At 46.6% G+C, this 70,951-nt stretch overlaps 1 protein-coding gene across 1 annotated transcript; it reads left to right on the forward strand.

The window, feature by feature from the left end:
• The first annotated feature begins 1,848 nt into the window (after positions 1 to 1,848).
• Positions 1,849 to 57,444, forward strand: WNT9A (Wnt family member 9A). The gene is made up of 4 exons (XM_027450305.3): positions 1,849 to 2,007; positions 35,059 to 35,318; positions 39,001 to 39,263; positions 50,542 to 57,444. The coding sequence occupies exons 1-4, from the start codon at positions 1,913 to 1,915 to the stop codon at positions 51,013 to 51,015; spliced, it is 1,092 nt and encodes a 363-aa protein (XP_027306106.1). The 5' UTR covers positions 1,849 to 1,912; the 3' UTR covers positions 51,016 to 57,444.
• Positions 57,445 to 70,951: the final 13,507 nt, after the last annotated feature.

Below are 70,951 nucleotides of genomic sequence, written 5' to 3' on the forward strand. Positions count from 1 at the left end.
CAGGGTGCAAACCAGGGTGAGATTCCATGGGGCCACTTGGCAAAGGTTGGGGCCAGGAATGGCTGAGATGTTTTATGGGATCCTGGAAATTAAAGCAGCCTTCCCTCTCCCTCTCTTTTCCCCCTCCCCATAATTTTATTCTGAAAATAAACAAAACCCAAATGGTTTGAGCAGTGTCAATAAGGCTGGAAATGGCACAGTGCATGGTGAGCAGAGAGAATAAATTCTTGATGCTGTTCCAGAGCCTGCTCTGAGGGTTATCTGAGGGTCCTGCTGCCTCATCCTGCACCCCTTGGGTGCAGCTCTACAGAGATGAGATTTTTAAACCTCTGGGGATGCTGGCTGACAGGTGAGGGGCCGGTGCCAAGTATCCATGTTCCCTCCTGTGCCTGTCCCTGTGGGACATGTGGCCGTTGCCGCAGCGTGACACACACACACACGCCCGGGAGGAAAACCTTTTTGTTCTCGGCCCGTGGCAGGTGCAGAAGTTGCTTTGAGTGTGACGGCGAGAGTGACGTGGAGAGCAACGCTGCCACCAAGTGCGGATCCAAAGGCTGACATTTAGGGCATTAACTGCTTCCCAGCCATGTCCTGGTCCTCCTGCCCGTGCACCGGGGGCTCTGCGCTCCCCTCTGTTGCACGCCACCTTGCACACTGGATCAGGCCCCATCCCTCTTGCCTTTACAGGGTCGAATAGGCTGTGCATAACTTAGTTCTTGTACGAGGGATCAGCACTTGTCTTGTGTGCCTTGCCCAGCCTTTGCACACCAGTGCTTGTGTGCAGTCATGGGCACCCGCACACCTGGTCTTACCCCTTGCACAGCCTTTTGGCCTTTGCATGACATCCTAGCCCTTGCACAGCTGGTCAGCCCTTGCACGTGTAGCCTTTGTGGCACTGCTGCTCCTTGTGATGCTCTCTGATCGCAACACATTCTGTGCTTGCACACCAATGCACTCCTTGCACCACTGTCTGACTGTGGCATGTCCAAACCTTGCCCTGCCGCATCCAGCCTTCACACACCTAACCCTTGCACAAATGCCCAGCCCTTGCACACCTGTCCAGCCCTGGTGCATCCAATTCTTGCACAGCCAGCTCTGGCCTGCCTGCCTGTGTCCCAGTTCTGGGACACCCGACCTTGTCCATCTCTCTGTCACATCCCTGCCCTGTCCCCATCCCTGTCCCCGTCCTATCTCCATCCCATCCCTGTCACTTTCCCTGTCCTGTCCTGGTCCCTGTTCCCACCCCCATCCCTGTCCTCATCCCCACTCCATCCCTGTCCCTGTCCCATCCCTGTCCCCATCCCTGTCCTGTCCTTATCCCCTTCCCCGTCCCGTCCCTGTCCCTGTCCTGTCCCTGTCATGTTCCTGTCCTGTCCCTGTCCCTGTCCTGTCCCTGTCCTGTCCCTGTCCCTGTCCCTGTCCCCGTCATGTTCCTGTCCTGTCCTGTCCCCATCCTGTCCCTTCCCGTGCCCCTGTCCCTGTCCTGTCCCTGTCCCCAACCCTGTCCCCATCCCTATCCCATCCCTGTCCCTGTCCGGTCCCCATCCCTGTGCTCATCCCATCCTTGTCCCCGTCCCGACCTTGTCCCCTTCCCTGTCCCCGTCCCCATCTCCATCCCCGTCCCTGTCCTGTTCCCATCCTTGTCCCTATCCCATCCCGTCCCCGTCCCTCCCCGCCCTTCCCCTCTCCGCCCGCCTCCCGGAGGAGGGGGAGGACGGACCTCAGGGCGTGCCCACCCCTCCCTTTCCCCTCCCCTCCCCTTCACCCCTCCCCTCCCCTCCTCGTAACCCCTCCCCTCGGCCCCGTGGCCCCTCCCCGGGCCGGCCGGGCGCTATAAGAGGCGGCGCGGGGCGGCCGGGGCGCAGCGGGCGCGGCGGGGGAACGAGATGAGCAGCGCCGGCGCCGCTGCAAGATGCTGGATGGACACGTCCTGCTGGGATGGCTCTCCTCCTGCGCGCTCCTAGGGCTGCTCGCCTGCGCCCCGCGGCCCTCCGCCGCCTACTTTGGGTAGGTGCCGGCTCCTCCGCTTTTTTCCCTTTTTTTTTTCTTTTTTTTATTTTTTTTTATTTTTGGGGGAAAAATGAGGTTTTGCGCCTCGCTCGCCCCGAGGAAGGGATGCTGTGCATGTCTGCTGTCTCCTCTCGCTGGAAGGTGCTGGGCATCCCCTGCTGACAGCCGGCACCCTCTCCGTGCTGTCCCGGAGCCGGATCCCCCTATACTATCCCCGGCTTGCAGGGAAGGGTTTGGGTACGCCCTGCCCCGACAGAACGGGTGGCTCTCCCTTGCACAGAAGGAACCGGGATATTTTTTAGGGGTGCTGCCAGCACGGGGCACCCCAAACCCTCTCCTTCCCTCAACTTTACGCACAGGTGCTGTCAGCATCCCCACAGCGGGATTATTTCCCATAGCAGGGAGTGCATCCCGCTGTCCCCAGCCTGAGCAGGGCTTGCACCCCAAAAAAGCTGAGGATCTCCCCGTCCCTTCCCGGGGCTGCCCCGCATCCCGGTGCCCCCGGTGCTCACCTGAGCGCTGCGCAGCGGCCGGCAGGGGGCGGCACCGGCCCGCGCCCGCTCCGCACCCCGCAGGTGGATCCGAGCCCCCTGCCCCTGTCCCGGCCGAGAGCAGAGCCCCACGAACCCTCCCGACCCCCTTAAACCCACCCCATAACCGCAGCCCCTTTGCAAAACCCTTTCCCGCACGGAGAGTCCGCTGCTTTTTCTTCGCTTGCTGTCCCTGCTTTGATTTTTTGGGGGCTCGCGTTTTGTTGTCGGGAAGACCCTACCCAAATAATAGGGTCGGGAGTGGGGTGTGAGCACCTGGCTCAGCTGAAGGAGCGGTAGTTCTCGCTTAGCTTTGGGCTGGTGTGCTCTGGCCGCTGGTAGGAGCCACTGGACCGGCCCCGAGGAAGCCGGAGCGGAGTTGAGGTTTTCCCCCCCCCCCTCTTTCCAGTAAAACAAATCCCGGTGTCGAGGCTTGTCCATTGCCTGTGGTCTGGCAAAGTTCTCCGAGCAGCGCTACTTACATCTTCTCTTTCCAACTCGAGAGCTGTTTAACTTCCTGCTGCTGGGGCTGCTTTAGCGAGGAAACCGCCTGTCCTGTGCGTGCAGGTTTTGGGGGAAAAAAAAATCCCTTTTCTCCTGCCGCAGCTGCACTGAGCCCAGGAGCTCGTGTATCCGCTGAAGACCACCGGCACTGAGCAGTTGTAGTGTGCCTGGGGGACTGGTGGGGCTTGTAAGGAGCTTGGCTGTAACCTTGCTGTTAATCCATGCAGAGCAGCAGGTAACTCCTTCTCCTCTCTGGCTTCTGGGATTTTGCTTCTGGCCTCATGGGGCTGGTGTAGGCTTAAATTCAGGGTGAAGGTGTTGAGCTGAGGGCAGTGTGCTGATGATCTGATGTCCTGACCGCCCTGGGTGCCTCGGGACAGCTGCTGCTTCTGATTTGAGGCTCCCTCCCTGGCAAGGAGAGGGGAGAGGAGATGCTGCCAGATGTGTGCCCGCTCCGATGTGCTCTCCAGCGCTCTGAGGCTGCTGCGGTACGCAGGGAAGTTTGCTTATGCAAAGCATCCTGCTCGCCCCTTAGCAGCATCTGCTGCTAATCTCCTCTTTGTTCTTCCCAGGGGCCTGCAGCGGAGCCTGCACTTGCTGGGCTGCTGGGGACTGGGGGAATAGTCTGTGTGGAGGTCCTTGGTCCCCACTGATCCCACTGATGTGTGATCCCACGAGGGTGTGGGAGAGGTGAGCCCTGCTCTCTGCTGGCTTCCTTACCCCAGATAAAGGAGCTTGCTCTTCCTGGAGGTCTCACCTGGAAAAACCTGTGTTCCTGCAGGGCTCTTGATGCTCCAGGTACCCTGTGATGGCTCGTGTTGATCCTTCTTGCTGGTAGCTGTGTGCCTGGGGGATCTGCCCCAAGTGTTATTTGAATGTGAATCCATCCCCAAAAAAATGTGATTCTTTACCCCCCTGATTTGGGACAGAGCTGAAATGCCAAAGTGGGCCCAGCTAATGTGACACCTTGTCTAGGCAGGGGAAGGGATGCTCCTTCCTGCTCCAAGGTGCCACCAGAGCCACCGTGACGCCTTTGGTGGCCTGCTAGTGCCTCTGCTCCAGGTGTTGACATCCCTGCTGGAGTGGGTGCACGAAGCAGATGTTGTGCTGCAGCTCTGCTGCTCCCTTCTGCAGGCTGCTGGGGGATAGGGACAGCTGGGGGTGATCCCTTCCCTCCCTCCCCCCCCATCCCCAATGTCTTATTTCAAGGAAAGAATTTGGTGTCTCCAAATGTGTGGCCTGCCAGGGAATTAGTGCGGGGGGGTACAGAAACGGGGCACGGTTACACGATAACGAGATTGTGTCAGCATGTAGTTATGTCTGTGCCTGCCCCATGGGGCGGGGGTGATGCTGGGCTAAAGAGGCCACAGCTGGAGGCTGCTGCCTTCTCCATCCCCGGGCTGCCTGGTTAGGATATGGGCTGAAAGTGACAGGGAGGGGTTTGTCCTTTGCTTGGGGTTACGCTGGCAGCCTCAGTGCTGCTCGCTGGGTGTTGCTGACCTCCTCCCTGGTGCAGGAGGGGAGAAGCTGCCAGTTTGACCTGGCCCAGCAAAGGCAGGGGCTGAAGGGGTGCTTGTGCTTTCCCTAGTGAGCAGGGCTGTGTCCCTGTAGACCTATAGGGTCAGAAGGGGCTTGTTGGTCCTAGTCACAGATAGCAGCTGGTGGAGGCTGGCCTTGGGAGATGCTCCATCATTGCATCCCCCAGCCCTGTCTGATGGGATTTCCGAGTGTTATGGAGGAGACAGCATGTTTGTGACACTGCCCAGGAGCTGGTGGCTTGTGGCAGGTTCAAAGTCACCCGTTGGGATGCCTGCTGGTGTTAGGATAGGGGTATGTTTGGGAGATGTGACCCCAGAAGGGGACGCATTGCCCTGCGAAAAGCCTGGTGAGATGCACGGGCTGTGCCCCAAGCCAGCCTGCTTTTAAGTTCAGCCCTCTCCTTTGTAACTGGGCTGTCTTAAAACTAATTTTCACTGTATTAGAGCTGGCTGATGGGGGATTGCTTGGAGCAGCCCCAGGCTGCTGGGATCCCTGAGAAGGCATTGCGTTTCACTTGCCTCCCCTTCCTGCTTCTCTTGTGCTTTGCAGCCTTGGGTGTGGGCACCTCCCCTCCCTCCCTTTCCTCCCACAAAATTGGGGGTGGTGGAAATGCCGCAGCAGCATCTGGGAGCTGTGTTGGGCCCTGCACTGCTGGGCTTTGGAGGTGGCAGATGACAAGATCAGCTGTGCTGGGGTGACAGGCAGGCTGATTAACTCCAGCCCTGCAGTGCCCTAGGATGGGGAGGTGGCCCGCAGGAGCTTGCTCCTTTCCTGAGCTGCCTGCTCTGCGGCTCTGAGCTTGCATGGTGTCAGGGCCATAAATCAAAACCCCTCTGTTTCTTTCTGGGTGTTCTGATTTATGGCTTGACTCTGTTTTGATACACCCCGATTTTTTTGCCGAGGGAAGTGTTCCTCTCTGTGGCTCAGTGTTTGCTCTTCTCTCCTCCCTCTGCAGAAGGAGCTGAGGAGCCGAGCAGCTCTGCCCCCTCTGCAAACACTTGTCAAGACAGTAGTAATGTTACAAGTGGCTCATGCTCACATAGTGTTTATATTGACAGATTGCAATGTTCTTCGTAAATGTAACCGATCCGTACCCTGCACGCAGGCAACAGGAACCCTGAAATGCTTGCGTGGGGGAGAGGGAGGGAGGGGAGCATAGCTTACCCTAATTTACCAACATGCTGCTACTGGGAGCAGGTGCTGGATTGCACGGCGGGGTTTTTGGTGCAGGAAGTGCAGAATGGCTTTGCTGCCCATGGCAGGTGCAGGATAGGTGCCTGAGCTATGCTTTGGGTGCTGCTGGGATGGAAGTGCAATGTGCCTTGCGTTCTGGGGCATTTTTGGCAAAACAAAGCAGAAAATTGCTGGACTGGCATGGATGTCCAGGTGCTGGTGACCACCCAGATGGGGCAGGTTTGTGGGGGGAGTCTGAGCTAGCATGACCTTCTGGATGGAGTTGCTACAAGCGCAGTACCAGCTTGAACATCCCTCCCAATAAAAGCAAACCCCATGGGTGCTGGCCCTCTGCTGAGCACCTCTTGCAGCCTGTGGACGTGTTAGGTGCTCACCCAGCTGCTGCACGTCCAGGCTCTCTGTACCTGTCACTTGATGGTGGTGTGGGGCCACGCACCCGCCTGGCGGCTCCCACCCGCCGCCTGTGAACTCCCCGCAGCCAGGCTGCCCTGGGTTTGCTTTCCAGACACGCTGGCCGTCCCCGGCGTGTGTGTGAGATGGAGCAGCTGGTTCTCGGCACAACCCGAAAACAAAACCTGGGCTTGGGTGGTGAGGGAGGAATGCAGTGCACAGTTGAGCGCAGCTGGAGTGCCGGGAGGTGGCTCTGCCATCCTGCCCCGCCGCCGGGAGCTTCTCTGCCTTTCCCCCAGATGGTGAGGCTGGAGTTTAAGGTGCTGGATTTCTGGGTTTGCTTGGAATAGAAAGGGTGGGCCTGGCTGCTTTCCCTGCTCCTTTTCAGCTGGGTGAGTTGTCACGTAGAGGCTCTGCCTGCTTTGATGGGCTGCTCTCACTCCTTTAGCCTCTCCAGGCCAGCTGAAAGCAGCATTTAACCCCTGTTCTTTTGCAAAGGGGACCCCCATGTCCAGATAATGCACTTGCTTTGTAGTTGTTTGAAGGTGGTACTGGAACTGATGAAGTGCCCTAAGGATGATTGCAAACCTGGGAGCATTGGAGAAGTAGCTCTGGGTGTGCATATGAGACCCCCCAGACCTGCATTGCCAGTCTGAGGGGTGCCTGGCAGCTCCCTCCACCTGTGGTGTGGTGCTGGAGCAGAGCTTCATTCATACAGGTTTGTGTCTTGGCCTCATGCCCTGGATTGACCACATTGCTTGAGACCTGAGGACAGTTGCCTCGTGCCTCAGTTTCCCTTAGCTGCCAGCTCAGCAGCTAAACCGAGCTTGTTAATGGGGAGTGCTGTGCATACCCCATGTCCAAATACCGTCCCCTTTTTTTGGGGATGGACACCAATGCTACAGATGACTCCTGGGGGAGAGGGTGGCTCGTTATGAGACCATTAAGTGAATACTTGGCAAAGCAGGAGGCAGCCAGTGACTTCCTTTAATGTGACTGGTGATGCAGAACTGGAGGCCGGGGATCTATAGGACTCTGGTCTCCTGGTGAAAGGCTTGGTCAATGATTAACTTGCTTTCTGGAAGCTGCTAACAACAATAAAAGGGAGTCCAGCCCCACAACCCCAACACAAAAAGCCCATGAGTGTTTAATTATTAAAGGCCTTGTGCTTTATCGAAGGGTAATGAGAATTGCCTTAAGGCTTATTCAGTGGTGGGTAATTGAATTAGGCTGTGGGATTTTAAGGGGGGAAGGTCTGGGAGGCTGCATGGAGAATCCAATGTGATGCTCCTTGGTCTGAATCATCCCAACTGGACTGGGTTTTGTCAGTCTTTTTCTTTTTTTGTTTGCTTAATGCTCTCTGCTGGTGATGTAATTGCTTCTTGGAGATGTTCCTGCCCCAGGGATGCTCCCCTCATCTCGTTTAGGTGGATACTGACAATTCTCATTCCTGGTGTCTTCCTTTGAAGTGTTGATATTTATTTATTCCTTGAGATCTTTTGGTGGGAGAGCCAAGCCAGAAGACACTCAACTAAGCCATCTGTATTCATGGAGCAGTCCGAGAGCCAGAGGTGGTACAGAACTGGTGGGCATCCCCTTTCTTTCCAGTGCATGAGGTGGTTTCTGCTGCAGAGCTGCATGGGGCCTAGAAAGCTCAGAAGAGGTGAAGACATCTGCCTGTGCTGTCTTCTGCTCATGTCCCTGTTCATCCCTCTTAATTCAAGAGAGGGATTTGGGTTGGATGGAAGCTTTACAGCTTTTCTTTTTTTTTTTTTGGAGGCTGTTGAGCTTTCCTGTTGGAATGTGAGGGAAGCATCTTGAACACCGACCCTTAGGTCAGGTTACCAGAGGTGTAAAGACTTCTACTGCCAGAAGCTCCACGTAGATCCTCAGCTCCAGTTACATGGAGCAGTGACATCTTCAGCATGTGGCTGAATCTCTGGTCACTTGGTCTGTGGTACTGATGGACAAGTCCATCCTAGATTTCGACAGAGGTATTTAAGCAGAAAGGGCTCAAAGCATTAAAACTGTTTTGCTCTGCTGTATGTTAAAGCTCTGATTTTTGTCTATGTAGCTACAGCTGAGTCCTGTGGACAGTACTCCTGAGTGGGATGGCACTTTCTATACTAAAGCATATGTTAAAATTCATCCCAAGCTCCCTGACCCTCCAGGTAGGAACCTGCCAGGTTCCCAGTGTTTTCCTGAGGGGGTGTGGTGTTGAAGCAATCCCAAAAGTTTTGCATACCTGGCTCTCTGGACTGCAACCACACGGAGCCCCTGGCTTCTCTCCATAAGGAAGCAGCCTTGCTCCGTGCAGACAGAAAAGCTCTCTAGTGGCTTGTGGCGTGTTAATGCAGCTGGTTCCTCAGTCTGAGCAGCCCTCAGCCACTGGGACCGGGGGGAACGCTGTCCCTCCTGCAGGATGTGGTTGTGTGAGGCTGCTGCAGGTCCTGGAGCAGCACGCCAGGCAGGGCACATGTTCCTGAAAGACTGGACCCAGAGCTGGGAATAGGAGCTAGAAGTTATGATGCTGGATGGGAAGGGTTAACCCTTTTGGAACTAGATGTCAAAAACCCTAGTTTTTTTTTTCTTTCCCCCCCCACTGTTTAACTGTGCTTTTTAAGGTTCCCTCGATCATGGCTGTAAGTGCTAATGAGCCTTATCTCTCGAGATACGGTCATAAAATACACTTATGAAGTTTATCAGCTCGGTAAGCTTTACATTTTATTGTAATGTGTGTTTGCAGTGCGCTAAGTGGAACAGGGAGTATTTTGTGACTACACGGATAAACACAGCAGGTATGGGATTTGCTTTAGCTGATAGAGTTCTTTGCAGCAGCTACGGGGAGAAAAACATCAGAATAGATTTTTCTATTTCCAATGGATCAAACAGCTCCTGTATGTGCCGCGTGGTCTTCCAGTCTGCCTGTGACCTGAAATCCTCCTTCTGCAAGGTGGGGGGGAATATTTTGCTGGTTCAGTTGCTGAAGGGCTTCTTTTGGGGGAAGGGGAAACGACAGGTTAAAAAAACTTGAACTCTTCCTTTGGAAAGAACATGGAGCAGAACAGCGCTCCTATACACCCGCTGCAGAACATGCAAACTCAACAGTATCTGACATTAATGCTGAGTCTGTGCTGGCTTGGAAGGTAGCATGGAGCGTGCAGTTCATGTTGATGGGATGCCATGAAGTATGGGAGTTGGCAGGCGTTTTATGAGCATATTCATTTGGCCTAGCTCATTAAAATAGCATTAATTGGATAGCCAGACGCTTGTGGAGCTTGGGAGGAAAAAACTAGCTTGCTCTAACTTCTGCATTTTTCTTACACTAGGTGGACATGTTTCACAACAGCAGCAAGAGTTTCCTTTCTTGGAAAAACTGTTCAGAGTGCTCCAGAGACTGAAGGAGCACAACTGGTCCTTTAATGTGCGTGGTAGGAGGTAGCTGCTTGAGCTCTGGAGCAACAAGTGGCTTTGTCTGGAGGTGAATAATGAAGTACTGAGATGCACATAGGAATATCTGAGCTTAAAAACATGTCAACTGGCTGTCTTCTGGCTATGGAGGCACTGGGAGGAATGGGCAGAAGTTTAGCCAAGGCCTTGGTCTGCTGTTGGGAAACCTGTGTGGGACCAAACTGTAGAGCAGCTTCCCAAAGTAAGCTAGGATCTGGCAAACTCTGGATTCTAGACAAAGTCCTTCTGGAAGAAGCCCAGGAGTAAAAGAACAAGCTTCCATATCCTCTTGGTCTATTTTCAATCTTCTTTCATACTCACAGTACAATGAAATTCAATTTGAGATATGAGGATGTGTCCGGAGTGACCTCTGGGTGGTGCATTCATACCTAACAGGTAATTAGGTGGGACAGGTTGCCAAGATGAATTATTTTGGTGCACAGAGCCTGTGGTTTGACACTGAATTTCCTGCTTTTGTATCTTTTGTACCCTTCAATATGTCAACAGAAGCTGGTCACAGCTTTGCTCCAAAAGGATCAGCGTTGCCAGGTGAGCACTGTTAGGGAGAACATCTTTGTTCTCCCACACCTTCAATAAAGCCTCTTCTAAACTCCAGTTAGAGCAAGTTATTACCCTTTATATTCCACCTCCGAATGCTCTATTTCTGTTCCCTGCTGCCACCACTCAGCTGTAGGTGCCAGCTCCCCCAGCCCTGCATGTGGGCATGAGCTGGTGATGCTGACCCCCTATGGGCTCAGCTGTGGGATCACCAAGGGCTTGTGTTAGACAAGTGCCCACTTCCAGGCTCTAACATGTGTGACCTGGCAGGTTGCTCTCATGACTTGTTTGCTGTAATCTTTGTAGCCTCCTCACCTTGTTACTGGACAGGGATGGTGCAGAAGACCTGCCTGCAGCTAATTCCCAGTGTAGACCTTGCTCTGTGAACTCCTCCTGAGCTGAATGCATTGACAGGCTGTTAATGCTATGGTGAGGTCAGACCTTTTGGATATCATCATTGTAATGTTTTATCTCTGCAGGTTGATTTATTTTTGACTTGGTCTTGTGCTCGGTGTTGCAGTAAAATAGAACTTGTGCACCCTGGGCTGCCTACAATGCTTTTGCTAGAGGTTGCAGGTGAAGGCTGTGGGTGGAGCTGGTTCTGTTGTGCAGGTGGACCTGTTGCAGAGGATTTCTTTTGGAGCTTTCCAGCTCTGTCTTCAAGGATTACTGCTGGCAAACACCTTGGTCTGAACTCTGAAGCTGCCAAGTGCTTTGAGCATCTTCTGGATGCTCATATTTGAGCATCTTCTGGATGCTCAAATAGTGCTCCTGGGCTGTGCTTTAGCTGAGCTTAGAGGGTCTGCATTTTAGCCTGGTAAGCAACAGGAGTGCTTCATTTTTGGATCTGTGCTAAGACTTCTGTCAGCAACCCCTGGCAGGATGTGTTTTTGGGGATCAGTTCTCTGCCCAACCCTACCACTGAAGCTCCACAATACCTGCAGGAGGTCTGCCACATCCTTTCCCTCATTGCTTTCCCATCAAAACCTGCTTTCAATGGAATCATGAGACACAAATTGAAGGATGGTGGGAAGCACCAGTCCTGCCTCTTATGGACCTCAGCCTATTCCAGGGTAGTGCCTTTCAGTGCTGGGGAGCTTGTCATGTTATGCCATTTAGGATGAGGACCCAACCTTTTGCACTGGCTCCATTGGTGTTGGTTTTGGGGACCTCTCTCAGAGAAGCTGGTTTCAGCTGGGCTTGTCCAGCTCAACTTGCAGGCTGCTGTGAGCCCTGCAGTGCCACAGCTCCTGGGGGCTGCCCATCTCCTCTGACCAGAAACCCTACCCTGGAGCCCAAACCCCTCTGGGGACAGTTCACCACAACTGATACTTTATTTAACAGAACTGGCTTGTTTTGCTTAATCTTGACAAAATTCTTTCCTAGCCCTAATCCTCTTCCAGTGTAAGGTGAGATCCTGAAATACCTGGCAAACTAATAGCACAGCTCTTTCTGCATCTCTGGGCCTCTCTGTAATCAAAAGTGGGAGGGGGGGGGCAGGGGTGTTTTCAGCCCCTGCCAAAGATAAATCTCCTGCTGGGAGCTAGCAGGGAGTTATTTCCCAGTCTGTGGTTAGCAAGCTGATCTGACAGGCCAGAGGTGAAACAGCCACTTGAGCTGAATTACAGGGTCTAACCAAAGATCCAACACTTCCTTTGGCTCATTAGTGCTCTGTGTTGCATCCCTGGTGACTATTTCTATCTTCTGGCTTGTCCCATGTTGACTCTGGAAAATCCAGAGGCTTAGCATGAGTTTGAAGAGAAGACCAAAGAGCTGCTCTCGGGAGAGAGAAAACTGGACGAAATGAGGCTTTGAGCAGTCCCTGCTGTCAGTGTTACATGCCTTTTCCTCCTGCTTTGCATATTCGAAGCCAAAACCTCCATGCTGGCTTCTGTAGCTGATGCAATGTGTTTATATACAGATGTGTCTATGCTAGATGTATGAAGGACATTGCTCTAAAGAGCTGGCATCAGGAGGGGAGTGGGACCATGTATAGCCTTGATGGCCTCATGCAGTGACACTGTCACTGTTTTACCATGTCCCTAAGCAGCTGGCAGTGGCTGAGCCTCCTCCCTTGCAGACCAAGCTGTAGGTGGGGGGAGCACCTTGTGGTGGGGAGCTGGGTGCTGACCCTGTCTGCTTGCAGGGGCTGATGGCTCCTGTGGTGGGTGCCATATGAGGCTGGTGAGCTGCTCTCCGTGATGCTGTATTTCACCTGCTGTTGGACAGCTCAGCAACACGGGGACAGAGGTGGGGAGCAGAGGGACTGCCACAGCTATCTGCATGGGTTTGAGCTTGGGCATAAGCCTCAGGGTGCCTCAGCTTGTAAAACCAGTCTGTTACTGGGGGAGCAGGCTGTGAGCAGAGTGGGGGACTCAGTTCACGTCTTTTAGGTGGCTGGGATTTTCTCAGAAGCCTTCTGATGAGACAGGAGTTACTGCTCCTCTTGCATCAATAAAGGGGGTGTCAGGACAAATTTATGCACTGATTGCTTTAACTCTGAAATTCCCAGTAAGGAGGAATCCCTGTAAAGTCTGCTGGTGAAGCTAGCCATGTAGTGGGAGCTTTTACTTTAGGGGTGCAGTGTTGCACCACTATCTTCCTCCAGAGCCCTGCTGGGAAAGTACGGCTGGATTTTCAGTGCAGCTGCTGCTCTTGCATAGAGCACTGGCCATGCATTGCTCTTGCTACTGTCAGCTGCCTGAGCGCCTCTGTTTATGTATCTAAAGCTTGAAGGCTGGAGAAGGAAGAAATCTGACCAGTGCAATGGAAACCTTCAATTCCCTGCAGTCCCAGGAGGAGACGAGTAGCTTCAGGCTGGGGCTAGGAATGAACTCCATTTGTACACTGCCTCGCCTCTCCAGGAGGAGCAGCCAGGAAAAATATCAACAGTTCCATTAAAAAGTCTGCTGGTTTGCTAAAGTAGTGAAATAAACATACCTGGAGGCATAACAGCCTGAACCACACAGGAAACATTAACTAGAACGAACACACGCAGGCTTGCTCCCTCTCCCCCTGTATATGTACCAGATAAAAACACTCTGCGTCCATGGTAATGTGGAAATCAAACAGCAGCTGGGGGGATTATTCTTAGCTGGGGAAGAACAGCCTGGGATCAAACAGGGGCTCGGTGCTTTCCTAGAAAGGCAAAACCTGTGCAGAGCCTGCTCTGTGCTGCTGCCAGCTTGGTCTGGGGGGGACCTGCTGTAGGAGCTGGGGTGAGCTGGGGATGCTTGTCCTCCCCTTGATTTGTTGCCCATTCTTTGCTTCCCCTTTCCTAGTTCTGTGGGAACTGGCTGGGGCTGGACTGTTTTGCTCCAACCAGTTGAAAATCTGGGGTGGGAATGGGTGGGAAGTGTTTGGGAGCACAGAGGAGTGGGGTGGATATTATAGCGCTGAATAATAAATGAATAAATTAATGCCAGGTGGAGATGGGCCCTTCAGTCCTCCCCTAAAGCATCTCTGTGGCAGGGAGAGGGCAGACCAGTGAACTTCTTGGTGGCATTTAAGTATGGCCTGAAGGAGAGATGGTGCCAATACTTTTTGGAGCAGTGACCCCGGTCCCTTAGCTGCCCATAAAAACAGCATCCCCTTGGCCATAGCCAGTGTATGTGGCACGTAGAGAAAATACATGTGGAAAATGCCTTTGCTTGCAACCAGATGGCACCTGTCAAGCACAAGTAGACATTTCTATTACAGTAGTCTTATTTGAGTGTCTTGGACCACTCCCAGCTTTGCAAAGCAAAATAGCCCTGCTCTAGCTGTCCTCCCAAAGCAGCCCCGGAGGCAGATTGATGTGATCCTTGCATGCTAGAGACAGTCCCTGTGCTCCCGGGCCTCATCTGCACAGCCACTTAGCACAACTAATCTGAGCTGACTTTTAAAGTGGATTAGTTCAATTACTCTTAACTAGCCCTGGTGGAAACGCTCTCCCTGGGGATTAAAGAGCCTTAATTCACTTTAACATACTTGATTTCAGTGCAAATCAGGCTAAACTGAATTAAGAACACTTTAGAGCCCTGTGTGAAGGCAGCCCTTCAAACTGATGTGGTTTAACCAACCCACTTTGCATTCCTGTGCTCAATTCATTCCTGTTAGCATTGCTGGAGTGTCTTCTTACAGATGGCTAATATAAGCAGCCTCTCAGATATAAAGCTGCAAACACGTTACCAGGCTAATGTGTGAACCAGCTCCTGTGCAGAGCTGCATCTGACATCTGATGATTCAGTGTTCAGAAGTGCCTGGCCTGAGTGTTTTAGAGGTGTTTGCTGTCCTTTTCCTCTGTATTTCTTACTCTGCATTTTCTTTTCCAGATTTTGCTTTTTTTTTATTTTTTTTTTAACTGAGCTCTTTGCTTTTTCACTTAAAGTCAGGACAGTGAGTCACACGCTAGTTTTTCTCTGCTGTCCTTAACCCCCTGGATAAAATGACAGTACTTCACTAATAGCACGTTTCCAGCTGAAGAGGAGCTGTGGTTGTAAAAGAGCTTGGCCTCTGTTTCCCTGAAGCTTGACTGAAAAATTGTCTTTACGCCTGTGATGTGCGAAGCAAGATAATTCTTGCTTTGGAGACAGCTGGGCAGGACAGGGGGTTTCTCAGGGGTTTTACACATCAGGTGACATGTGCCTGGGAGAAGAGGGGAATCCTACCAGTACCAAGTGGGGAGAAGATTCCTGAACAGGGGGGAAAAATGTTGTCACAAATTTTTTCCTTTATTCTGACCCTAAATGTATTGTCTTTGCTTTCCTAAGAGAGAGGGATGCTGCAGCCCCCCTTGCAGTTGAAGCTTTCCATCTTTCTAGTCCATTAACCCATTTAATACCATTCTGGCCCCCTCAGGCTTCACTTGGGACCATGGTTTTGCTGCTCTGCGCCCTAATTTATCACCTGTTGAGTGAGTCCAAGCAGGCTGGGGTGGAATAGTTATGTAGTACAGATTTGCCATCTTTCACAGGGAAGGGAGAAGGAAGGGTTAAACCCCATAACTGTGCTTAGCATCAACACTGTTCCTGGCCCTGCTGCTTCAGCCTGCCAGGGTGAAAGTTTCTTTTGCTAATCACCCTGTGTAATTTCTCTCCCCTGTTTGTGATATTTCAGCTCCTCTACTTAGTTCAGCATCGTTTAAGAAATAGGTGAGCAGTTTGGGTGGTCACAGGAGCATCTGGGCAGCTATGTGGGCTTTTTTTTTTTTTTGGGGGGGGGGGGGGGTAACAAACCTGTGTTACTTTAGCTTGTGGTTTTTTTTTTTTTTTTTTTTTTTGTTTCTGCTCTTCTGAAGAGTCCCTGTGCTGCACAGGCGATGAGTATATACAAGTGGGGCATGGATGCTGCTGCCCTGCTGTGAGCCTGCTCTGTGCTGTGAGGCAGCGGCAGTGAACCTGTTCCAAAATCCCTCAAAGGACCTGCTATGCAGCCCTGCAAGGCCTATGTCTCACTTACAGCCTTGGAGAGGCATGCACGAAGCTCCCAGCTTCCCTTCTAACCAGGCAGCTGGAGGTGTTCTGGGCCTGCTGAATTTTATTTGGGAGAGCAGAGGTGGAAGGATGCAGCAGGCCACCATGGCTTGATTGTAAAATGGGTCGGGAAAGTCCCTGTGTGGAAACATCTGAATGGTCCCTGGCAGACACTTTTCCATGTTAACCTTTCAAATATTCAGTGAAAGGTGTTCCACAGTGAAACCAGCCACTTTCATTGGTGCTTCACCTCCCAGCAATTAAGGCTTTCCTCTAATTGGTGATGGCAGTTTCTCTGGCTGAACCATAAGCTGATTATTTTCATACTGTTGAGGAACTCCTCCTTCCTACCCTTGTAGCAGTGTGTGCATTGCTGAACACCATTGCTGTGGGCTCCTCAGTCCTCTGCCTCCTGCAGGCATGGTCACAAGATAAGCACAAACGATGATGTGTATATTTACTAATATAATCAGGTGTTAAACTCGATTTCTCTGGTTAATTTCCTGTAGCAGAATTGTAAATCTGGTCCTCTGTCTTGCTAGATTTTGGTGGCAAGCTCTGATGCAGTCAGCAGCACAAAGCATTGATTTTTTTTTTGTTTTTGTTTAAGATACAAAGCCATTTACCTCACTTAGGAGGCTATTCCTCTGGGTAGTACTGAAGAAAATGACGACCGGGTAGCCATCACATTTCATGTGAGCAGCAAACTTGTTAACCTCACTCCTGAGAAAATGCCAAGGCCTTGCTTGAATGGGGATGCTATTTTCTTTACTTGGGGATGATGCAGCCTTCCAGACTTATGATCCATGAAGAGGCATATCAAACATCCTGCAATGCTGTGTCATCTGCAAAACCTCCTCCTCATCTCCTAGGGATGCTGGGGCAGTCTGGGGGGATCTTTGAGGTAGCTCTTTGAAGGCCTCTCTGATGAAGCCATGCTTTTAAGAAGTAGGCTTTTCAGCAGAAGGCAATAAATAGGGTTGCAGGTGCTGGGAGAAATGATATCGCATTAGACAAGGGGCCGGATCCCCTGAGGCACTGCTGTCCTTCCGTGCAGCAAGTTGGAGATGAAGATCTGTGCTGGCTAATTAGTCTTGGGCCTCTATCTCAGGGGCATCACCCTTATGCAGAGCCTGCAGCCAAAAGGCCTTGGACTCCAGTGGCTGAAGGCAGCTGGCCTTTAATTGAGTTTGTAACCACCATCTAAAGGAGGGAGGCTAATGAGCTGCTTTTGTGAAGTGGAAGCTGATCACATCAAAGAGCAGCCCCATATTGTGTCCTCCCCTGGGGCCTCCCAGGATGGTGGTGGGGAGCTCCAGGGCTGCTCTTACATTGAGGAGTGCTGGAAACCTAAATGTGAGACCCTTGGAGATTTGTGAGCGGCATTTTGGCCCCAAGTTAAATGATTCTGCTTGAGATGTGACTTCCATTGTGTATTGCTACCACCACTGGGCAAATGTCAAAGGAGCTGCAGGAACTGACCCTTAAAATGGGTTTTCAGTAGGCAGAAGAAATCTGACAAGGCCTGAACTGAAGTCTCTGAAGTCTACTATCAGCCTGTAGTCTGAGGGATACTGCTCTGTGGTATTTGTGGGGTGTGTGGGGTTTCCATGCTTTGGTTGCAGGCTATAGGAATGGATCACTTCTTCATACCGCATCTTGTCAAAAGTAACTGCTGTAAAAAACGCCCAACTTCAGACATGAGGTAAATGGTGTCAGAACTGGGAGCAGTGCTCAAATGAGTTGTTGGTGAGAGGGTTTTGTGTTTTTTTGTGGCTTCATGTTGTTAAGTATGAGCCTCAGAAGCTGAGTTCTTGCTGTGATCAAGTGAGGAGGTGAAGGAGTGGATGGAGGAGCTGAACAACAGATCCAAATCTAATGTAGCATCCAGGCTGCTGTCAGGTCCTGTTGCTGGCTACAGGGACTGGTTTATAGGATACCAAAAAGACAATTATTTGTAGACTAAGCTGATTAAGCTCTAGTCCAGTTAGACAACGAGGGCAGTATCTTCTTGAGTACTTGTATGTATGCTTAGCAGAAAGATGGTGCTCTCTAAAAGTCCCTAAAAAATTGCTGTCCCCTGTGGTGGGATTTTTGTATGTCCTGCTTAATGGGTTTGGACTGAAACACCTCCTGATCTCTTGCTGCCCTGTTTTCAGTAGCCTCTGGATGCCCTGGGGCTGTTGCATTTAGATGTTGGTATAATTTTGTAAGGATTTGCCCTTTCTAATAGTTTCTTTCCCACCTCACTTTTTAAAGCTGTTCTAATTCCAAATTGCCCTAATTGTGATATGCAAATTTTAAAAGGAAAACCTCAGCCAATGTATTTTAAGGTTCTTATGGGCCAGCAGCCCCCTGCTTAACGTGATAAATTCAGATAGCTTTTCTCAGTAAGGAAAATAAAAAGCCTTCCAAATCAAGAAAATTATGTAAGCAAATCCGATGAGCGTGCTCTAAAATTAAACCTGCCTTGCAAGCTCTGAGGCCTTCAGTGTGAAACCAACAAAGACTATTTTGGGGAGGCTGTAAAGCCTTGTCTGGGGCACGTCCAATGATGTCCTGAAATTCTCCCCCTCCATTGATCCTATCTGATGCAACCAGATGTGTAGGAACCTGAAACCGATGGGGACCATCGTTGTCCTGTGACCACCTCCCCAGCTGCTCCTTCTATGCAGCGTCCCACTCTGTGGTGTGATATTGAGTGCAGTTGTAGGTTGGGGTGGCTGTGCTGTGGTGGAGCAAAGCAATGTCTCACCTGAGACGCCTTGTATGAGCTTCCTATGCCTGGAGTTTGAAAGTTGTTATATGCACTCTGCAAATGATAATTATTTTAAGACGAATTTGGCAAATGGCATTAGAGAGGTTTTTACTTGTCTTCTTGCCATACACCAATGTCCTTCCACCACTTCCCACACCTCTGTGTGCATTGTGAGGATCCCTATTGTCTTACTGCTATTTTCATCCTCCCTCTTGTTGTATTTTTTTTTTCCTTTTCTCCTTTTTTTGCAGTCTCATAAAGCATCCTGTTAGTATTGTCCTCCAGGGATTTGTGTCTCCATGAAGTTTCCCCATGGGCATTCTGGTACCAAATTCCCTTCCAGCTTGGAGCAGAAGAAGGGGAGACCTTTGTCTTTGCATGCAGTTGCTAGCACAGTAACTCCAGCCACAGCAGGAGCTATTTGACCTCCTTTTGAGCATTTGTGCTGAGATAGCATTGAGCTTTTGATAGGCTGGGGTGATCTCAAGAGGTTCATGGCACTTCTAGCTGAAGCCAGATATAAACACCTGGAAAGTTTTAGCAGGGAGCAACCCTCACGTTATGCTTAGTTCTCGTTACGCCCAATAGATCTGTCAACTCAGCCGCAAAAGGTATTTCCATCTGGGGAAAAATCTCCCCTAATTTTGTTTTACTCTCTTATTTGCAGACTGATGACAGGTTTCTAGCAAACACACAAAGCACTTGTTAATGTTGCTCTCTTTCCCCTTTTGCCTGAGTCATTCTCTTTCTTTCTTGGCCTGTGGTTCCCCTGAGTTCTTGCAGCCAGGAGACACTGAAATCATAAATGTGCAAAATACAAGATGGATAAACATCTTAATCTCACGGATACTTCAATCTAAATGTTTTCCGAGGCCCTACTTCAAGAGGGATTAGCCAGTAACCACGTCTGAAAGGTCGCAGCCTTGCTTCTACTTGCTCTGCTGCTCAGGATGCTAAATGCATGTGAGAGCTTCAGCAAAAGGCTCGAGATGCCATCACCATTCTCTAAGGCTACATGGAGCATCTGTGTGTCCTCTTAGGCTTTGGACATTCATCTTGGAGCTCTGCCTGCCTCTATTAGCCATTGTGATAGCGTTGCCTGGAGCACCCAAATGTGACATGTATCAACTGGCATTTTGGCTGCACTAAGTGTAAGATTTTTCCAGTGTTGGTTTATATCTTTTTTTTTTTTTTTCCTCTCAAGTGTGTGCATATTACTGTTATGATTTATTTTGAGGCTATAACTTTGGTTTTATCACTTGAAATACTTTGGAAACTTGGAGGGCTTTTTTAATTAGTTGCAAACCCTCTTTTAACTTGGAGGAAAATTCCAATGTGAAGAATGCTTTTGATTCACAAAGAAATTAAGTTTCAGAGCTCAGGTTGAAAGGTTTCCTCTAATCTCTGCATTATTTGGGCCTAACTTTCCTCCCTAAAGCTGCTGTTTGCATTGATAAACTTGACTTTGCTTCTTGCTAGCTCCAGATTAGATCAGAGTTTGTTATTGAAACGTCAAGACTATCCATGTGGATGTCCTTTGGTGAATAGCTGGGTTGGAAGTCATGAACATACAAAACTAATGTCTACTTAAACTCTCAGAGGATGGATGAAAGGAATTGGTATAAGCTTACAAAAATAGTGGTTTTGATGTGGTAGTGATCATTTTGTGCTAGGACAGGTTACGCCTTCTCCCTTCTGCTTTGAAACCTGTTGGTAGCCTGTAGTGCAAAAAAAAAAAAAAAGTGACTGTCTTCTGATGATTCCTTTGCTGTAAAATAAAATGTCTGTCCCTGATTTTAGTTTCAGTATTTCTTGTTGCTCCAGCTGCATAAGCAATATGCTGTTGGGGCACTTTCAACCACTGCTATTTTGGGGCTGGAGAGGGGTAAACTAGAGGGATTCCTTTCTCCGCCACTCAGAAAACAAACGTCACTCAGGGACTCGTAGTGGAGAGAAAGCTGGCAAAGCAAGCGGGATCCTGCCACTCTCGTTCCTGTGGTTCAGCCTGCAGATCTGCAAGTGCAACCCACCCTCATGGGGCTGCAAGGAAGTGAGGTGTGAGACTTGTGGGTTTGTGTCCCTTGGGGTTGGGGAGCAGGCGTGGGAATGATGGATGCTTCCATAATCTCAGGGAGGGCAGGGGAAGGCTTGGCACAAGACGCGTGCTTTTGTGAGGATGAGGGATGAAGGCTGGGAGTGGGACGGTTTTCTTGATAATGGGCCAACTGGAAAGTCTCAAGTGCAAATGAAGAAAAGGGAAAGGGGAATCTGATACTGTCTACCAGGGCAGGATGTACAGTCTCGAAGGATGTAGCCACGTTTCATTGCAGTGCTATGGGGTTTCAGTCTGGGATTAAATAGCAGTGCTGTTTCCCAATGATTTTCTTAAATTTGCTAGAAAATTTTCATATTTATTGAGAAGACCAAAGGCATGTCTTGTCTTGGTGCTTGCACCTTTTCAAGATGAAATATCCTTTAGTCTCCTAAGTATCAACTTGCATTCATAGCCCTCTTTTCAAGTATGCTTTGCCACAAGTTTTGAAGGCAAACATAACTCACGCTAAACTGGAGTGCAAAGCATTGTTGATGGTTCAGCTGGCTTTGGACTTCTTTTGTCCTGACTTTCATCTTCCACATATTACCTAGTATTGAGTGGACAGCTCACATCCTGCTTTCCCTGTGCTTTAAGAAAGCTTGGTGGGGAGACTTCTTCATAGGGAAATTGTTTCTTTTCATGAACAAACATCAGAATTTGCTCATGCTTCAGGAGCACTCTTCAGTTTTTGAGTTTTGACTGTATAGCTGTGTGCCTTTACAACACTTGGAAATTAAGTTAGATTCTACCAGCCCGACTTTTTTTTTTTTGTTTTTCAGCTCATTGCCTCTAATTCTGATAGGTTCTGTGTAGTAATGTCCTGTAGCATCCTGGGGACAACGCTTCAGTCTCCAGACTGAGTGAGGTGGCATGTGGGAATTGTAAAGTGAGCCCACGTGCATTTTGAAGACAGATGGGATCTCCATTTCAGGCTGGAGTTGCTCTGGTTGAGAGTGGCTCTAATGAATATTTGTTGATGGAATAGTCCAGGGAGGGGGTTATCAGGGTTCATTGCTACAATCACAATAAGATATAAGGGCTTAAACTTGTTCAGCCTGGAGAAAAGGAGGTTCAGGGCGACCTTATCGCTCTTTATTGGTACATTAAAGGAGGGTGTAGCGAGGTGTGAGTTGGTCTGTTCTCCCACGTGCCTGGTGCCAGAACAAGGGGGAATGGGTTAAAGTTGCACCAGGGGTGTTTTAGGTTGGATATTAGGAAGAACTTCTTTACTGAGAGGGTTGTGAGGCATTGGAATGGGCTGCCCAGGGAAGTGGTGGAGTCACCATCCCTGGAGGTCTTTAAAAGATGTTTATATGTTGAACTTAGCGATATGGTTTAGTGGAGGACTTGTTAGTGTTAGGTCAGAGGTTAGACTCGATGATTTTGAGGTCTCTTCCAACCTAGACAATTCTGTGATTCTGTGAAAAATGCATTTGGTTCATTGTGAGTGTTTTAAAGATGTTGAGACAGAGCTCAGACAATGCTATTGAGAATCCGCATAAGCATCCTGTCAGATTCTTAAAGTCAGCTTTTATTTCATTATTGCTGATTACTTAAAATTTTTATTATAGCTTATTCCATGATTAGTTGCTGTCATTAGAGTAACCCAAAACCTCAGCACTCAGGAAAATAAGGTGTGCTAACGACTTGTGAAAGACTATAGAAACTGACTGAATTTGCCTTGTATAGTTCCTTGCTTGAATGGGTTTTAACTTTCCAGCATGTTACTCATCACAGCTGGCGCTTCCCTGCCTACTTTCTGGAGGGAATGAAGACAAGATGGGGATCTGGAAGAGAATATCTATCTAACACAGTGCTCTTTTGTAGGATGTTTTCACATGGCCTTTTGAGATAAAAACTGATTTCCTAAGGTGTGAGCATAGCTATGCTGATTTTTTCCTGACCCTTGAATAGATGAATTACAAGTGACCACGTGACATTTTCTTCATTTCTACTTCTAGTTCTCAAAACAGTTCACAAGGAATAATTTAAATGCAAGACTTTCAAATCTCGATCTCTGTTTCACAGATGGACTCAAAAGCATACTGAATTCAAGAGAAGTTTAGGATTATAAATCATAGTTACTTTAAATGAGATGTTAGCTAAATGTCTTTGTGAATGTGGGCAAAACCAATCATCCAGTTCTGGGCTGGGAGATGGTTCATGTGATTTCAGAACTTAAACAATTTATTCTGTAAGATGGAGTATCAACCTAGGTCATTTTAGTAAAGGTGACTGCAGGAAGTGCACTGGTTGGATTTTGTTCTTCCCTGTTGGATATTTCCCTGATGTGTAGGTTCATGAAGCATCTCTCAGAGCTGCTGACCTTACTACAGTTTCTCATAGTCAGCTGAAATCTCATGCCATTTGTTCAGATGGATCTTGATAAACTTTCTATGGGAAAAGGTTCAAATCCTGCTCTGTAGGCTTGTGGAAGAGAGTGGACCCAAAGAAATTTGGGGGATTTAAGGAGTATAACTATTAAGACAAAGGGAAATGGGCTGTAGTTCCTTTCTACCCCAAGCACTTTGGGGCTGTGTGCTGCATCAGGTTTGCATGCTGGGATAATTCCAAGTGTGTGGATCCCCTTCCCCGGAGAAATGTTGTGTTTCTTCTTCTCCTTGAGATGCTTTCTAGCTGCTTGTCTTGCACTTTTTACTTCAGTATTGAAAATGTTTCTACCTTCAGATGTCTGCAGGCAATGGGAAGCAGTGGGGTACTGTAGCTCTGCATTTTCTGGGACTTCTGTGTCAAGCATGCTCAACTTGCAAATCAAGTTACTTCCTCTCCTGGTTTGCTGTTCCTGAAGTCATCTTTTGCAGGCAGTGATTATACCTCAAGGCCTGCTCTGAGCTGCTTCTTGGGAGAGAGATGGAACAGTCCCAGCTTCATGAAACATGCATCTCACGGAGCTGGGGAACAGTTCTCTGCAACACGAGCTAAATGAATATGAATGCGGCTGTGGCATCCCACAGTGCTGTGACTTTATGTCCAGTCTTAAAGTGAGGCTCTATTCCCACCCCCTAAATTTGCTTGAAATCTGTCAAAATGCGGTGAAGAACAGCTTTCGTGTTTGGTGAGGATTGGCGGCGAGGCGCAGTGTGACATAATGTGTCTTTGCCCTCTGTAATCTTTTACCCCTTCCAACATCCAGGAACACAAGAGCCGATTCAATTCTTAATCTTGGTGTAACGAAACCACCTCGTGGTTTCTGTATTTGGGTTGATCTAAATTGGGATGGCAGCAGTTCCTGAATCCAACAGCTTTGGGCTATTTTAGGTGGTGAAAATCTGCCATTGGCACTATGTAAGGCATTTATAATTAACAAGCTAATTATGTAAAATGCACACTGTCCACTTGTTAAGATCTTCTTAAAGTTTCATAATCTAATCAGAGTTTGCTATGTATAACACTTGGCTTGTTGTCCTTCTCCCTGCCTTTTCAATGCAACGTGGATGGATGGATGATCAATACAGGAAGGAAATACTTTCCTTAATGCTGGTTCAAGGAGTGTGCCCCACGTACTTTTTTAATACAATGGATAAAGGATTTCTTTTTAATTCTGGAGTGCAAACACATTGCTCTGGTGGACAATATTGTCCCTTCTGCTAAGCAGCAATCATAGAATAAAACTTTGGGCCTCCCTGGGTTTTTGTACTTCGGTTAATTTGACTTCTGTTTGTATAAATTATACATAGTGTAATAAAAATGTGCTCTCAGCAGTCACCAAGCATCCTGAGGTTAATTACTGGAATTGTTGGCCAAGGTAGGTCTGACTGAGGTTCATGTTGATATTCAGTAGTTCAGTAGTTCAAAAGGTGAGTATCCTGCCAGCAGCACAGGTCTGTTAAAGAAATCTTGGCTATCTATATTAATTTATTCATCATGTGTGATTGGCTACTGTTGCAGTGTCTGCATCTCTTCCAAAAAACTGTGCATGGATTTGAGGAAAGGTTGCAATGTTCCTACAGTTGTGTTGGGCCTGGGTCTTTCTTAGTGGTGGGGGATGGTTGTTGGGAAGTTGATAGCTCATGTTCACATTGTTGGTTCTTTCCTCCTTCGTCTCATTGGGATAAATTCTGGATTGAATGAGAGGTGTTTTGGGGTGCAGGGGAAATCAAGAGAGGGAGATCAGTGTTGTTCAATGGATGGCAGTGAGGGAAGGCCCTCACATCTGGAGTGGAAGACAACAAGGATTATGGTGTTGGTTGGCTTCAAGGCAACCTGTTCTGCAGCTTGGGACATCTCACAAGAATGCTATCTCCTGCACTGTTGACTTATCTTTATCTGGTTAGCCTGAAACCTTTGCCAGAGCTAGTTTGGCTGGAGACCTGACCCTTAGAGCTTCATTGGAGCTTGTAAAACCCCAGGATTTCAAAGCTTCTTCAGAAAGATATTCATAAACACCTTTTGTCACAGAATGGCCTTAATATGAGAATCTTTCAATGTGTTCCTGCCTAGTTTTGTAAGGAACCAGCCTCTGCTCACAGTTGATTCCCACAGTCTCTGTTGGGGCTGAAAATGAGGATAAACCTATACCATCCCAGCAGCATAACATGTCACATGCATCCTGCTCTCTCCAGTGCCCAGAAAGTTTGTTTTTTCACCTGTTTAGTTTTTAAACCTTCCACGAGGATAATGTGACATTAGAGTGGAAAAGCTATCGCTGCTGTGCAGGGGAGGAATTGCAGAGCCGTAAACTGCTCCGAAAATAGATCAGATGATGTGTCAAACCGCCCAACCATCTAAATATTCCACGAGCTGACCTCCGTGTGATATCAAATAGGGGCTGGGCGAAATGTTTTGAGGGGAGGGGGAGGTGAAAACCCCCCTCCAGCCTGAACCTACACACTTGTTGCTAGAAGTTGTCATTAGTCCATGAGTTGATTAGGAAAATGTTGAGCCAGTCTCTGTGGCTGGGACCTTCAGGTCCTGAGAGTTATAGCTGGGGGTGGGGAGGGAGGAGAAAACTTTTCCAGTTGCTTTTCTGTCCTGGGGAGTCCTGCATTCACTTTGCATTCCCCAAAGGGTTAATTTCAGCCTTTTATCCCCCTGGTTTTTGGGGTTTGTGTTGCCTGTAAACTTTATTTTTGCTGTCGCTTCTGTGCTGTTGGAGTGGGTGCGTGCACATAGGGCTATCTGCAGGCAGTGAGGGAAGCTGCTGGGCTGGCTACGAGGAGTTTCTTCCCTTGCTGCCAATCTCTGTGGTCTGGGCAAGGGCAGCTCCATAACTGTGGCATCTGCCGAGAACAGACCGGGCAGTGTTTGGGACGGACAGCACGATTTATATGACAGACGGACCAGGGAGGGGGGGGGAAGGAAGAAGCCGAGTCCTGTGGCATGATGCATGCTGTGGAGCTGTTACATTTGGGAGATAAGGCTTAACAAAGGGCTGGCCGAGGTGTTAGGGAGACAAATGGGCGATTCATTACAAAGTCAGATGCGTTCCCTGGCAGGGGCGGGTGGGAGAGACTGACACTGACACATGGCTGGCCGTGCTGGCGCTGGAGCCGTGCGAGGCATGCCCACGTCCCGGTGTGCTGGGGGCTGCCGTGGGTGGGAGGCTTGCTGGGGACATGGTGGGGTGCTGGAGCTGCAGAGCTGGGGTGGACAAAGCGAGCACAGCAGCAGGAACCACTCTGAGAAAAGAGAGGGGTGCTATGATTGTGTGAATCCATCTGCACGGTGTTGGTGGTGTGTGCCTGAGGTCGCTGGGATGGTTCGTGCTTCCATCCTGAGTGCAGGTGGGTTAAATGCTGCACCCAAGGCAAGGTCCTGCAGCACATCTCGAGCAGGTTCCTGGCTCAAGTGCTGAGAATGTAATGGAATCACAGGCCAGGTGAGGTTGGCAGGACCTCTGGGTCTATCAGGTCCAACCCCTGCTTCAGCAGGGCCACCGAGAGCAGGGTGCCCAGTACAAGGGCCAGGCCATCTTTTGAAGGTCTTCAAGGAGCTTTCAAGGAGACGTAATTCTGCCATACAGGGCCAAACTGAAGGTGTCTTCACCCAGACATAGACATCTAGGGACTCCAAGGAGAAATGGGAATAATGATGTCTCTCATGGCTTATCCTGCCTGCTTCAGGCAGTCAGTGCTGTCCTGCACCTCATATTATTATTATTTTTTTTAATGTTGCACCTCACCTGAGTGAGCAGGTCTGATCCCTGAGTTACCCTGAGCAAAACTGTCCAGCCCTGGGCAGGTCTGCAGGGCTTTGGTGGGCTTCATGCAGAAGCTTGAGTGGTAGAGAGTCAGAAGCATGGACAAAAATTGCTTTGGGCACCTTGTGAAGGAGTGCCCTTACCCCACGTGGGATGCTTTCCATTGCCTTCTTTGTGAACTTAACGGAACTCCAGTACAAAAAGCACAGTTAGCAGACATCTACAGGGTTTATTTTTAGTCTTCACTGTTTATGTTTCAAATTCTAAATATCCTTTGCTTAAGGGCAACTCTTCCCAGACAAGGGCATGTACCAAGAAAGACCATGAACTTGGATTTCCTTTGCTTAGAACAGGAAAGCAAAGCTGTTGCTGTAGGTTTATATCACAGATAACTTTCTGCCTTTTGGGAATTTGGTCTTCATGGTAGGAGCAGACGTAACAATTTGATGTGGCTTAACCCTTTGTTGCAAGAAAATTGTGCAACTGCTGTGTTCCCTTGGGTGGTCTGTTACATATGTGGTCTTCTGGTCCTCAGCATCACCAGAAATGATTCAAAAACAAAGGGAGGGATGGTTATGTAAATTACTGTAAAGGTGATCTAGAAATGTTCCTTGTTTTTATGTTGTGGAGAGCTGTTAGGCCCATTTCTGGATTAAAGTGAGCTGTTGTAATCCCCCTGTCAGGGAGGGAGCAGAGTTGCTGTGTGTTTTTTTTAACTGCAGCAGGGATCTGAGGTCCTGGGATGGGGGGGATGTCTGCCAGTGTAAACAACAAAAAAAAATGCCCCTTCCTTCCAACAAACAAACAAAAAACAAGCCAAAAATAATCCACCACAAGGTGGTTATTTTCCTGCAAGGAGGGGAAGTTTGGTGTTACTATGGGGCATAAATGTGTGTACGATCATCTTGCACCATTTCATCCTATCACAGAAAATATTCTGAAAACCTCTTTCCTCCTTCCACCCCACGTAGCACTAAAAGGGTTAAAACAAACCTTTTATTCTCTTTTCCAGGCTCATTCCTTCATCTTCTCCCATTGCATTGCTCCCCTCTTTCCCTGCACCAAAACTCCCAGCTATGGGTTGCCTACGGTCTAGTAGGACACGTGCCAACTAACTTTTTTTTTTTTTAAGCCAAAAAAAAAAAAAGCAAGCAGTGGCCAGAACAGCAGGCAGGCGGGGGGCCAGGAGCTGTCCAGCTGGGGAGGGGGCACCAGCAGGGGGCTGATTCCTGGCACCGGCTGAGGAGGGTGAAGCTTAAAGCTGTCTTAAATCGGGAGCGAAAGCCCCTGCTGCCGCCTAGCCCATGCATTCCACTGGCACCGCAGTTCACCGGCTGGTTTTAAGTTGGGTTAAAAATCCCCCATAAATCTGGCTGATTGTTGCTTCATTCTTGAGAGGATGAAGGGGAGAGGAAACAACTTTCCCCTCCTCTTCTCCCCCCACCTCCCTCCTCCAGCTCTGCCCACTTGCAGGCACAGGCAGCTCTTGGGCTTGAGGGACCTGGGAGCTCCCAGCTGATGGCCACCGGGTTGCAAAAACACCACCTGAAGGTATTTAGTTTAGTGACACTTTTGAAGGTCATTTGGGAGCTGTTCAGCTCCTTCTGGCATGAGCCATACAAATTACAAGGGGATATTGCAAAGGCTAACAGAGATGGTCCTATATCTGCCCTCACCCCATGCCATTTCCACGCTGGTGAATCTCAGCTCTGCCACTTGCCTAAAATAAGATGCCCCTTGCTCTTGTGGACTGGAAACTTGCTGAATACGGTTTGTTGTAAGGAGAGGGAGGAAGGGGGAGCAGTAGCTTAGCCTTGTGGTTTGGACACAACCCATGGGCTGAAAGACCAGAGCTTGGTTCCTTCCTCTGCTGTCAGGTTTCTCTGATTGCTCATGTCCTCCTCACTGGGGAAGGGGAGGGAGAAGGGAAGGCACACTTCCTTCAGGGAGTGCTGTCATTCATAACCTGCACAGCTCTCCTGCCCTGCATGGGTGGGAAATGCTGCAGCCAAAGTATTTGCTTGTGGTGTTTCTGGTTGCCACAGGGCAAAAATAGCTGTTGCTCATGGCACCTTGGTCCCATAGGTTGTACACAGGAATGTGCCTTCCCAAGAACGTCTCCATATCTGAACAGAGTCACGTATTCCCTGCTCTGTCTTTGAACTATTTTGCCTTCAGTAGTTAAACCTTCATGCTGTGTGCCAATTTTTTATTATTTTTGGTAATTTGTGCAGAAGTTAAGGGCATGCTTTGGCATGAGGTTATATGGAAGCTTATTTATACATGCAGCAAGCATTTTGTATCTGAGAGGCAACCCTCCCTGTCTTGCCCCATTCACAGAAAAATCCCTTCTTACCTGCTGTGTTAACTTCTCTGTCGGACTGGTGGGGCCAGGTTTCTTCTTGGGTAGGACGGCTGGCCTGGGGGTTGGATTTCTCTTGCTTGGACCATTGCATTCAGCAGCCTGGGAGAAGTCCTCTGACTCCTGGGTGAACTTCAGCTAAGGCTAAAGTGGGAAACTTGGACGTAAATGACTTCTGTGGTAACACCTGGGTCTGAAAAGAGCTTAGTAATTTGGGATCAAAGAGTGGTGAACGCTAGAAGCATTGCTCCAACCTTGCCCGTGTGAGTGTGAGAAGCATTCAGGGGAGCTGTGTGGGACAGGAAAAGCTAGAGACTTGCAGCAAAAAAAAATCTTACTTCCAGATGCAGGCATTCTCTCTACCTTCCCTGGATGCTAGAAAAGACTTGCTATGCACGAGAGCCTGGCAGGGCTGTGTGGCAGCTCCTTCCAGGCCCGCTCCTCTGTCACCTTAGCCAGGATCATGAGAGCCTGGAGGAAACTGCTCTGTAGGTCTATCCAGCCAGAGGAGTGATTCATGAGAGGTTAAATGACCAAAGCTTACAAGAATCTATACCTTTCATCTCCTTAAAAAGAAAATCTGAGCATACTTCCTGAGTCTGATAGAGACCCATGCTTTCTTCAGTAAGTGAAGTCTATTGGTTTAGAAATTCCCTCAGGCTGTAGTTTGTCTCCTCTTTATCCTCCTGATTTCCACATTCAGAAGCAGAACCAGGATATTGAAGACATTTCCCATCCTTTACTTGCAAGGATCATGAGCGTAGGGTATGGCTGCTTTCCATCTGCTCTTGCCATGTGCTGCTGGAAGTGTGTCACGTTGTAGTGGTCTATCTGGTGGGGGCTGCTGCTTGCTTCTTTGCAACCAGAAGCTGCAACTGAGTTGTGTGTGCTCTTGGCTAAAGAGGAGGCCCATGTCTGAGGGGTTTCCATCTAGAGAAAAGCTCTGGGGTTGTGCACCATGGTACTGAGGAGGAGATAAGGATCAAAATAGCAGTTGGGACATAGGTGTCTTGAGAATCACAGCATGTGTAACTTGGGTTTCTAAATGTTTGTTTGTTTTGTTTAAAGTTTCCAACATCAAGGCACTATTGTTTGTGGAGAATGTCATAGAGAGCAAAAACAGGTGTGCACAAAACAGCAAGGTGGTTAGGATTGACCTTAAACGACATACACAAAGGTCAGTGCTCTATGGGTGACGGCAAGAAGAAGAAACCAAATGCCCCAGAGTTATCTTCATGGAGGAACTTAATTTATGCTGAGATTGTAGGATATTTTAGAAGCTCAAAAATCCTTGCTGAGGCTTAGAGAATATCTTGCATTATTATTATTTTTTTAAAGGGGATTCCATTGGACATGGGATATTTATTTATTTATTTATTTATTTTGGCATATGTGTTCATTCGCCAAGGTAGGAAATGTTTGGTTTTGTAGCTTGGAGGATTGCAGTGGATTTTGAAACCATTACGTGACACTGGGTTTTGTGATCTTAGTGAGGTGGCAATAGATGCCAATATCTGAATGCTGGGGGTGAGCACTGTGTGTTGGAGCAAAAATGCGTAGCTCTGACTTTGAGGTACTGAAAGAAAACTAGGGAAGTAATGTTTTAGTATCACAGGGGAAAAAGGGGGAAAACTGACTTTAAATGCTTTGAGGCCCACCTGCACTTTGCAAGCTCTGGCAAGAACAGAGCTGAGTTTTTGGTGGGTTCTCTCCTGATAGCTTTGTCCAAAGGATGTTGAGTTACCCTGTGGGCACAATGCTGGCATCTGTATCTGTGAATGAATTTATTTATTATTATTTTTTTTTAAAAAAAGAGTCCAGAATGAGATGGTTGGCTATTGAAGAATCTACTCTTATACCAAATATCTATTCCTAGTTTTCTTGGACTTTTGACCTTTTATACTTCAAATAGCAATTACCTTTTTTTTTGGATGGGGAGGAAGCATGGTAGATCAATGTAGGAAAGCCTCTTTGTAACATCGCAGTGGGGGAGAGGGAGAGCAGCTGTAGGTTGTTGGATGCAAGAAAAAATATGTATATCTGGTGGTCCAGCATAACTCTGGCTCTTGAGTTATGGAGTCATTAGTGTAGGTATCACAGTGACAAGAGTTAGTGTGTACTGCTTGTCAACTTCTCAAAACCTTTTTTATTATTATTAGAAGAAAAGAAAGAAGTGGTGGCAAGAGAAGAATAAGGATTGGAAAAGTGGTGATACCACAGGAAAAGCATTCAAGTAAAAAGTGAAAATACAATCATCTGGGGCCTTGTACAGATGTACCAAAGATAAATCTCCCTGCAGAGGAGGAAGCTCTGGGATAGGAACGTAGTACTTCAGCAGGCTGGCCTTTGGGGGTGCATATAGCAGAGGTGTTTCCTCACAGGAAAGCAGCTCACCTTGACTCATGTCTCTGCTGGCACTTGCAGAGGAAACTCTTGAGCATCTCAAAAATGAGAATGCACTCACAGATCTGTGTCATCCTTCTGTCTTGTCCCCATCAAATTCCCATTTGATGAAAATCCCCAGTTAAATACAGGGATACTCAGGAAAGAATGAACTGATAAGGCAATAAAAACCCTTGACTTCCAAAATGAGCTGAAAATGGGATCCACCTGAAATCACCTATCTGGAAGGACAATGAGACCATGTTGCTACAGGCACCTCTTGGTGTGGGATGTGCAACATGGGATTTTGCAGTGCACAACCAAGGCAGTTGAATGCCACCAGCAGTGCTTGTGCAAATCTAACAGTTCTTGCTGCTCAAGGCCGGTGATAATAAACCACCTGGACTCAAACCAGTGAGAGATTGAACTGGAAGCAGATTTGGAAGGCGAGCAATGCATGTGATGTTGCAAACTTCCTCTGAGCTAGGTGATATGGCACTGAGCAACCAGGTCCTCCCTGAGGGCTGGATCGTGCAAGCATGCTGCTCAGAGCAGAAGTCAGGTGAGGTGCAGACAGAAAGATCCAGACAAGATCCGAAGCACAGGTTGATTCCCTTGGCTTTGTAGCCCTCAGATTGCCCTCAGTTAAATGTCACAGTTAGAGCTTCCTGGGTTGAGTGAAACAAGCCATTTGGTCTCTGTCTAGTTTCCTAGAGGATGATCATCTTCGTCTGAAGTTCAGCACCACCAATCTGAAATAATACAATAGCACGGAGTGCTGGCTGGCACTTTAATCATAATTATGGATTGGGTGAACATAAAAATATACATTAAAAATAGCCAGCCTCCCTTTTCTCCTATTGTGAAAGATTTTTATGGAAGAAACAGCTCAGTCTTTGTGAGGAGCTGAGAAGGCATCCGACTCTGACACCATTGCCTTACGGGACCTCACTCAGCCTAGGTTGCATAAAAGGGCTTTATGGGATTACAAAGGTTCTATGCAGTGGCAGCTCTGAGGCAGCATTTCAGGTGGGGGCACTGGCTCTCCCTTCCTCTGCCCGTGTGTGCTGGCCCAGTATGTGCACCTTGCTGTGGTATTGTCCAACACACGTTGATAACTGTGTGTCCCAGCTACCAGAGCTGATGAACTTCTGCCTGAGCCTTTGAAAATGGACATAGATAATTAGTCTATTTAATACCTCCCAGGCATTAAATTTAAATTTATAGCCTAATTTAAAGCCTATTGTTTCCCAGGGCTTTCCATCTGCTCATCATAAGCAGGTGCTGGAAGCCTGTCCTCTGGTTCTGTGCAGCACCTACATGAACCTGTTTTCTACCTTCTCCTTGTCCCAGGCTCTTTATTTTGTTTTTATTTAGGAGACTCTTACTGGGATCCCCTTAGAGCTGTGTGCAGTTGAGCTGTGCTCTCAGCAAGTTTTTCCAGGCTGCTCTATGAGAAACCACACACTGAAATAACTGGAAGCCAAGCGTCCAGGGGGGAGGGTGAGGAAGGGGCTCCAAAGTGCTAATTGCTCTGCAGAAATCGTGGCCATGCGATCAATTCCTGTACTGCTGCTCCCTGCAGTAGCTGACCTGCTACGTGATATTCAGAGCTTCTGTTTTCCAGAGCACGCAGCTGACTGGTACCAGCTCAGCTGGAAAGGTAAACTGGACGAGGGGGAGCTGTGGGAAATGCTCCTACGCTTCCTCCCTCTCCTTTGCCAGCCGAGGGTATCCCTTGCACCAGCTATGGTGCCTGCAGGAATGAACCCTCTGAGAAAAAGTATTGACGAGGGCCAGGAATGAATGTCCTCGAGATTTTGTTACAGGTCTTCCCTACTACGAAGCTTGGACCAAGCCACCTTTCTCATAAACAAGCCATGGGGACCGGGTGAAGTCCCGTCTCCCTGGGCAGCAGTCGAGCCCGAGGGTTAATATTTGCCCATGTTTCAGGTGGAGTTTACTGCTTGGATGTATTTATCTGTTTTAGGAGCAGATTTTTTTTTTTTTTTTGGGAAATAAAACTATTCCGGGAAATTTACCTCGGTCACGCTAGTTTTCCATGTTTCCCACAAATCATTTTGACTCTTCATTTTTTACCATTGCAGCTTTTTTTTTTTTTCCTTGAAATCCGTGTACTTTTAAAAGTAACTAAAGGAGAACTTTTCCCTGACCATGTCTTTATGAAAAACAAAAACACAAACAACAAAACCCACAAATTTTATTTTTTTTTTTTTTGGTATTTGATTTTTGGCTCCTTTCTTTTGACCTCAGATGTTAAATCACCTCATTAAATGATTACTAACAATTGTAGTCTGTCCTGGATGTTGCTTGGCCGTGGCTCATGTCAGGATTGTGTACGTGTTGTACACGGGGGTTTAGGAATTCAAGCACCCTAGCTGCATGCCCAGAGGGACCATGCTCCTGGCAGGATGCGTCCCATTGATTGCAGTGAAATCCTTATTTAAAAAAAGGACAACAAAGTGCTGTTCCTGGGATTTTTTAAGTGTTTTTTTTTTTTTTTTTTAAGGGTTTCTAGGCTTGCTCTGTGTTCAGTGAAGTAGGTGAACTTGTGCTCCACTCCTGTGCCCACCGCCCCAGTATCTTGGTGACCCTGCAGCGGTGTGGAGGCTGTGCAACCCCAGTGCATGTCCGCCTGTGCAGGGCTGCGATGTTCCAGAGCGTTCTCAATTCCGGCTTTCAGCAATTCTTCCTTTTTGGCTGGGGAAATGTGTCTTCGGGACCTTCGAAACCCTACATAGTGATTCCCATTGACTGCGTGGACTGGCACCTGGCCGGAAGAGGGCAGAGCCAGGAGAGTGGGGTGCGGGCAGCCTGGCCAACAAACCGCTCATGAGCCCAGCAGATGTTCCTGCAGCCTCTCTGCTCCCCGGGGCCGATGCCAGCCTGGTCCTTTTCCAGCAGCTCGTCACTTGACACCGGGAACAGTCCGCTGGCTGCTTTTGTTGCACATTGGAGTCAAGGACCTTGTGCTCGGAGGAGGCAGGGGAGGGGAGAAGGCAGCGGGACACGTATTTCTTCAGGTCGTTTTTTAGTCATTCCTCATTAAAAAGCTTTTGGCAGCATTGCCTCTGAAAGCATATCCTGCTCGCGAGCCTCAGGCTGTGGCTTGCTGGGTTTTACGTTCAGATCTCTTCTGCTGAGGGCAGAGTGGCTGTACGTGCTTTCTTGGTGTATCCCTTGGGGTCTGGTGGGACAAGTCACCCTCTCCCCATTCCCAAGCTGGTTCTGGCTCTGCCTGATGCCCTAAAATGATTTGTGGAGGGCGCAGGAGAGTGGCTGCAGTGTTCTTGTCTTGCTGGTTTCCTGAGTTTCTGTGCTTATGTACCTTCTGTCATTTTTTCCCTATTTCGGTTTTAAATGAACTGTCCTGTGGCAGTTTTGAGTTTGGCAGGGAGGTGGCAATTGCCAAGCTCTTACATCCAAGCAAGCTCTGTGAGAGCTGGTGGAGAAAATTAATCCAAATATTGCTTCTTACCCTTCTCCTGCTCCCGCCCTGTGCACACACTGCGGAGAGCCTCGCTGCAAAAAACACTTCTCGCTCTGGTGCTGGCGAAGCCAGATGGGTGCTCAGATGGGCAGAGTCTGTTCCCACTTCTGCTGCAGGCTGTATTTGTCTCCTCACCACCGTGCCCCCTCTGTCCCTCCGCAGGCTGACGGGGAACGAACCCCTGACCATCCTCCCTCTGACCTCAGAAATGGAGGAAGCCGCCGTCAAAGCCCACTACAAAGTCTGTGACCGCCTGAAGCTGGAGAAGAAGCAGCGCAGGATGTGCCGGCGGGACCCCGGCGTGGCTGAGACCCTGATGGAGGCCATCAGCATGAGTGCACTCGAGTGCCAGTACCAGTTCCGCTTCGAGCGCTGGAACTGCACCCTCGAGGGCCGATACCGGGCCAGCTTGCTAAAGAGAGGTGAGTGGGACAGGGGGCTTGTTGGGCTTGCTGGCACCTCCTGCACTAAGTATTTCCCACTGTGGTGTCTGTTGGTGCATCCTGTGCCACTGGTGGGTGGTCACCTCCCCAGAGGTCCAACAAAAGTTTGTAGAAGGTAAAGACCGGGCTAAAGTCAGGCTCAGCTCATCTATGAAAGCACATAGGAGACAAAGTGTGAACCGTGTGGCTGCAATTTGTCTGCTTGCAGTGGCAAAGCAACCCCTGTCTGTCTCCCACCTCTGGCAGAGCTCCTCTGCACAGAGGGTGGAAATGTCCATGCAGGCACCTCCGGCAGGCTGCTCTGCTTGTTCCTTGCTCATGCTGGAAGTCAAACCCTCGCTGGAGAGGAAGGGGTTAAAGTTCCCAAAGCCATGTCCTCTTTTTTTTTTTTTTTTTTTATATAATTTCATTTTTTCTATTTATTATGTTAGTCTTTCAAGAAAGAAATTGGGAAAAAAGCTTGGTAAGGGAATGAAGACAAAATGGACCATTCTGTGCTGGTGTACTGGTGTAATTAGGGGAAACCTAATCATTATACACAGCAAAAACTCTGAATGCTTCTGTGCTCTGCTGCTGCTTTGCCTGGGGAAAAGCTCCCTGGACATGCACGGGGCAGTTCCCACAGCCCATCCCAGCTGCACAGGTGGAGGTGACCAGAAGCTGAGGGGGAGCAGGTGGTATTTCCATGTCCTTCCTTTGCACCACCTCATATAGTCCAGTTTTCCTGCAGCCTCCCAATTAAATCCAGTTTTCATTTCTATCCTGAAGCTGATGCAGCAGGCCCATGTCACGGGTGGCTTTCCTGGGATTCAGGGGCTTCAGTGACTCCCAGAATGTCCCAGGCTCAGTGATGGAGCTGGACCTAGAAATCCAGAGTGTGACATGCTCTAAGATAATAGTGGAGGTCTGCAGTGCCCCCTTTCTTGCTAATAAATGTGAATAAATTCAGAAGCGCTTGGGCTTAACTCATGCACTGTCACTGACGGCGGTGGAAACAAGGAAAGTCCTTATGAAACCCAAGAGGTTCAGCCAGAGCTGCAAGACGTTTAAAAATATCTCTGCATGCCAGAGGAGTCCCTGGATTAGTGGCGCCTAGGGAAACCCAAGCACTTTCTCATGCTGACACCTGGAGGCCACAGCTTGTTCCTTCAGACGTGCCTGCCCCCGTGGACAGCCCGCAAGGGGAGAGGGTATTTCAAAGCAGCCTGAAGGTTTTCTGCTGGAAAACACCAGCAAGAACCATCCCACCCCCCTTGTCAGGACCCTGTGTAATGAATGGCAGTACTGAGGGTTGCAGGGCTCTGTCTGCTGTCTCATTCTTCCATGTTTTATGCCCCTGCAACATCTCAGCCCTCCACTGATGCTGTAAATCCTTCAGCCGTTGTTCCCACGGCATAGCACGCTGTCCTGTAAATCTTTCTCCTCCTCTCCAGGAGCTGCTGGTTCCTGGTTCAGCATTGCAACGAGTGATACCCCAGGGCAAAGGGGTGTGTGTGCAGCCCACTAAGGCACAGCTATTCAAATAGATCAGTGTGGGCTTGTTTTCTCTCCTCCAGGACAGGACTATTGCAAGTTTTTAAAGAGAGGAAAATAAAGGGAGGGGGAAAAATCACTTAAAGTTTCCCCCTCTATTGTTCCACTTGGTCACCTGAACAGCCTGGCTGCTGGTTTGCAGTTTGGGCTGATGTGGCCTGTTTCTTAAAATAACAGGGGATTGTTTAAGGGACTTGTTATCCTCTTCGGATACTCGCAAACAATTTTGGAAATGGCTGAAACGGGATAGCCATGGATGGCAGGCTGTCGATGCACTGGGGGTTAGAATGCCTGCATTGATTTAAAGCTCATTATCTTGTTACAAAATATCTCGGTGCAATCAAATAGTGCATGGCAGAGACGGCTTTAAATCTGGCCAGAGCCAAATGTCACATGGACTAGCTTGGAAGCTGCCTGCGGGTGAGATGATACCTGTGCTGATGGGCACTGGGAATCTGTGGGGTTTTTGGTGATGGAGAACGGGAGGAGGAGAGCTGAAGCTGATGCAGGGATTGACAGGGGAAATCCTGGTGAATGAGATGTTCCTCCTGGCTTTGTGTCAAACCTCGTATGCAGGGTGGTGGCAGGGCACTGACATCCCTCGGTGATTTCACATTTTCAGTGCTTCAAACCAAGAGACCTTCCCGCAGATTGTAAATTTGTGGTGGCCGCTAAACTGTGCCAAGCCCTGGCTGGCTGCTGCTAATTGCAGTGCCTCAGGCTCTCAGGGGAAGAGTGTGCATGCCCTGCTCCATCGTGGACTTTGTTAGCACGTTGGTACCTCTCCATGTCATAGCACAAGTAGTTGTGGTGGCAAGAGGCCAGTTCTATGACCTGGGAGCATGGAGGTTCAGGAGAATCTCTTTAGCATCCCTTACAGTGTGGTGTAGAAAAAAGTTGAATCAGCCTACAGAAGATGAGAACTGCTAAGAAGGTGTTTAGTGGTCAACATATCCATGAGTTTTTGTTGTTATGAATTAAATAAATCTGCTCTTCTTCAGCTGAGCAGGAATGGTTGGACAACTCCAACAATTAGGTTTGAGACAGCCCCAGTGGGAGGACTAAGCTTCTGTCTCCTGGACTGGATTTTCACCTTTTTTTTTTTTCTGTTGAATTTCTGCACTGTGCACCTGGCAGTACTATGGGAAGGCAGGCTCTGGGGATGGGCCAGGCTAGCGCCCCATGAGCTCGCTTGGACTACCGTGAACCTCCCAAGGACCAGTTCCAAAAATGACCTGGCAGTGTCTCTGCCTGTCCTTGGTTGACACACCAGTTTACAGATATATCCACTACTGTCACCATCCACTTGTGTTATTTTTGAGTGGGGGATTTCTTGAGTCACATCCAAAGCTGTTCTGGAATTGCATCTCAAATATGCAGTCGTTTACTGCTTCCATAGCCAGAGAATGGGGAGCTATAAATACTGGCATGTTTGCTTTTTATTTTTGTCTTTTATCATTTGTATTGAAATCATGAATCTCTCTGGGCCTCAGTTTACCTGGGGAGTTGCAACGCTGCAGATGTGCATAGAGGAATTTAAATTAACAGTAACAACAGAAAAAAGGGTTGTGCATGGAAGGTTTGAGCTGTAAACAACCTCTTCAGGTATTTGAGGTACTGCCTTGGGTGACAGGCTGGCTATGAAGTGCTTCCAGCCCTCAGGTGCATTTGTTGACAATTTTGTTGGGCTATATTAGGTCCTGGTGATTTTTATTTTTTGGTGTGGGAGAAGGTAGCCCTCATGGTTTCTACCCCAATCACCTGACTGGAAGTTGGTGCTGGGCTCTTATTATTTGGTGGCCCCTTGGCAGAAACTCTGTTGTACCATGATTCTGGTACCTTCACAGACTGCCCAGATCTTGCTCACCTTTTTCTATTCTCAGGCAGAGACTGCAGAATGACAGCCACAAAGCTGTTTATTTGATTTGGTTTTGTTTCAATCCTGGTTTATACCACCTCGATCCATCATCCCATGTTCTCCACCACATCCTCTCCTCCACCATCGGTGTCAGTAGAGCTTGGCGCACTTTGTTGCTCAAACCTTCCCGTTATGTTTTCTTTACCTCAGTTTTTATTTGTTTTAAGCCTTGCTCCACCTGCAATACAAGCTGCATCCTCTCTCCCTCAGGCTTTAAGGAGACGGCCTTCCTGTACGCCATTTCCTCGGCGGGGCTGACGCACGCCATGGCCAAGGCGTGCAGCGCAGGTCGGATGGAGCGTTGCACCTGCGACGAGGCCCCTGACCTGGAGAACCGCGAGGCCTGGCAGTGGGGCGGCTGCGGCGACAACCTGAAATACAGCAACAAGTTTGTCAAGGAGTTCCTGGGGAGGAAGCCCAACAAGGACCTGCGAGCCAGGGTGGACTTCCACAACAACCTCGTGGGCATGAAGGTGAGTGGTGGGTGGGTGTGAGGCCTGTAGAGAGGGGAGCTGGGGGTTTCTTGGTGGTGGTGGGGTTTGTGAGGGAAATAAATAAGGTTGTGAGGGAAATAAATAAGGTTGTGAGGGAAATAAGGAAATAAGGTGCTGTTCTGCTTGGAAATGGGATGCAAAATGTGTGGAGTCATCCTTTTTTTTTTTCCTTTTTTTTTTTTCCTGGGGGGGTGAATTCTTTTTAGGGACTTATTAGGGACCATGTTTTGGTCACTGTGCTCTAAGAATTGTACGAAGCCACTGGAGAGAAACCAGAGGGAAAGAAAAAGGACTCTCCAGAAAACGCAAGCTGTGTGAAAGGTCCCTGGCTTTTCCCAAGGAGGAGAGGGTCTTACAATGCAATGGGACAGCAAGACAGGTTATCCAGTCTTACATGGGTTACAACAAGGAGGAAAGGATTTTCTCTGGAGCACCACAGGCTGAGGTTGAAGGATGCTCTTCTTGAAGCAACTCTGCAGAGTGTGGGCAGCGTAGCATCTCTGTAGCCAAGTCACTTTAAAACTGGCTGGCCAAATGTTTGGTGGGGAATGAGGACAGACCTATTCCTCTTCGACTGCACTTAATCCTAAAAGTCCCTAAAAAGCTTTCCACCCTGGCCAGAGTTGTTGTGTTCACAGCTAAGAGTGTGTGGGTGTGCAGACCCTCATTTTTTTTCTTTTCTTTTTTTTTTTTTCTTTTCATTTTTTCTTCTCCCACTCTCCTCCTGGAGGACTTGGAGGGCTTCTAGCACCTTACTCCATGCTCCTCCCCATGAGGCTTTACTCTCCCACCTGGGACCTCCACCAGGAGTGTGTAAAGAACAAATTGTCTGCACCTGCTGGCTCATCCCAGGGAAAGGAAAGGGCTTTCCACCTTCTCCCATCAACTGCTGGGATGTACCTACCCTAGAGCTGCTCGATCACTAAAATCCCCCAGATTGGCCAGCACAGGTGCCTAGGATCAGTGTTTCATTGCGCCAACCTCGAAGGGGGACATACTGTAAGGCTATAAATAGCCTTCGAGCCTTGTTATTGTCCTTGTGATTGGATGGAGGGTTGGGGCAGGGATGGGGACCTGGGTCTCCAGTTTCCCAGGCAAATGCTGCTGAGCCAGTTGTGCATTCTAGGAATCACCACCCCAGCTCAGTTGTTCCTGTGCGTATGCATAAAATTCATTCCTCGCGACAGAGCTGGGGCATCAGAGAAAGCCACCAGTGAGTGCTGGCCAGCAAAAAGTTTCCCCCTCTCCCCACCACCAGATGCTCCTCGACAGCACTGAGATCAGGATTAGAAATATCCTGGATTTAGCTGGTGTCTGGCTTTGGCTGACAGCTTTTCTGCCTCTGGATTAAAAGGCTCAGTGCCTCTGAACTCCTGTTGCAGCTCTCTGGCGTGTGAAACAGGCTCTGCAGAGTGATGAAATCTGTTTTAATCCTTGTGGTTGATCGTTCCCGAGGGCCTGTCCTATAGTTCTTTGGAGTTGGCTGTGTAGCAAATGGAACAGAAAATGGGGAAGGTGGTCCATGAAGGCTGTTATTTCATGCTGTAGAGAGCTGTGAGATGTCCCTGCTGTACTCCTTTTCCAGAGTTACATAATGCAGTCTTCTCAGAACCCAGATGGCTGTGGCTTTAGGTGTCATTGACATGTTCTTGTAAATCCATATACATCTCCCCTCCAGCACTGATGGGGCTAAAACACTTGCCCAAGAGATTTGACCTAATTCCCATTGCTTTCCATCCCAGTAGCTGCAGGCAGGATGCCCATATGGCTGAGAGCCCGTCCCATATGGCTGAGACCCAGTCTTGGATTTTGGTTAGGTGGCCTTATTTGTCAGCTCTGCTCTCCACTGTCTCTGTGGTTTTGAGCTAAATGAACTTCAAGGATAAGCTGGAGGGAGTGAATCCCTCCATTCTGTCTGCGCTTTCTTGTCCTGATCCTACTGTGAGTTAGGTCCTGGGGCAATGGGAGATCTCATGGACTCTCTTGCATCCTCTGCCTCCACTTTACTTGGCACAATCAGGCCCTGGTCATTGGCAGTGGTTTCTGAGTGCTAGTGTAATATCTGCAGCTAAACAGCTGAGTAACAGTTGTGACGGTTGTCCAGACACCGAGAGCCCTCATGGCAATCCAAGTCAGAGACCTTTGCTGCAGGTCAGTGATCCGGTGTTCCTATTTTTGTCCACCCACGCCGTGCCTGTCGAGTTGGTATTGCTGTCTGACAGCTTTGCCTTGCCTGTTTGCGGCAGTGGTTGAAATGATTTCTCTGTTTATGCTCCTAGAATAATTTACCTTAGCGTGGTTGAAAGGCAAGCCAGGCAGCCCACCAGATTCACAGCGGCACCACAAAGCCAGGCAGCAAACAAGAGAGCTGCATGTTAACAGGAAGCTTTTATGAGGATGGTGGTTAATAACAAGGGGAACATATATCTATGTAGTCAGGATGCGTGGATCTAATCCATTGGCACAGTATTGTGTCATTAAGATGATGATCAGAGATTTTTGAGTCAGAGATGAGGACCCAGGTTGGCTTTGTAACTGCACGGTCAAAACCTGCAACACTTGCTTCAGGCTTCAAAATGTTGAAACTGATTTGAAGCCTGAGCCTTCTTGGTGGAGTGGTTGGATTGTCTCGGGCACTGCTTATGCTTGGGTCTATAGTACCAGTATCAGGTTTAATCTGCTTGCTTCCTGCCAGCCCTGATCTTCACCTATGCTGCTAGTGCAGCATTGGTGGGGGATGAGAGTAGTCCAACATATAGTACCAGGCTCCCTCACTGAGTTACAAATATCTTCCTTGTCAAAGGCAGTGGGTGAAATATGAAATGATTCTATGAAACTCGACGTGCATCCTTTACTTTTTTTTTTTTCCTTCTCTGGCTAGCTTCCCATCAACTAACTGATGTCTTATAGACTTTCCAACCATTGCATAGCAGGAGATGCTAACCTTGTGGCTGTGAAGATCTAAAACTGCTTTGAATTAACCTAGTTTGTTTATTTGGATAAATTTATTTTTGATAACGTATTTGATGTGAATGAAAAGTCATATAGAATGGGTTCAGATAGCCTTGATTTGTGCCGTTTTGGAACAGAGCGATTTTGAAATGGTTTCTTAAATAACTAAGTTGCTCTTACAGACCCTAATGCATGAAATATCCCCATGAGCTACATAAGGATGATTTTGGTGATTTTTGAGCGGGAGCTGAGATGAAAACTGAGTGCCTTTCCTGAGGTTATGCAGCTTTCTGAGGATGGAGCAGGAGACTGAGGCCAGTTCTCCTGAATTCCTGCTCAGCACCCGTTGTTTTTCCTCTAACCAAACCATAGATTTTATGTCTATTAGTGAAGCCATACAGGCATGAACCGAAACCCTAGCTGTGCTACAGACTGTTTTGGACTGTGCTGGGAATGGACAAGGAGACTTTTTTTTCCACTACTTTGCTTTGCTGCAGGATCTTGCTGCAGCGCCTGCCCACGTTGGTGTAGGTACAGCCTATGTGTGGAGGTGTGTGTGTTCACTGGGGAGTGGAGGAATATCTGTCAAAGATATAGCACAAGCTTGGTGGTCTCTCACTGATTCTTAGCAACATATAATCCTTCCCGTCTAATTACTCCCAACCATGGCTAAATGTATAAATAGTCCCTTGAGACCCAGCAAAAATAGGACCTGTGCTTAATTGACTGAATTGGCAACAAACACTATTCCCTCCTGGTCGGCACGGCAGTTTCTCCATGGTGTCATGCTAGCAAACAATCCACATATTTCTGGGAGGGTGACATTATCCTATCCCACCTAGTTTTAGTGTCTCTTGGTAGAAGTTCTCGTTTAATTATTATTTTACTTCTGCTTTTTACAACCTTGATGGGCCGACTATAATTTTGCCGCCACCAATGAAATAATCACTGAGCATGTTGTGCCCGTGATGGCTCACAAAGTTATATGATATGACCTCAATCGCTAATGAAAGGGTGAGCTTGTCTAGCGTGAGGATGAGGTAATTAGACCAGGACTTCTCCAGCCTTCTCTTTATTGAGAAGCAGGAGCTCTGAATAGACCACTTATTAAAAAAGCAATTTCCCTTCCTTTGCCAAATCTACTCTCGCTCATTCAGCTATTCTTTCAGAGAGGTCTTGGGTGGAGAGGGTGTGTGATGGGGGGAGCTGCCTACGTGTCAAGGGGATGGGGGGTGGCGGTGGTGAGAGAAGTCAACTGTATTAAAGCTCTGTTGCCAGCAGTGAAATTTCTTGGTTATATTAAACGAAGTACACGCAGCCTTGCTAAGGCTCTCTTCTTCTTTATATCCTCCCCCTTTTCTCCCCCTTGTACACACAAGTGCAGCCCTCTTTTGTAACCCATTAATGAAAAGTCGGAATATTAGAGCACTCAATTAGTTCCACTGGGCTTGAGTAAGTGATGTTTTAATTAAATTTGCCCGGTTTCTCAGTAAAGTATCATTAAACATGACTTTCCAACTCTCTCTCTGGAGCGTTGCTAAGTTTCTTAATCCCAGGAGTGCTGACCTCTTCCAGAGGTATGTCTGGTCAAGCATGTCTTGCAGATCCAAGGGGCACTATTAAAGGGGGCTGCTATTACCCAAGGAAAAAAGAAAAAAAAAAGTCATGTTCTCATTCCCTTTTTCCTTTATACTTCCAGAAGGAGGGACACAAGCAAGCCTTTGCCTTCAGGACCCTGAAGTCAGGGGTTTAACCACAGGCTGCCTGAGATCCAACAGTGCAAAAATCTGGGAAGACAGTAAAGGAGAACAAGAAAATTCTCCTCTAAAAAATTTCTCATCAGGCAGTATTCCCCTTTGAAATGGGTTCTTTTCACGAGGGAACCATTCTATCATTATTTTCACACAATATCATCCCATGTATTTTGGTCTGTGCAGACTATCTGCACACTTCTGAAGGATCCTTGTCACCTTGTTGCTGCAGGATTCAAGTCTAGACCTACCCCAAGACACTGTACGCCTGCATCCCTGAGACTGTTTGGGATGCTCTGAAGGTCTGTGGGAGGTGCGTGGACTTTTCCTGCTGCTGGCTTGCTTGTTTTGGAAGTCCATGCAAGGATTGGCTTTTCCCCTTAGGCGGTCCTGGCAGGGATCTCAAGGGCTGAACCTGCTGCCTGCTCTGGAGATGGGCTCTCCATATCAGGTAGATGTTTGCCCAGCTATCATCTGTCTGAGAAACTTCACGAGGTATCACGTAACGTGTTTTCAGAGCACGACACCCTCTTCGTTGCTGTATCTCCATTTTACAGAGGGGAAATTGAGACCCAGAAAGATTAAGTGACTTGCTAAAGGTCACACAGCAGCGCAGCAAAGTAGGGACTTGCACCCTGGTCTCCTGTTGCAGAGTCGGTGTTTGCAAGTACTGCCAATCCCATCTCATGTGGCTCCCACTAGAAAACATGCCACCAGACAACCTCCAGAGTTTGTTGAACAGGCACCTTTAGTATGAATCTCTCTGTTTCTTCAACACCCCCAAAAAACTGTCTAATAATTGCTTATTTCGATAAGGCAAATCCGTATGAACTTACTGATTCTGTTGGTGCATTTAAAAAAAAGGACACAAAATGCATCCTTTATGTGGTTTCTTCAGAGGTGCATTTGCAGTGTGAAATCTAGCATCACTCTTTAATTGAGGTACAAATCAAACCTAGCAAATAGCCTCTCTGAGACCAGCTCCTGACTTTGTACATACAGATCAGTTTGCAGGGCCAGCACGAGTATTAATTGATCCAGGTTATGACAGGTAGGAATGCACAGGCATGCTGTCTGGATTTTCCCCTCCTTCCTTCAGGCTGAGATTGGCTCAGCCAAAGTCTTTCTAAGGCCTGGAAGTCAACACGATGGAGAAAAGTGTTTGCTCTGTTCCATAAGTAATTGCAGTTAGTTGTTTTTGCAGAACTTTCTCAGCATGTGAAGCGCACTAGGAATACAGAAGGGGAGAAAATTACTTTAATGTTCTCAACTTAAAGTAGGGTTATGATATTCTATGTTTCTTAAGTGTTTGTATTTTAAAGCATACTTTGCTAAAATAGTTGCAGTGGTGGTGGTAAGGGAAAAGTGAAAAAAAAAGTTTGAGAAAGGTTCAAAAGAAGAGCTTTTTAGAACAAGATAAAGAGAAAGGAAGAGAAGAAAACAGAAAGGAAAAGAAAATTTCTAGCAATCTGTGAAGCTCTTATACTTCAGCCAATGGCAGTGGCCAGTGTTAAGGCACAAGCCTTCGAGTGGTTTGGGCACTGTGAAGAAATGGCTGTTGTCCAAACCAAACATTAATATTTGAGCTGAGACAATATCTAAGCCTACTTAAATTGAAGGAGGATCTGTATGCCGAGGATGGAAGCATCTCAAAGCCCCGTCTGAAGCCAGGCTAGGCAAGGGCAGGCTTTTCCTGGATGCACTAAGGTTCATCTGCTCCCTCTTCTCCCCCGAACCATGGCGAATGGTTTGAAGCCTTGGAGCCGCAGACCAGCCATGACGACAGCGGAGCTCAAACCGAGGAATTCCCACGGCTGCGTCCCCGCTTCGGACTGCTGCTGCCCAGACGAGAGTTGTCTGAAAACCACCGCCGGAGCCCCGTGACCCAGCTGGGAATGAATGGGAATCTGTCCTCAGCGTTTCAGCTAAAACACTGAGAAATTGTGTGTTGCAGCATGTCTGAGACTGATCATTACGGGGGCACTTAGTCTGAGCTTCGTAGCAAACCATTGTTGTGAGGAAGGATTACATGTTGCATAGCAATGCTCTGCTGTGATCCCTTTTCCCTATGGCTCTTATAAAGCCATTTGGGCGGGCGGTCCTGCAGTGCTATCTAATTTCCTCAGAGCAGCAAGCACCAATAAAGACGGTTCAGTCTTGCTGTATCATAATTGTTTTCCTCGTTGTGCTTTTGTCAGTATTTGCTATTCTCATGACAAGATCAATGGGGGGCTTTGTTCCTAAGTCAAACGAACTAATTTGCTTACAGAGCTTTATTTTCCTCCCAAACTGCTGTCCTATTAGTGAGACTACCAGAGCAGGTGGTTAATCAGAGGGGAGTGGGAGGACATAATTTCAATGTGTGATGCTCCCCCTGACCCAGTGCTTGTCTGTGTTCAACTTCTCTTTCATGGTTTTCTACAGCATGTAGTGCACTGAGGATTCAAGTGCACTGTGCTCCTCTGAGTTACTATCACTCTGCTGATGTGTGGTAGCTGCGGTGTTCAAGACACAAGGGAGCATGGAATATTTTGCACTTCAGATTTAAGTTAATACGTACAAGTGGCAAGATAGAAGCATACACGTTGCCACTTAGCATGGTGTGGATGAAATATGGTTATTAAGTGATGGTGTGAGCATGCAAGAAGTCTGTGTAGGATGAAGCCAGACCAGGATCTGAGCTGCGTGATGTGCCTCAAACAGAAAGAGGAGCTGCCTATGGCTCTTGAAATAGCTGCTATTAAAGTCTTGTTCTGCGTCATGCATACTAAACTTTTTTGTTTGGTAACAAAAGCTAAGTTATTCTGGCCTGGAAGTCCCTCCAGGTCTAAAAGCATGATGTAGACATCTTCCCATTTGTCCCAGGGCTCGGCCAGGAAAGGCTTCTCCAAGCAATGTGCTGGTATTTCATTGGGATAAGCCTGAGTATTCTGGAAGGATGAGATGGATTTAAGCGTCTCTGACAGGACCATTCAACAAGAGGAGGGAAGTCTTTGTGGAAGCTGAGGAATGAGACAGGAAACAGAGGCTTTGCCAAGATTCATCTTGGCTGGTGGGTGTTGAGGGGGCCCATAGGCAGCAGTGCTCCATCACACGTCGCCTTGAGTAGCTGCATCATGACTGACAGCGGCAGGGGAGGCTGTCTGGGGAAGAAATTTTTCTAGGATTTTCACCATCGCTGTCTCATAACATTCTTGAGCCCTTTCCTGCCCTTCGAGGAGGTTTATGGGGCAGCAGGGATGCACCGCACTTGCACAGTGGCCGTATGAAAATCCACATGCTGGATTTTATGAACTGGTTCGTTCTTAACAATGGAAACTTTTTGTGTTTTGGTTCACCAGTGCATGAGTCCTAAGATCTTCCAGCCACTGGTCAACAAGGAGCTAGAAGTGGGTCAGGAAAAACAAAACGAAAAGCGACAATAACAAAACCACAACAGCAGATTGGGATTCATTAGGGGATTTGTTCTTCACTACCTAAGTCCAGGTAAAGAGAATAGGATTCGTCTTCTTAGGGCACCTCTACAATTTGAGATGTCCTGGCAGTTAGGACACAGCATGTATGAGAGACCTTTATGCTTCTGGAGAGGCAACTGGTGGCAAAATGCAATGTTTCAGTTTTACAGTGCCCAAAGTAATGTTAGATGCTAATTTTTAGACACCTGAATTGTGCCCAGAGGGTGGGATTGTGCTCACAGGTTCACCTCTATAAATGTAGGTGTCTCCATGTGAGCAGAGTCCCTAAGCTCCTGTTAGCGAGTGGAGATGTGGCCAGCACAGTCAGGGAAAACTGGCGAGCTGTTCAGCCGAGCCTGTGCAGGTGTCTGCAGCGCTGCAGGATCCCCTGCCTGCCTTGGCTCCAGCCAGTCAGATGGGAGTTTAGAGGTGTTTCTCAAATGTAGGCATTTAAAGTCAGATGTCTGCCTCGGTGAGGTCAGCCCTGGCTGGATGGTGTGCTTCAGGTGCCTAAACCTACATGTCTGTTCCTACTTGAAGGTCTCCTGCCATCTGCTAGCTGCCAATCCATCAGGATGTGGATTTCCAGCACATATTGTGCCGCATGTACCAGCCCCGTGTGGGTGCTTTGGATACACAGCACCTGCAGCGTCAGCCCTCCCCCTGGGCTCTGGAGAGGTGGTTCTTGACAAGAACAACCCCCTGCTGAAGTTCCCTTTCTGCATTTCACGACTGTGCCTTGTTCAACCAGCTCTAAATCCAGCCAAGGCTGTGCACAGGAGTGTGTGTACCAGCCGAGCCAACTCCTGCTGGTTGCTTGCTTTCCCATCCTGTACAATGGTGGTCGTCTCCTTTTCCAGGTGGAGCAGATGCAAGTGGGTGTTGGGGGAGGTGGAAGGGTTGAGAAAAGCCCAAATGGATGAATGACTGCAGTGTGTAGCCCTTCTGCAAGTATCTCAGCAATTTTGCCCAGTTTGCTGATGGTCTGGGCGTGAAATCAGGTATGGGAGCTTTGTTTCACATGAGCTCAGTTCTCACTTCTAGACAACCAGTGAAATGTGACTTTATACGAGGGAGAGCATGGGCGAGTTTTTTTTTTTTTTTTTTTTTTTTTTTTCTCCTCGGTGTTGAAATGTGTTCTGTACGCTCTTGTCTAACATTGTGGGATTTCTTGCAGAGTTGGCTAGACACTTTGGCACGCAAAGCGTGACAGCCCCTAACCAAGCCGGCCCAGCTGAGTACTATAAGCAGTAACACATCTCTCTCTGTAACCCGTCACTTGTTTGAATGCTACTGTGTATTATTGGATTGCATTTGAAAAGGTCTTGGCTGTCACAGGAATGAAGTGTGACCATTGGCCAGGCTTTGCTGAAGGCCGTATTATGCATAGTGCCTTTCTAAAAATGTCTCTGTAATATCAGGATTGGGCCAGACACCAATTCTGAGTCCATGACCTATTGCACATTTGTACATGGTGCTCAGCAGGACTCATGTAGCCAAATAATTAAGAACCGGATGGTCAGGAAATGGATTGGAGCCAGTCCTCTGCTGTCATGAGGCCATAATGTAGGCAGATGCCATAATGGGCAGAAGGGGGAGATTTTTTTTCTTTTTTAGGTACCGTAGATGCCCAAAGGAAGGGCACTTCTCAGCAGTACCTTGTCAGGAGGCAGCTCTATAAAACACACTCTGTTCTACCTTGCTATTTTAAGGGGTGGTTATACCTCACCCATTTAAAGTCAAAATGTAAACTATTTTAGGGGGAGGGAGAACTAGAGCTATAAATATCTGTTTATAATCTGTGGGCAAAATGCAGGTTATCTGTCACTGACCAAACAACGTGTCTGCTCTCATGTTGCCCACGGAGGAGTCCCAGTAGTAAACTCCTCTGGAGAAGGTGGGGGAGAACATTCAGATGCCGTTTAAAAGAAGATGGATATGCTTTTGTGCCAAGGAGCATCTTTATTGCTACTTCTCTTGAAAACGATGAGGTCCTTTTTTAGCATCATTCAGCTTATGGGCATGGGGTCCCTTACAGCACCTAGGGAGTTGATACCACCTTTGTCTTTCTCTGAGATGAGTAACTGTTGAATAACTCTGTGTTTTCATCTCTTCCCTTCCTGATACTGCATCTACTTCCCGTGTTACTTTTTGTGTTTAAAGTAACCTTGTATTTCCATCTTCTCCATCTCCTGTGTGAGCACCATGGTTCCACTGGCTCTGCTCTTCCTTCTGTATTTACACTTTGTGGTTCTCAATCAAACCTTGCCCTTGATATTTGTAGTCAGGAGGTATTGTACTGGGTCTGGCTACCTTGACTTGCTGAACCTTTCACACAGGTGTCTGTTTTCCATTCCTTCACATCTTAAATTTTTGGGGAAAGAGAAGGCACAGAGGAGACTGAGACAGCCTTGGTTTTCACTCTGTAAGAAAATGTACATTGTTAAGTGCATGTTTGGCCAGTGAGCTATGGCACTCTTTCTAAGACATGTGCAGGCTTCTTCAATGCTAGCATGAAAAAAATTGTCAGCTCCTTGAGGATGTGCTGCCACACTGCAGAATAGGATCTATAGGTGGATATATAGGATAACAGGTGGAAAACTACCTGTGTGTTTCTGGAGCTGCTGGTTTTGGCAAGGCAATTAAAGCTCTTGTTCTCGACGGCTTATATGCTTTTCAGCTACATAAATCCTTTTCCTCAGATGCAAAGTGAACTGGGGGATGCTGTGCCTAGCTGCTACTGTTGGAAGCAGTACAGCTTTAACTGCATTTCCACTGAGCCTGTGCTATTAATTTGGAGCTACATGAGTTTAAGGTGGCAACCTGTGTGTTGGGAAGATGGTTTCTGCTGTTCATGCTCATGTTCTGGAGCATGTGCCACCACCTGTTTGTGTGGTTTGCAGCAGCATCTCCCCATTAGCTACACTAACTTTTGTTTGTGTGTTTTCTGTCTTCCAAATGACAGTTTTTGTGTTGTTATCAAATCTGTGATTGAGGGGTGTTCTTCTAGCAAATGCTTTTTTTTTTTTTTTTTTTTTCTCTATGCCTTGCTTTGTTCCCCCACAACTGATTTTCTTCTGGGGCTGTGTGTGTCCACAGGTCATCAAAGCTGGAGTGGAGACAACCTGTAAGTGCCATGGTGTATCTGGATCCTGCACTGTCCGAACGTGCTGGAGGCAGCTCTCTCCATTCCATGAAATAGGGAAGCAGCTGAAGCAGAAGTATGAGACGTCGCTCAAAGTGGGCAGCACTACCAATGAGGCCACAGGGGAAGGAGACATTTCCCCACCCAAGAAATCCATCCCTGGTCACAGTGATCAAATCCCAAGGACTACGGATCTTGTCTACATTGACGATTCCCCGAGCTTCTGTCTGATGAGCAGATACTCGCCTGGGACTTCGGGAAGGAAATGTTACAAAGACAAGAACTGTGACAGCATCTGCTGTGGGAGAGGGCACAACACACAGAGCCGGGTGGTCACCCGCCCGTGCCAGTGCCAGGTCCGTTGGTGCTGCTATGTGGAATGCAAGCAGTGCACCCAGAGAGAAGAGGTTTACACCTGCAAAGACTGACGCGTCTTCTGCCTGATGGCAACCCTCAGTGATGGGCGATGGTGATCTATGAGAACTACATATGGAGACAAACAGGGTTTGATTGACCTTCTGGGATCTGAAAGCTATGTCGAGACATAAGCACTTTGTAGGGTACAGGTGACCCAGCTGTGTTGCTGTTTTGTTTTTGTTTTTTTTTGTTTTGTTTTGTTTTCCTGTAGACTGAATTTTAATGAGGTCCAACCATGTGGAAATAAGTGCCTGTCACACTGGGGTTAGACACCAGTTGACCTTCAGCTTAGTCGTCCACGCAGTTTGACGGATCATTTATCCTCGGAACATCTTGATCGTTTCACCAATCCTCCATGAACTTCTAGGCTAATATATTGTCTGGAATAAATAACCTATATTACTTTATTCCTGAAGCTTACCCAACAGCTTAGAGAGCTGAACAGATAAGAAAAATATTTCTGCTTTGAAGGCAGTGGTACAGGAAGTGTTCATTTTTCCCTTCTGAAACTGGAGAGAGGTGTGGAGTAAGCAGGAACAGCCCTGATCATTCCTCTAGAGGAATTTCTGCACATCCAGCAGACAAGGCTCTCACAAAGAGACTCACTTGGAGGGTAAGCTTTTTAACGACAGCTCCGTATCCACATGCTTTGATCACCAAATACAGTTCCAAAAATGTCGGGTCCACCATGTTGCAGATGGCAGTATATCCAAGAAAGAGGCTGGGAAGACAGTAGAAAACCAGACGTGCCTGTCCCCTTCAGTTGTGTTATTTTTTTCATACAATTTCTTCAAATACAGTTCCTATAGCACTGTTTTAAATTTTATTTAAAAACAAACAAACCACTAGATACTTTTGTTTTATTTTCACTTTTGTGCATGACATTTTTCTGTCCTCTTCCCACCTCTTGTTGATTGAATTCACCCTGTGGAAACTGCTTCAGAAATCTGAACTGGAACTATTTTGTTTTATGTCAGCTGAATTTGGACATGTGCTTTTGAGGAGGACAAGAGAAATTCCAGTGCATCTTGGAAGGCAGTGATGTCTTGCATTGTATAGCAGCCGTTTTGGACTGGATTGGACCTTTGGAGGATTCAACTTTTCTTTACTAGGTCATCATTCCATTTACCCTAAACCATGGCAGTGGTACAAGACACAAGCTGTATGTAGTGAACCCAATGACCTTAAGATTTTTTTAACCACTAGATTGAGAACTGTATTTTAAAATTAGAACTGCTAAATGGTAACCAACTATTGGATTCGGAACAGCTAACTGACACAGAGACGAACCATCAAGTGGCCAGAGAAGCCAGAAATCAACTGCAGTGGTAGATATAGCTCTGACGCTGTGAAATAGATGACGATCTTCAGCATTTCTTTTCCCTTTGAAGAGGATACTTGCAATCCAGGACTTGATGTGGCAATACCCTTTAATCATATAAAAGTGCTTCTGGGACTGGAAGCAGCCAGTGAATGCCTCAACGAAGCTTTCTAAGGAGACACTGGAGAGTGGAGGGCATTGTATTTTATTTTTGATAGCAGTTTTTGATTGTCCAGTAGTAGCAATTTCCACCAATTTTCTATAAACCATTGATCTGGTTCTCAATGGAGGAAAGCTGGCTGGACTTTTTCAAGTAGTAGTAGATGCTGGCCAAGCAAAAAGAGGAGAGAAGTTTTCCAAAATGGACCATTATTTTTCCTTTTTTTTTTTTTTTTTTAACTTTATTTTTTCTTTCCCCAAATAGTAGCCACTAATATTTAAGCTGTTTATGTGCATCTACTGGGAGGAGAAAATATTTTTTTTTTCTTGGTAACAAATAACTGCAGCCCAGCCCGGCTTGTTGGCATCAAATTTGGAGGTAGAGTACTGGGGATGAACTTTTAGGATATTACTTTTAGTAGTGCTATGGTCCTGCAAAGTAAAGCATACTGGCTCTTTTTTTTTTGATGTTTGTTTATTTGCTGTACAATTCTGGAGATTGGAGTAGTGCTGTAGAAGGAGTAATCTACACACAGTATTTGTCCCTTTCCATCATGGCAGAAGCACGGTGGAGCATCCGATGCAGAGGGTTTGCAGGAAGGTCTCACGGCTTCTGGGAGATGTGCCGCTTTGAAAGTCACCCACAAGCAGTTTATCTAATGGTTTAAAAAATAAACTGACTAGAAACCTATTATTCAGTGTGTGCATGTGTGTATATATATACACATATGCAGACACGTAAATATATATATATATAAATATTGAACAAACATTTATTTATTGTAAAGCCCTTCAGAAGGACCTTCTTATGGTTTCAATGTGGTATTATGTTAAATTCTTTCTCCCTCTCTTTTTCTCCCACACATGTGTGCAAGCTCACTGTTACATTTGTGTGTGTGTGCTAGAATAGCTCTTCCCCTCCAAAGTAAGGCTGGATCCAAACCTGCTCAAAACATGAGGATTTTTGGGTCTGAATTACTATTTCTGGCCCCATTCTTTTTTTAAATATGTGTTCTTAATTAAAGAATGGGCTGCAATTTATGTGCATTATTATTATTAATTATTATTATTGTTATATTTAAACCATGGGCCTCATTTTCCTTCTTTTCACTGGTGTCTCTGTCTCCGTTGACCTCGCTGGAGTAACTCCACATTGCACTGGTGTGAGAGGAGAATGAGTCCCTAGATGCAGAAGAGAGGGCAGTGCTGGCATGGATATTGTTGCAGAGAAAATGCCTGTGTCGGATGGGATAGGATAGCTTGGTGTGTTTGTGGAGAGAGAGGGGTGGGCAATGAGGCAGACTGTTAAGGCTAGACTAGAAGAGGCAAAGAGTGAATGAACTACTGAGTGAAAGAGCTCTTCTGTGTATTATAACTCACGCACTGAAGCCTGGATGCTTTCTGTAAGTATTTAAACAAAAAAGAAAAAGAAAAAAAAAAAGACACAAAAAACAAATTGTATTTATGTTAATGTGGATATATTACTTGCCTGTTATATATTGTAAATAGCAAGGTTTATTCTCCTGTGGTTAAAAAAAATATAAATAACTAAATAGTAGCAAGGCACATGTGTTAAATGTATAGACAGTGTATAAAATATACTAACACTCTGAAATCAGGAGAACTTGTCTTCTTGGCCTTTTGACCTAGGGTGGTAAAACATATGTGGGTTATTTCTATTCTCCCTCCACCTTGTTGTGTGTGGTTTTTGGGGGGCACAGGGAGATGTTTAGGTCCAGCATTTTCCAATGTTTGCCTTATCTTTGAATTAAGAACGGGGAAAAAAGCCTCATTTTGGAAAAAAAAATGGAGCTTGAGTAGTGTGATGCAAGTAGCAGCTGGTAGAAATGTTGTTAAGCCCTCTCAAAAGTCTTTTGAGTGCTTGATCTGGGTTTTCTGTTTATGAAGGTTGTGTTTTGGAATTTAATTGATCCGTGGAGCTGTACAGGAGCTTTTGCTTGTGCTGCTCCATATGCACCTTCATAAAACCCTGAGAAAGAAAGTTGAAGTCCTCTGCAGACACTGAGCAGTGTCCCGTAAAACCCTTTTGCTTCCAGCTGTTTGAAATTGGATTTTTCCAGAGAGGCTAATTCTGCTGCCACACCATTGGATCTCCAGTGCAATTGACTGAAATTGCTCATTTTTGTAAAATGACAAGAGTTCATTTAGGCTCTGAATCTTTCATGGTGCCATTTCATTAAAAAATAAAACACTGAAACAAAAACCAAGTGTGAAACAACTTCCCCCCCCCAACATGCTCACACCCCGAGAAAGTGTTTTTTTTTTTGTGGCAGATATAACTGGAGAAGGATGGATTGGTGAAGGGGAAGTCTCTGGTTTCTGATTCCCTTTTAGCCCCTGTCCCCCCAAAATGTCAAAGTGTTGGTTCTCCTAAGCTGATCCAGCAAGACTTGCAAGATCAGTTTTGGGGTGGAGGGGGTGCAACCATTATTTATACAACTTTTTTTATTAATTTTTTAAAAGAGAAGTTAGCTGATGGAAGAATATTTTTATTGAATAGTGCATTTAGTTATGTCAGAAATATAAAAAAATATATATATAATATTTTTGTAAACAAGGCAAACTGAAAATGTTTGCTGTTTTATATTAGAATTTTCTATTAAAAAAATAAAACCCCACACAAATAATTGTTGCACCCGTCATCTGTTTTTTAACAAGCTTCTATTCTGTGTGACTGACTCATATATACCGGATGTGGAGATGTGCAAAACAAGTCCTAAACATTACGTTCTCATTGTCTTCCAGCTCACAAATGACTCCAGTTGGTGAAATGTGGGGTTCTTTTTTTTTTTTTTTCCCCCCCTCCAAATTTTATTTTTATTCCTGACACAAAAAATGATTTGTGGAGAGTGACAGGCTTCAAGCTTACGCTTCTAGTTTTGTTTACTGGTCCTGGAATGTCTTTGAAGGGAGGAAAACCTAAATCTATTCACAATAACTATAGATACTTGCCATTGATCTCAGTTGGCCTGGGAAAAAGACTCTTAAAAGTTAGATGGAAAAAAGGAAAATCTGAGTGCGTGGGAAGGTTAAATGAAGAGGACCAAATTCCAGGCTTGATCTAACTGAAGTAATTTTTATCATTTTGAATGGGGCATTGTAAAACTGGGGAGCTGGAACTTGGTTTGCTGCAGTTCAGGAAGACTGTTGTTCACCTTTGGAAGCTATGATGATCTATGAACCAACTGTTTTCAAGAGAACTGCTGTGGAGATCTGGGCAGGGGAGAAACAATTTCTGTTGATTTTTCATGGTTGGCCAGCTCATATGCATCTGCCTTCCTTCAGACCAGGTCTTGAATTTCTTTGTTAGTGACTTTTCAGCTGGCCTACTTAAGCCAATATATGAGAAGAAATTAAGTTGCTTTGGCCCATAGTAGGGATGGATGAGAATCCAGATGAAGGGACAGATTTCTCAAGGGTACTTTCATGGAGTAGATGCTGCTTAAGGTAATTTTCTGGTGGATTATAGTGCCTGTGAAAAATTCCTCAGTTGCTGCTGCAGTAAAATTAGGTCTATACTGTTCTTGCTAAAACAGGTGCAGCAAAGCTCTGCATTCCCAGTCTTTTTGCTCTGCATGCACATCTGGTGGGGTGAGTCTGGCTTCCATGGTCAGCTTGTCCTGGTCGTCTTTTTTAAGGATGCTAACTAGGTGATGACTTTTGGAGGGCAATAGTTTTGTGCAAAATGACCAGTGTGTTTTATGACCATTACTGTCCATGTAACTTAAAGGAGGCTCAGTGTGGCACAGGACCAGCCCTGTCGAAATCTTGTTATTGCTAAAGCAGTCATGCTTATGGCCATGATTATCAATGAATATCTTTTCAATCCAGTTGCCACTGATAAAACTGGATTTGGCCAAACTATTTTAGAGATTCCAGAGATTCCAGAAAACAGAATATGGAATGAATGGAAAAATTCTGAATGGAAAAATACTGAATGGAAAAAAAAAATAAAAAGGAAAAAAAAAAAAAGATGAATAGTATTTGTGGAAGGGTAAGGAAAGACAATGGATATCTCAAGCACATCTTAGCTCTTGCATCGTGGCAGGCTTCCTGTAACTACATTTCTTCAGGGGCAGGGTACGAGAAGAGTGTAAGACCATAAATGATCTAGACACACGAAAATTCATTAGGGTAGCAGGGGACATGTCTGAACAACATATTTTTCTCAGTTGTCGCTGAATCTTTTCAGAAATGGGAAATCTGTGCTCAGCAATATTTGACAAGGTGATCCAAAGGGACAGCAGATTCCCCTCCTTCATCCAGTTCTGCCTGCACTGTGGAGTTGCTCAGGAAAGCCAAGAAGTGCTGACATGCTTGGTGTTGTGGGCCATTTGCAGTGGGATTGGAGTCATACTCCTTTTAGCTAAGGAAAGCATTAAAATCTTGCTTGCCCAGGCTCTTGTCTGCAGTTGGTATAAGCAACTCTACAGGTGTTTCGGTGAATGTGGAGGTGCCAGTTTCTCCTAACTGACAACAATTGGAGATAAAGCTTAGGTGAGAGAGGTGGAGATGCATTGAGGCCTAACCAAGGTCATCGTGGAAACTCTGCCAAGATCCCCTTAGGCACGAACCCATCCCAAAGCACAATCACCAAACTAGCATGGGAATTTTTCCTTGTTCCACCCACCCCACTGCGGTCTCTAATAGTGACCTTTGCGACCTGAATGTAAAGTCTAGGATTTGTTTTGCACACTTGGGATGGCATTTCCTTTTAAAGGGAGGTGGGAATACTAACATGAAGGATTAGTGTTTTTCTTTTTTTTTTTTTTTCCAATGTCTTATGGGAGCCTAAGTTATTTTTCTCTACCTCATATGTACAGCTTGTAGGTATAAATCTGATTCTGAGTGACTGTTGAGAATGTATTTAAGTTATTTAACATCTTTGTATAACAAAAAAGCCAGAACAAATGAAACAATAAATGTATTTTAAATTATACTTGAAGTGTGCTCCTCGTTCTTCACATCAGTTGAAAAAGGTTTAATTTCAATGGTTGTGGGAACCCCTGCACATCCTGCAGCATTACTCCTCACCTCTGGTCCTGCAGCCAGCCTATATCTGTGGCTAATTCAAGCCTTAAAAGGCTGGAAAGGATATCAAGGAGGCATGCTGCCCTAGATTCTAGTCTGAGGTCCCATATCCTCATTTATTTGGGCTCATTGCAAGCTGTCCCTCTTTAAAAGCCCTCAGGATTTCAGGAGAAGGGGTGCTCATGACCCTCATAGCAAGCATTGCCATTTTCTCTCAGGAAAGAAATCCTTATCAAGCCCAGCCTTGGGGACACTTAACCTATGTGACCTCTGAGGTCTATCCATCGTAGGTCCTTGAGCTTGGCCTCAAGTACGGCCACAAATCAAAATGTAATTGTCCTCATAATATCACCGTCAGTTAAAGAAGTGTCTCTATCCCAATTTTGAATGATGATGGAGTGACCCACAGCTAGGACAAAACTCTATGCTTCCTTCTCTCCCCACTCAGATCTTCTACTCTGCGTGAAACACCACCGCACAAAGTATGATCAGGTTCAGGACTGCTACAGGTTGTTCTGGCTGGGGCCGGCTGCTGTCCCAGTGTCTTGACCAATACAGTGTTAAGTGCAGGGGGTTGATGAGCTCTGCCAGCTTTTCATAGGATTGTCTTGTCATCATATTGAGCTGGAGAAGCCATGGTACCTTGGCAGAATGTCATTGTCATGATGTGAATGCATTTCCTTTGACTGAGTATCTGACTGGGGCTCCGAATGAGGACACTGCCAAGTGTAACCTGTTTGAATTACAACAATTCTCTAAAATTCATTTCAGTTGGGCTTTAAATATACAGATACTGTTGCTGTTCATCTCACAACCTACTGACATGAGCATGGTTTATTTGGCTTTGCAAAGCCTCTCAGAAACAACCCCATGCCTGTATGTATATGCATGCAATGAAATGCTGCCTTCCCTTGTTACAGCTGTGCAGAGGTTCATAGATGTTGCTTTTTCATGAGGATGAGGAGAAAGATGAGAAATCTACCAGTAGCAACCTGAAGTCTAACTCATCAAGATGTTTAAAAAAAACAACTGGACAAAAACAAATCAAACCAATCCGAAACAAAACAAAGCCCTGGAATAGACTGGACGTGTGGCTGAGATGTTGGAAGAATAGGTAGTGGGCTGTTAAAAAGTTATTTAGCTTACTGGGCTGCTGTTTTTTGAGTCAGGCGACCAGGCACCAACACCCTTGTTAGCTCATTTCCACTGTGGTGCAGCAGTCACACCCAGGCCTTTAACCAAACCTTTAATAAATGGCTCCCGTGTACTTTTCACACTCAGCATTGCCTGTCCTCAGAGACGATAATACTTTCATCCAGTATTTTGCTCATGTCGGTGCATTATGCACACTATTGCACTCCTTCTCACAGCTTATTATCTACAGCATCCACCTAAGGAAAAGTGTATTAAATTAGTGAGAACTCTGTGAAACCAATGAGCCTTCCACTTCTTGTTTGCGTTGCTTTTCTTTTTTAAAGTTTCAGTTGAAAGCTTCCAGTGCATCAACATCTGTAATAAACAACATCTGTAATAAACAAGTCCTGTAGGAAGTGTGATGTCCCCCTCACAGAGCATCAAACTGTGAGGTCCTGGTGGTTTTACGTGCAGTAGCATCCTAGGGTGCTCACAATTCTATACGATGGTCTGATGAAGGGACTGCATACGCTGAACAATGTTTTCTACTGATGTCTGAGGGTGAATAGAAGATTCATCTGCTTAAATGAAGGTATTTACACTGCAGATGAAGGTATTTACACTCATGCTTAGCCACATATATCCCCATCCAGAGGAATGCCTTTACAAACACCTGAAAATCCACCCTTTTGAGCAACCCCCACTGATCATCTGAGCTAATATGGTGCAGGTGAGTTGTACACAGAGCTGTTAGTTCCAGGGAGACCACCTGGACGGGTTGTATGGTAACAGCATTGAGCAAGGACCGTATCCATGAAGAAAGAGTTGAGGTAGGCAAAGGATAGTTAGTCTACATGAGGTAAGGGACAGAAGGATGGACTTACACTTGATATACTTGCATGAATCAAATCATTTGGTCACAGACAGAAATGAAAGGAGAAGGAGTTTCTAGGACTCACTTTCTGTTGGTCTTACAAAACTTGCACAGTGGGTGTTCCTCAGTTGGCAGTAGACCAAACCCAACAGGCAAGCATGACTCTTGTCATGATGAGAATGATCAGCACGAGGCCCTGAGGAACCTGACTGATATTTTGTTTGATGTTTGGCCCAGGCAGTTTTAAGCAATAAGAGTGGATGACTGGAGGTGAAAGGGTTGGACATGGGGGATCCGGGGAGCTATGTTTGGTCTACATCCCATCAAACCCTGCAATGTACCTCCCTGGCTTCTTCAGCTTCCCATCTGACCTTGCATTACACTTCCTGCCAGTTGGGTAATGAGAAATCGCAGGCTTGAAACCTCACAGCCAGCCTCCGCCAGACCCTTAAAGAGCTGCTAATGTGAGTCGTAAAGCCGCAGTAGCCTAGGATGTAACAGCGTTTTGACAGCTGTTCCCACAGAGGAAGTGGGTGAAGCTAGAATGCATATTGTAAGAATATGGGATTAAAAAAAAAAAAAAAAGTATCAAATGAGAGTCTACACCTCCAAAAAAATAAAATGGGTTTTCTTTTGCCTTCTCTCCCATTGCTTTCCTTAAGGCCAATGCTAGGTCTTCACGAGAAAGTGGTTTCAGCCTGCATCTGTGGATGTGCTGAGCAGCAGGGAAGCATGAGAACAAATTAAATTCATCAAACAACAGAAATGTCTTTAGCTTAGAAAGAAATAAAGACTTGCCTGAACCTCTTACTAGTACTGAGTGCAGCCTTGCTGAACTAAAAGTAATCCTGCCAAGAAGGACTTGGGGGTATTGGTGGATGAAAAACTGAGCATGAGCCAACAATGTGTGCTTGCAGCCCAAAAAGCCAACCGTGTCCTGGGCTGCACCAAAAGCAGCGTGGGCAGCAGGGGAAGGAGAGGATTGTCCCCCTCTGTTCTGCTCCTGTTTGACCCCACCTGGATCCCTGCGCTCAGCTATGGCCCCCAGCACACAGACAGGGACCTGTTGGAATTAGTCCAGAGATGGGCCATGAAGGTGATCTAAGGGCTTGGAGCACCTCTGCTGTGGAGCCAGGCTGAGCAAGTTGAGGTTGCTCTGCCTGGAGAGGAGAAGGCTCCAGGTAGACCTCACAGTGGCCTTCCAGGGCCTAAAGGGGGCTGCAGGAGAGCTGGGGAGGGACTCTTGGTCAGGGGTGTAGGGATAGGAAAAGGGGGAATGGATTTAAGCTAAAAGAGGGTAGATTTAGAGATTAGTTATGAGGAAGAAATCCTTCACGCAGAGGGTGGTGAGGCCCTGGCCCAGGCTGCCCTGAGGAGCTGTGGCTGCCCCATCCCTGGCAGTGTCCAAGGCCAGGCTGGATGGGTCTGGGAGCAGCCTGGGCTGGGGGAAAGAGAATTATAATAACGGGGGGACGCTTCCTATACAGAGCATCCCATGAAGCAAGCAAACAAGATGAAAATCTGACTGTTACAAGGACAATGAAAACAAAAAACTCTAATCACTGAGAGAAGAGTTGGCTGAATCAGGTCCTAGGTATTGATTCACCATCACCATTAGTACAGCTCAAGGTCCATAGGTGCTTTTGAATCATAGAGGTCCTACCTGAGTTATTTAAGACACTGATGTCATGTCTACCCTCTTTTAGTTCAAGTAGAAGTATTGACACAGGGTTTAAAAGGTGGAAGAGGCCTAGAAAGAAGATGTGATGTTCCCAAACTTATGTCTTGGTTGTCTTGAGAAGTAGGTCAGAACTGTGTAGTGGTTAGGGCCATCAACTTTGTTTGAGATGTGGAGGTACCACCAGTGGCCAGGACAAATATACATGCCACACTTTGGTGTTTATAGTCTGCCTTTCTGCAATGGGAAGCAGGCAGGCAATGACAGCATGGTTCATGTGTTTCACTACGGATTTTCTTCAAGCCTCACTCTCCAGGCTTATGCTCGAGGCTGTCTCCTCCACTTCTGCCAATTGCCAGTCTTGCAGGGGGAATCAAAGCTGGCTGGAGATGATGCTAAACATATGACTCCCTCATGTGCTGCTGGCTACAGTACTGGTGTGCTGTAGCCAGGCTAATAAAGTGTATAGCTGTCAAATGCAAAATGGAGCGTTTCCCTCAGGACCTGGGGTATAGAGATAGTGGCTGGAGATGCTGCCAGCTGCTCAGAAAAGCAAAGGAGCCATTTCATTTTCTACATCCTCTCTCAGGTCATTTATGCTGCAACTTCCAGGGGTTATGTTGTTAGTACAGGGAATTCTGGCTACATCGCTACTAGTTAATTAAACATAGCTCTGATGCTGATGCCACCTGGCATAAAGCAGACCACATCTAGCCTATTAAATGCTCTGACCTTCCAGAACAAAGTGGTTCTATTCAAAATGCCTTTTGGGAATGGCCCTTGGTATATGCTAACACTTGATCCATGCCCATAAATTGCTTGGGAATGTGCTTTTAACTGACTTAAAAGCAAGCTGGAGAATTCATAGTATTTTCACAATATTAATGCCTCATATATGTGATTGTGTGTGTGTGTGCATGCACCTGTGCTTGCACGCATATATTTACATTCACATATCCTCCAATGTCGTGGCTGGCAGCAGTGACTATAAGAATGCCAAACCCCAGCACTGACACAAACAGAAAAATCCTGAGGAGCTTTGATCAGTCTGAAATCCCACTTCCACATAACTGGCATTTAGGTGAGGTAGGGAATACTGGATTTCTAGTCCAGAACTTGTATTGAATCCATTCTCCATCTTTTTTGATGATGAACTACCAGTACAAAGTCTCTGATAGAAGCCCCAGTTTGCTAAGTGCACACAGCTCCTGCCTTAAAGAGCCTGTCCCAGCAATACTTTCATTTATATCCTTCTCATCTTCCCCAAGCAGCTTCATTTCCAAGGTGCTAATTGCAAGGGCATTCATCATAAATTATCACTCATTTCTCCCCCCTCACTTTCATGGAAGTATCCCTCAAGGGATTATTCTCATTAAAACGGGACCAAGCTCTACGTGAGCAATGCCGCAGGACAGCTAGGCAGCCTGCTGGGAGGGCTGGGGGAATAGAAAGAAAACAAAGGTGGTTGGGTACTGAGGTGTAAATATGAGAGAGCTCCAGCCCTGGGGAATCCTCCAACATCTGCTGGGAAAATCTGTCAGCTAACCCTACTTGATTCACTCAGAAGGACAGAAGGCTACGTGTGTCTGAGATTTCCCTATTTTTGTAAGGATTAAAGATGAAAAAAATGGGGTTAGTTACTTCCAGCAAGGTAGCACTTAAATTGAAGTATTTGACACATTAAAAAAAAAAAAAAAGCATAAGTAGGACTTTTGAGTTACTATCGGATGGTCTTTACCTGATTTCGTTGATCTTACAGACCAACAAAATATCCCAAGCCTCTTTTTCTTCTGTCTGTCACCCCCTGAAGCAAGGAATCCTCAACAAAATCACCATTTTCCCTTCCTCAGGTGTGAATGACCTCAGTTGTTCCTGTTAGTGTTTCTTTATGCCTTGTGACAAAGCACTGGGATATGAATCCATCTCAGAAGCACAGAGCAGCTGTACAATGCCACAGCAAGAAGGTGATTTGTTTATATAACTCAGTTTTATTTCTGGGTTGCACTGGCTATTAACTTTAATTTTGGTCTTTTAGAAAGTTACTTCTATCAGCTGACATTTACAGAATGAAGAAATGAAGAAGCCATCCTTTTTTCTTTTTTTTTTTTTTTTTTTTGATTCTCTGGGCAACCCATCTCAAAGCCCTGCTAATTATTGTCTTGCCCACATCATGCTCATTTGAGTCTTCCACTATTCCTTCTCTCTGCTGGGCTGGCACATCTCAGCTACTACAGCTGTGACTGAAATGCTATTAGCCAGTTACCATCAAGAGAAATTACCTTATAGACAATTGAATCATTTGATTCCCAATTTCCAGGTCAGCAAAGTATGCGTGGAGGTCACACACGGCATATTAAAAGCACACATGATGGACTTGGCATGAAAATGTTTGTCTTAAATTGCCTTTCCTTCATGGGTTGCCATATTAGTGATGGTGGAAATGTTCAGCCAAGCAAGCCTTTGAACTCCATTGGATCTCTTATTCTGTTGCTTCTCTCAAGGATAGTTAGTGGTGCCTCTGAGTAAAGTGGAAACTGTGGAAAAACTGCGTATTTGAAAGGAAACGGAGCAAATGGCTGTTTTGTGTAAATCAGATCGGTTCCACACAGTGAGGTCTCCCTTATGTATTGGCCTCCTGGTTAGTCCAAACTCCCCTGATGCACAGCATGTACCTCGCTGGGGGCAGTGTGGGAAGTGAATTGGCTGGCAAGCTTGGTCTGCACTTCAGAGCAGTGACAGGAGGCATTTGAGATATAATTCTCATAGAATCATCATAGAATCATAGAGTAGTTTGGGTTGGAAGAGACCTTAAAGATCATCTAATTTGAACCCCACTGCCATGGGCAAGGACACCTCCCACCAGACCAGGTTGCCCAAAGCTCCATCCAACACTTTCAGGGATGAGGCAAAGCTAGCATGGGAAAAAAAATATACATATATTTTCAGTGCATGGAAGTACAAGGAAAGGGACAGCAGGGAAGATATTGGCTGAAAATAGAAATGTTGTCCATTGAAATCAGAGCATATTTTGTAACAGAAAAAGGTAACTGAGCTGAAACCAACATTTTCCTATCAAAGTAAGTATTTATGGGAATATTCAACCCACTTGCAGGTAAGAGGGTTCTCAGAGAAGATCATCATTATAATATTGAAGTCTCCTAATTCTATCTCCTGGCTCCTGCTTCCAAGACCCACCCTAGGTTAACCTTACTCACACTATCTCAGTTTTATATGTAGCTCTCACCTGATATTACCTGACATATGGGATGTGACAGAGCACTGTCAGAAAGGGAAAGTTATTTACAAATGTATCCACATTCCAGTTTTACTTTGATGTCCTTTATTATTGATCCTTGGCAGAAATCCCAATCCCATCATAGCAGGTTATACTCACTCAAAATGCAAAGCAAACATAGATAGACCTTACGATTTATCTGTTTAAGAGTTTAGAAGTGAAGATATTTGCGGAATTGTTTCTTTTTAATCAGATATTTAATTGGCTTAACAAGTGTCATCATTTTTTTTTCCTGTTCTTCTCTTTCTAAATAAGCATTTGGGGACATTCTTGCTTTTCACAGGGCTGCTAGTTCACTATTTAAAAGCATCTGCCTGATACATTTTCTGTAGGTGTCACTAATGGAAGAAAACATATGCTGTGATATACAGCTATTCCTAATCACTTTGAAGAAAAAATACTGTACTTGTGAAAAGCATAAAATCTGAGTAAACAACACATCAACACATGAAAGCTTTTTGCTAAATACACCCCACTAAACGCTCTGTCAAGCCTGTCACTCACCTGAATTTTAATTCAGCTGGAGTTATGGGAGTGATTATGACCAGTGTCAAAAATGCTTTGGAATTAATGAGCAATTACTGACTTCACCTTGGTCATTTCCAAGCATATGGACTAATTCCAGCATGAAGGGAGACAACTCTTGCACTGCCTCTTTTGGCTGGAAATGCCATCGGCACTGTCCTCTGCCCCACAAAAGAGCGAAACACGGTGTTCGTGTTGTGTCCTCAGGACCTCACTGCTGCTCACATTGGCACCTCTCCCTTCCCAAAGGGATCTGCTCGAGTGGGTGGAGGACATGGAGCCACAGTGAGCTGCCCTGGAGATCCTGCTGGGCGGGGGTTAGATGAGGACATCTGCTTTGCTGCCCTCCATTCCACTTTAGCTTAATATATGTTTGGGCAGAGTAAGTGGGATTCCAGTAGGATGTAGTCTGTTTTGGAAGGGTCAGCAGCATGGCTTTCCCTCCCTCCCCCAACACTTTATTAATTTTAATTTTAATTTTATTTTATTTTTTATATTTTATTTTTATTTTTATTTTTGTTTATTTTTTTTTCCCTTCTTTGTGCTGTTATTTTCTCTCTACAGCTTCATCAGAATGCTCCCAAACCCAGCATTAGCCCTCTATAGCTTCTATGATTTCCTACAAAGGCTTCATGTCTCACACCCTGATGTTTCTCATTGCAGTGACCTCAGCTCCTGGCATGTGCAAGCCAGACCTGGTACTCATAAGCTGGGGAAAGATATCTGAAGGAAACAAGGAGCCTTTCTGAGTCTTTTCAGCAAGAATTTATCACAGTAATAGTATCTGTAATCACCTTCGTGTTAAAAGTCAAAATATAACCTGCCTGGGTCTGTCACATCTTAATTAGCAATCAGCCAGTATCAGAACTTTTCGCCACTTGACTATTTTTGATGTTTAGATATCAGATGTTTAATATTTAAATAAATAAATAAATAAATAAAAGATTTCTTCATATTTTTTTTCCTCCCTGTTTTCTCAGGAAATATATTATGTTGTATTTTTTAAAATATCGAGTTTCTAGCATTTCAAGAAGAGATGAACTTAATTTCCTGCACCCAGAGGAGGGATGGAATGGATCTCCATTTGGAATCCTTCTCACATTCCTTCTCTACTCGCTCTCTTTTCCCCTCTCTTTTTTCCCTCACTTTCTTGTTCTCTTTTCCTTGACATGTTTGGAAGGTAACATAGCTTAAAAACAAACCAGTGGTGCTGCAATTGCTGTTCTTATTGGTGTAGCTGGAGAAATTTGTAGTAAGGCCTCCATGAGCTGTATTTTGGAAAAGAAGATGGCCAAATCCTGTAGCTGCCTTGATCAAGATTGGCATCTGACTCATTGAAAGGCTTAAGGCTTTGAAGGGTTCTGGACTAATATCATGCTATCTGGGGATGTCTATACCAGTGTATTGTCTTTCTACAATCCCTTGTTGTTTTGGTGATTCCAAATACACTGAGAGAGCTGAGGTATCTTCACCAGCATGAGGTAGCAGTGCTACCTTCATGCCAAAAGGGAAGCAGTCCAGGTGAGACACTGTAGGTCACCTCAAAGGACACAGGATGCCTATGTCTGGGCAACTATGTTCAGCCTTGGACCTCCTAAATGTCAAGCAAGAAGGTTTTCCTGCTCTAACCACCCTCAGAGAAGATTCTTGACTGTCCTCTATGATCTTCGTCCATCAGAAGTGCCTCAGACTCAGGCCAAATACTGCAGACAGCTGTGGGCTCTGCCTGGCTGCCAGCCCAAGGCTCCCTTTGCTTTGGTAATAAGAGCCTTCCTCCCAGCTGGGATGCCCCCACCACACCATAATCACCACACACACTTGCATGAGACCGAGTTTTCTTCCCTACAGAGAGACGGGCTGTGCCCACCTTGCGGGAGGAGGCAAGCCAATGCCACAAGGAGCAGAGAGGGGCACGAAGGCAAAATGGCAGCAGCACAAACTGACCCCCCCGTGCCTTGAAGCCCGGACGGGTGCCCACAGCAAGAAACCCAAACGCCCTTTTTACCACCAGGTGGAGCTGGGAGAGAGCTCCTTGGGCCAGGCCAGCTGACGACACCCTGGGACGATTGCACAATCTTTGTGGCTAACTGAAAAGAGGATTTTTAGTTTGGTTGTTTGTGTGTTATTTTGCCCAACTCACCGCCCAGGAATTTCATGTCTCTTCCACTGAGAAATTCCCTCCTGAAAATCAAGGGAGGGAGTATCGTGTGTCATTTTGTTTTCAAAAAAAAAAAAAAATAAAAAGGATGTAAATCTGACCGGTCACCAGACCTTGCAATGGCTGACTGTTGGCTGGGAGGAAAATTTAACGCAACACTCTTGTTGGGATTTTGGGATTTATATTTCATGCACAACTACTAAGTTGGCCCCATGCTTCTGCCAGTGGCCACCTCCCAACTCAGGACTGCCCACCCAGGCTTGCTGGGAGCAAGTTTGGGTTCAGGTTGTCCCTGTGAAGCTTTTACCCACTCTCATGGGTAAATGCTTGGGTAACGCCAGCAGCACTGCTGACCACTGCTGTTATTTCAGCCCTGAGCGGAGGTGCGTGGAAATGCCCTGCTGACGCACTTCTTCCATCTTCAAGAGGCTCTTAAGCACAGTAGGCACCGAGACAGCTTCTCCCACTTAACAGATTATAGGAGCCACTTAAAGTCCCCTGCTGTGCCTCTCCTTTCTTTAGGCTGTATATTTTGCCTTTCTTCCACCACCACAGTGCCGGGTGTTAAGGCACCGCTGCTTTGTGCTTTTGGTGTTGAGGAACCTTAATGAGACTTACATTAATGTGCATTATCAGCAGTGGAGATCTGTTGCATGAGGCTTGCCAGGTCTCCACAGATGAAGTCAGCTCACTTCTGCCTGCCCCAGCAACACGCTGGGGAGGTCAAATGGTGACAGGCTGTGAGCTCAAAGCCATTCTACCAGGGGAACATAGTGCTGTATCTGTGCTGCTATCTACTGCTGCTGAACAAGGCTCATCAGATGAATCAGAATTACTGAGGGCCCAGAAAGGACCTGACTCACCTGCAGCAGGTTGGAGCATGTGTCCATTGCTTGCATGTGCCTTTAGGGGTTTGCTGGGCGGATAAAAGCAAGCAGCCCAGGAGGCTGGAACAGTATTTGCAGTCAGGAATGTGGTGCTGCAGTCAAGGTCCTTCATGGCCTTCATGACTGAAACCAAACAGGTTCAGGGCAGGAAGGTGAGTGTCTTGTTAAACTAAACCTCTAGAAATGAGGGAAGGAGAAAGTAAATGGGACGACAAAGGAAAAAGTATTGTCCTGGTACAGAACAAAGGTCAGGAAATAAATCACACAGGACCTGACAATGAAAGAAGCATGGCTGAGGCAAGGTCGGGTGTTGGAGGTCATTCAAAGAACCATTCTTCTCTTATCCACATTCTGCCCAGCCAAACCTCTGGTCCTGTCTTAGTATAGCTGTGGTGGGCTCATCAACTGATGAAGAAGTGATGTACAGGTAATTTGGTGGCTTGTTTTCAGACACGGGTGACCTCAAATGCCATTGTGTCTTCCACACAGGGTCCATCAGCCCACCTTCTACTAATTTGCCTCTGTGTTTATTTTGAGCCCAATATGGGATAACAGTGTAGGTGATTTCTTGTCTGAACTGGTTCCTGTGTGATGTTTGCTCCAAGAACAGGTGGAGTCTCTGCTCTTGTAACATATGGGATGAAAAAAGTGACTTGTTGGCCTGTTTTTATTTTTTTTTTAAACTGGACTGACCCTGAGTACTCTTGCCTTCACGTTATAATAAATGTTCCCCCTCCCTGTTTTTTTTTCTTTCCTTTTCTTTCTTTCTTTCTTTCTTTCTTTCTTTCTTTCTTTCTTTCTTTCTTTCTTTCTTTCTTTCTTTCTTTCTTTCTTTCTTTCTTTCTTTCTTTCTTTCTTTCTTTCTTTCTTTCTTTCTTTCTTTCTTTCTTTCTTTCTTTCTTTCTTTCTTTCTTTCTCTTTTTCTTTCTTTCTTTCTTTCTTTCTTTCTTTCTTTCTTTCTTTCTTTCTTTCTTTCTTTCTTTCTTTCTTTCTTTCTCTTTCTTTCTTTCTCTCTTTCTTTCTCTCTTTCTCTCTTTCTTTCTCTCTTTCTCTCTTTCTCTCTTTCTTTCTTTCTTTCTTTCTTTCTTTCTTTCTTTCTTTCTTTCTTTCTTTCTTTCTTTCTTTCTTTCTCTCTTTCTTTCTTTCTTTCTTTCTTTCTTTCTTTCTTTCTTTCTTTCTTTCTTTCTTTCTTTCTCTCTTTCTCTCTTTCTCTCTTTCTCTCTTTCTCTCTTTCTCTCTTTCTCTCTTTCTCTCTTTCTCTCTTTCTCTCTTTCTCTCTTTCTTTCTTTCTTATTGCTATTTTTATTCTTATTTCTTACTGCTATTCCTTATTCCTTATATTTCTTATTGCTTATTTATTCTTATTTCTTATTGCTATTCCAGCAGGATTTGCTTTCCTTTTGTTGTGTTTTTTAGTGCTCAATTCACAGGCTCATTTGCTTCCTTCCTGCTCACAGATACTCTTAGTACAACAAGCTGTAAAAGGAGACCTCTGAGGTAGAGCTGGGCTCTAAGAGATGGCTTTTGGGGCTTCCTGGGAGTTGTCTCTGGGCTGCAGACCACCAGTTTTCCTTCTTCGTGTATTATGACCGTATCTCAAGGCCACAGTCAAGGGTCCAAATTTTGCAGTAATAAAAAAGCCCAATTTTGATTTCAACTAAACTGTGCTTTTGGACTTTCTTCTCTTTGCATATAAAGTGGTACGTCCTTCACCAAAAATAACAAGCGTTACTCCATGTGAGCTGGCAGTCAGGCCTTTGTGTCGCATTTTCAGCACAGTGCAGTGGCCAAGCCCCCATTTTTGTGCTCACACCAAGCAGGGCTGGTTGGCCTCACCCGTACTCAGTACTGGCTGAGTCCAGTGTGTTTGCTCCCAGAGCAGGAGCTGTGCTGCAGGCAGAAACTGAGCCCCCAGAGGAACCTCTCCAATAGGACCTTCTCACCCTTCAGCTTGGTCCAGGCCCCTTCCTATTAATGCAACTTCTCCATCTGTCAGTGCTAAGCGTGTCCATGGCACATGTATTGAATGGAGGAGATCTGAGCTCACCAAAGCTTGCACCTCCAGTTGCTGGTACAATAACCCTCACTGGGGAGCTGACATTTTGGCAGAGGAGAGAATTGTCTTCTCCTAAGGTCCTCACTCACCCAGCTTTACTCACACCCAACCAGTGAGTTTCTGTGCTGTATTTTTTGTTTCACCCAGCCATGCCGTTCCTTCCTCAGGCTGGTTTATTTCTTTTCCATATGCTCTGCATCCTTCACAAGGCTGCTGGAAAGGCTTTGCAAGCTAGCATGGAGGTAGCATAGGTAATAAAATACACGTTACCGAATGCTATGCAAACAAGTGAGGTCACTGTGTTTAGTAAATCTGTTTTTCCCCCTACTGAGGATAAAACCTTGTTCTCTCAAAAAGCTGGAAAGTCTAACGCTTTCCTTTCCCCCCCACCCTTCTTCTTTTACTCATTTTTAATTCCCTTGTTGGTTCCCTGTGCGAGTATCCCACCTATTTACCCAATGCTTATTATTGTTGTTAGGTAACCACCAAAGATCGACATCTTGCTGAGCAGTCTCACCCACAATACTGCCTTTTTCTTAGCCCCAGCAAAGAAGCTGAGGACCACTAATATTAGCTTTATTTTCATTGGCACTACCCAGAGCTGGAGCCACCCAGTCTTTCCTTGCAGAGTGCTCCTTAATCAATAATAAACAGCTGATAGTGCAAACAGCTTCCCTCTGCAAACAATTATTAATCAACGCTGGGGGGCTTTGGTGGAAAAGAATATGCAGTAAGGCTTTAGGCTGAAAGCAAAAGGGAGGCTGGATGATTGGGATTTGGCAGAGAGGGGATATGTTTATAATTAGAT

Source organism: Anas platyrhynchos, chromosome 2 (assembly GCF_047663525.1).
Source record: "Anas platyrhynchos isolate ZD024472 breed Pekin duck chromosome 2, IASCAAS_PekinDuck_T2T, whole genome shotgun sequence".
NCBI lineage: Eukaryota > Metazoa > Chordata > Aves > Anseriformes > Anatidae > Anas > Anas platyrhynchos.

Excerpts from the sequence above, each read along its gene's own strand:
- WNT9A (XM_027450305.3), top strand. The coding sequence starts at position 1,913 with ATGCTGGATGGACACGTCCTGCTGGGATGGCTCTCCTCCTGCGCGCTC. Across the intron at positions 2,008-35,058 it reads CCCTCCGCCGCCTACTTTGG|GCTGACGGGGAACGAACCCC; the intron begins GTAGGTGCCGGC and ends GTCCCTCCGCAG. Across the intron at positions 35,319-39,000 it reads GGCCAGCTTGCTAAAGAGAG|GCTTTAAGGAGACGGCCTTC; the intron begins GTGAGTGGGACA and ends TCTCTCCCTCAG.